The 70,759-nt window shown below is 45.6% G+C and overlaps 4 protein-coding genes and 1 pseudogene across 4 annotated transcripts; 3 read left to right on the top strand and 2 right to left on the bottom strand.

The window, feature by feature from the left end:
* The first annotated feature begins 6,160 nt into the window (after positions 1-6,160).
* On the top strand, positions 6,161-10,687 carry ngs (notochord granular surface). Its single transcript, XM_035792667.2, has 11 exons — positions 6,161-6,976; positions 7,301-7,466; positions 7,611-7,760; positions 7,882-8,001; positions 8,177-8,272; positions 8,726-8,860; positions 8,953-9,063; positions 9,165-9,275; positions 9,448-9,572; positions 9,842-10,117; positions 10,327-10,687. Exons 1-11 carry the CDS (start codon positions 6,771-6,773, stop codon positions 10,328-10,330), a joined length of 1,500 nt encoding a protein of 499 aa, XP_035648560.2. The 5' UTR covers positions 6,161-6,770; the 3' UTR covers positions 10,331-10,687.
* A 2,056-nt stretch (positions 10,688-12,743) lies between these two features.
* On the bottom strand, positions 12,744-19,591 carry LOC118397863 (phosphoacetylglucosamine mutase-like; annotated as a pseudogene).
* Positions 19,592-25,581: 5,990 nt separating this feature from the next.
* LOC127906013 (clathrin coat assembly protein AP180-like) lies at positions 25,582-43,911 on the top strand. The gene is made up of 10 exons (XM_052470872.1): positions 25,582-26,167; positions 26,580-26,732; positions 32,095-32,237; positions 32,689-32,764; positions 41,934-42,036; positions 42,202-42,295; positions 42,637-42,748; positions 42,972-43,078; positions 43,243-43,284; positions 43,846-43,911. Exons 2-10 carry the CDS (start codon positions 26,603-26,605, stop codon positions 43,909-43,911), a joined length of 873 nt encoding a protein of 290 aa, XP_052326832.1. The 5' UTR covers positions 25,582-26,167; positions 26,580-26,602.
* A 93-nt stretch (positions 43,912-44,004) lies between these two features.
* Positions 44,005-60,426, top strand: LOC118398566 (clathrin coat assembly protein AP180-like). The gene is made up of 16 exons (XM_052468947.1): positions 44,005-44,012; positions 45,496-45,508; positions 45,604-45,698; positions 45,868-45,944; positions 46,082-46,096; positions 48,640-48,816; positions 49,125-49,199; positions 49,411-49,488; positions 49,876-49,941; positions 53,779-53,898; positions 55,193-55,217; positions 55,404-55,476; positions 58,870-58,923; positions 59,052-59,132; positions 59,216-59,329; positions 59,446-60,426. Exons 1-15 carry the CDS (start codon positions 44,005-44,007, stop codon positions 59,303-59,305), a joined length of 1,047 nt encoding a protein of 348 aa, XP_052324907.1. The 3' UTR covers positions 59,306-59,329; positions 59,446-60,426.
* Positions 60,427-61,167: 741 nt separating this feature from the next.
* Positions 61,168-64,478, bottom strand: LOC118398568 (inactive serine protease 35-like). Its single transcript, XM_052470871.1, has 2 exons — positions 64,087-64,478; positions 61,168-63,413 (listed from the first exon to the last, which is right to left on the bottom strand). The coding sequence occupies exon 2, from the start codon at positions 63,392-63,394 to the stop codon at positions 61,715-61,717; it is 1,680 nt and encodes a 559-aa protein (XP_052326831.1). The 5' UTR covers positions 63,395-63,413; positions 64,087-64,478; the 3' UTR covers positions 61,168-61,714.
* Positions 64,479-70,759: the final 6,281 nt, after the last annotated feature.

Genomic DNA, 70,759 nt, shown 5'->3' with positions numbered 1-70,759 from the left:
TGCAACTGCACATGTGGACAAAGATCATACTTTTTGGAGAAATGTCCTCTGATCTGATGAAACAAAAATAGAACTGTTTGGCCATAATGACCATCGTTATGTTTGGAGGAAAAAGGAGGATGCTTGCAAGCCGAAGAACACCATCCCAACCATAAAGCACGGGGGTGGCAGCATCATGTTGTGGGGGTGCTTTGGTGCAGGAGAGACTGGTGCACTTCACAAAATAGATGGCATAATGAGGAAGGGAAATTATGTGGATATATTGAAGCAACATCTCAAGACATCAGTCAGGAAGTTAAAGCTTGGTCTCAAATGGGTCTTCCAAATGGACAATGACCCCAAGTATACTTCCAAAGTTGTGGCAAAATGGGTTAAGGACAACAAAGTCAAGGTATTGGAGTGGCCATCACAAAGCCCTGACCTCCATCCTATAGAAAATGTGTGGGCAGAACTGAAAAAGCGTGTGTGAGAGAGGAGGCCTACAAACCTGACTCAGGTACACCAGCTCTGTCAGGAAGAATGGGCCAGAATTCCTCCAACTTATTGAGGGAAGCTTGTGGGAAGCTACTTGAAACGTTTGACCCAAGATAAACAATTTAAAGGCAATGCTACCAAATACTAATTGAGTGTACGTAAACTTCTGACCCACTGGGAATGTGATGAAAGAAATAAAAGCTGTAAAGTAAATAATTCTCTCTACTATTATTCTGACATTTCACATTCTTAAAATAAAGTTGTGATCCGAACTGACCTAAGATGGGGAATTATTATTAGGATTAAATGTCAGGAATTGTGAAAACTGAGTTTATATGTATTTGGCTAAGGTATATTTAAACTTCCGACTTCAACTGTACATATGAGATGAGTAATGCCAGACAAGTGACTAGTGTTCCATTCCTTAAAGTGGCCAGTGAATCACAGTGAGTCTGTGCTAATAGGCAGCAGCCACTAATGTGCTAGTGATGGCTGTTTAACAGTTTGATGGCCTTGAGATAGAAGCTGTTTTTCAGTCTCTTGGTCCCAGCTTTGACGCACCTGTACTGACCTCGCCTTCTGGATGATAGTGGGGTGAACAGGCAGTGGCTCAGGTGGTTGATGTCCTTGATGACCTTTTTGGCCTTCCTGTGACATTGGGTGCTGTAGGTGTCGTGGAGGCCGGGTAGTTTGCTCCCGGTAATGCGTTGAGCAGACGCACCACTCTCTGGAGAGCCTTACGGTTACTGGCGCTGCAGTTGACATACCAGGCGGTGATACAGAACCAACAGGATGCTTTCAATTTTGCCAAATTTCTTTAGCCTCCTGAGGTTGAGGATGCTCTGTTGGGCCTGGGTGGTACATTTCAGTTTGTCAGTGATGTGTACAGCAAGGAACTTGTTCGTGGACAACCCTCTATCTACATTTATTCATTTATTTATCCGTTATTTTACCAGGTAAGTTGACTGAGAACACGTTCTCATTTGCAGCAACGACCTGGGGAATAGTTACAGGGGAGAGGAGGGGGATGAATGAGCCAATTGTCAACTGGGGATTATTAGGTGACCGTGATGGTTTGAGGGCCAGATTGGGAAATTAGCCAGGACACCGGGGTTAACACCCCTACTCTTACGATAAGTGCCATGGGATCTTTAATGATCTCAGAGAGTCAGGAAACCAGTTTAACGTCCCATCCGAAAGACAGCATCCTACACAGGGCAGTGTCCCCAATCACTGCCCTGGGGCATTGGGATATCTATTTTTTTAGACCAGAGGAAAGAGTGCCTCCTACTGGCCCTCCAACACCACTTCCAGCAGCATCTGGTCTCCCATCCAGGACCAACCCTGCTTAGCTTCAGAAGCAAGCCAACAGTGGTATGCAGGGTGGTATGCTGCTGGCATCTACGGGACTGTGGTCCCGTCTATGTAAATAGAGGATTGTCCACGAACATCTCCTTTGTTTTGTTGATGTTGAGTGACAGGTTGTTTTCCAGGCACCATACTCCCAGATTCCTCACCTCCTCCCTGTAGGTGGTCTCTTCATCATTGGTATTCAAGTCTACTACTGTTGCGTCGTCTGCAAACTTGATGATTGAGTTGGGGGCATGATTGGCCACGCAGTCATGGATGAACAGGGAGTACAGGACGGGGCTGAGCATGCACCCTTGTGGGGCCCAGTGTTGAGGATTAGCAGAGTGGAGGTGATATTTCCTACCTTCACCACCTGGGGGTGGCCCGTCAGGAAGTCCAGGACCCAGTTGCAGAGGGCGGTGTTCAGATCCAGAGCCTCGAGCTTAATGATGAACTTGGAGGGTGCTTTGGTGTTGAATGCTGAGCTATAGTCAATAAACAGCATTCTTACAAAGGTATTCCTCTTGTCCAGATGGGAAAGGTCAGTGATGGCAATTGCATCATCTGTGGATCTATTGGTGAGGTAAGCAAATTGAAGTGTGTCTAGGGTGACAGGTAAGGTAGATGTGATATGATCCTTGACTAGTCTCTCAAAGTACTTTATGATGACAGAAGTGAGTGCTACGCGGCGATAGTCATCAAGTTCAGTTACCTTTGGCTTCTTGGGTACAGAAAAAATGGTGGACATCTCGAAGCATGTGGGGAAGGTAGACTGGGATAGGGAGAGATTGAATATGCCCATAAACACACCAGCCAGCTGGTCTGCGCATGTTCTGAGAACACGGCTAGGGATGATGTCTGGGCCGGCAGCCTTGCGAGGGTTAAAATGTTTAAATGTTTAACTCTCATCGGCCACGGAGAACACACAGTCCTTCAAAGGTTGCGAAAAATATGTTTAGCCTGTCCGGAAGCAAGTCAGTCTCGGCGTTGTGACTGGTTTTCCTTTTGTATTCCAGTGATTGTCTGTAGTCCCTGCCACATAGGTCTCGTGCTGTTGAATTGTGACTCTCTGTACTGATATTTAGCTTGTTTGATTGCCTTGTGGAGTGAAAATGTGGTGGTTCGTGCTTTCAGTTTTGCGCGAATGCTACCATCTATCCACGGTTCCTGGTTAGGGTAGATTTTAGTAGATTTTAATAGTCACAGTGGGTACTACACCTCCTATACACTTCCTTATAAACTCAGTCGCCGTATCCGTGCATGCGCCTAGATTATTTTCGCAAGATAGCCGGAACATATCCCAGTCCACGTGATCAAAACAATCCTGAAGCTTGGATTCCGATTAGTCAGACCAGCGTTGTATAGTTCTTAGCATGGGTACTTCCTGTTTGAGTTTCTGACTATAGCAGTGGTTCTCAATCCTGGTCCTGGGGACCCAAAGGGGTGCACATTTTTGTTTTTGCCCTAGCACTACACTCCTGATTCAAAACATCAAAGCCTGATGAGGAGTTGAAAGAGGAGGAAGGGAAGCGCTACTAAGGTACACAATAGTACATTTTCGTAGATAGAAGGTTCTCTTTGGTAAAAGGGGTAAATTGGTCATCAAAAAGAAAGGAGGACCAAGGCACTCTTCATGTAATTAATTTAAATGCCTTTATTAATGTGGCATGTTCAATAGAACATTTTTTTTTTTAAACCGATGCGTTTCGGCAGCATGGCCTTCGTCAGGGAGTTGTTTATTTGAATCAGGTGTGTAGTGCTATGGCAAAAACAAAAATGTGCACCCCTTTGGATCCCCAGGACCAGGCTTGAGAACCACTGGCCTATATGAAGGGAGGAGCAAGATGGAGTCTTTTTACCGAAGAGGTCTTAAACTCGCAATTTTACATCTAATTAAGAGGTTTGGTGCAGTATTTCTCAAGTGGAAAAATGTGCTTGAAAAGTAGTGGTCGCTCGATGAATGACAAACGCTTCATTGAAGAATCAGGTTCATAGTTCCCACTCCTACTAGGAGTAGTACTGTTGACCAATCACAGCCCCAAGAAAACATGTTGCGTTCACAAACAGCCAAAATGAAAAAACATTTTGTAATTATTCATTACACGCAAACTGTTTCGACTGGGCTTTAACCGGGTGGTGGTGTCTCTATAGAGAGCAATAGTAATGGCAATAGTAGTTTTTGGATGAAGGCCAAAAATGAGGTCTGTGGTAAACACAGACTTAAGAGAGCTCATACGTTTTGTTATATGAGGTAAGATCACTTTTTGTGAATTGTGATGCATTTATGTAATCAAAAAAGGCACGTAAAGCACAATTACAGCTGTGAGTCTCTAAGATCATTCCACACCTGGATTGTACAAACATTTGCCCATTATTTCAATTCAAAATTCTTCCAGATCTGTCAAATTGGTTGTTGATCATTGCTAGACAACCATTTTCAGGCCTTGCCATAGATTTTCAAGTAGATTTAAGTAAAAACTGTAACTTGGCCACTCGGGAACATTCACTGTCTTCTTGGTAAGCAACTCCAGCGTAGATTTGGCCTTGTGTTTTAGGTTATTGTCCTGCTGAAAGGTGAATTAAGCTCCAAGTGTCTGGTGGAAAGCAGACTGAACCAGGTTTTCCTCTAGGATTTTGGCTGTGCTTAGCTCCATTCCATTTCTATTTTATCCTGAAAAACTCCCTCGTCCTTAACGATTACAAGAATACCTAATAACATGATGCAGCCACCACTATGTTTGAAAATATGGAGAGTGGTACTCAGAAATGTTTTGTATTGAATTTGCCCCTAAAAAAACATTGTATTCAGGACAAGAAGTTAATTGCTTTACCACATACAGGCTTCCTTCTTTTCCCTTTGTCAATTAGGTTAGTACTGTGTAGTAACTATAATGTTATTGATCCATCCTCAGTTTTCTCCTATCACACCATTAAACTCTGTAACTGTTTTAATGTCACCATTGGCCTCACTGGGAAATCCCTGAGCCGTTTCCTTCCTCTCTGGCAACTGAGTTAGGAAGGACACCTATATCTTTGTAGTGACTGGGTATATTGATACATCATCCAAAATGTAATTAGTAACTTCACCATGCTCAAAGGGATATGCAATGTCTGTATTTTATTTTATTTTTTACCCATCCACCAATAAGTGCCCCTCTTTGCGATGCATTGGAAAACCTCCCCGGTCCTTGTGGTAGAATCTGTGTTTGAAATTCACTGCTCAACTGAGGGACCTTACATATATTTGTATGTGTGGGGTACAGAGATGAGGTAGTCATAAAAAATCATGTTAAACACTATTATTGCATTATGGCAGGTTGAAGTGGCCAGAGTCAAAATAGTGCAGAAGGTGTCATATGCTGAGGCAGTGAAGAAAGTAGAGGAGGACGGGTCAAGGGGGAGGGATCCTGAGAGGATCCCAATGAGTAGTAGATTTGTGCCAGCACAGAGGGGTAGGCCAACGAGTGATTTATGCTTCAGTAAGGTTGGCTTCTTAGTGTTCATAGCAATGGTTATCAACTGTAACACAGAAATGGAATGTAAATCACAGAAAATAGATGTGGTGGCAGCTGCAGAGAAGTATTTGGGTATACAAGATTTGACTTAAGAAGAGTTACAGGGTGTGTTGACTGACAGGTTGGTGTCCTGTTCTCCCAGGCTGTTGGCATGGTGCAGGAACAGATAGGGTCAAAGTAGTGGAATGGGGTAGTCGGTTTTTAATGATTGTAGGTGGCAGCTGCAGAGCAGTACCTGTGTGTACGAGATTTTACTGCAGTAAAGTTATAAGATGTTTAGAGATATTAATATTTTAGGGTTAGGGTTAGTTGGTGGTGCAATTAGTTTAAAAAAAATTAAATCTAAAAACCTGTTTTCACTTTGTCATTATGGGGTATTGTGTGTAGATTGATGAGGACACATTTTTTTTTTCATCCATTCTAGAAATAGGCTGTAACGTCACAAAATGTGGAAAAGTCAAGGGGTCTGAATACTTTCCAAATGCACTGTGTATAAACTATTACTAAGGAATTATAATTCCATGTCTACCCTAAGACACATACAGTAAGGCAAGGACAATGGGCTACTGCTTGGGAAGCCCAGGGTTCAAGCACAATTACTTTGTTTCTGTTCACACCTCCAATACACTATGACTTTGTGCACCTGCCACATGCATGCAAGCCCGAAAGAATGGCGCTATGCAGCCTCACAGTGATCATATGATTCCAGTCTTGGAGAGATGACAGTATCAGGAAGCCGTCCACACCCCATCTTTTTACGACCTTATCCATGAATAGGTTGGTAATGAGTAATGCAAATGAGGTTAAATATTTGTCACGTCTATGTTTTTAATACAATAATTGACTATAATTGTTATTCATCCTCATTAACCCATATGAACTTTAGATGAGATAATTACATGGATAAATAACCAAGCTGTGGATAGGCCACACTAAAAAAAGACAGAAACAACATTTTTATTTAACCCTTATTTAACTAGGCAAGTCAGTTAAGAACAAATTCTTACATACAATGACAGCCTACACCGGCCAAACCCGGACGACGCTGGGCCAATTGTGCGCCGACACTATGGGACTCCCAATCACGGCCGGTTGTGATACAGCCTGCATCGAGGAGTAGATTATTCTGCTCTGTAGGCTACAGTAAACATTCCAGTGTAATAACAGTCATTGTATTAAGACTCATTCAACCCTCTATTTTTACCACTGTAGTCTCTTCACGGAACCATGATAGATTTTTGCAGGGACGGTCAGCCTTCGGAATGGGGAGGTTCTAAATTCCTGGCCGCTGGTGCGTCTTGCCCTGGTGGTGGAAACTGGGAAGGGCTGAAGAAGAGAGCCCAGGTATAAAAGCACCACTATCCCATTCCAACGAAGTGTGAACAGTTTCCAGTATTGAGTGAAGGTAAAGACAAGTTACAGGCCGTCATCATGAGTCGCAGCCCAGAAAGGATGTCTTCTTACCGTCGCCACTTCGAGGGAGCCCTTGCCTCCTCCTCTGCTTCCTACCAGGTGCGGGTTTCAAGCCCTTCACCGACCCGAAGGGATGTACGTCACCGCTCTGCCAGCTACAGTCGCAGCGGTGGAACCATGGGGAGGAGGAACGCCTCCAGCAGCCATAAATCCCGTATGACCAGGTAAAACAACTCTCTTGAAGTTGTATTCTCTATGGATAGGACCATTACAGGCTACAGTTTAGGTTTTAATGCAATATCAGCATAAACTATCCATTTGTTCTTTCACAGCAATACTGCCTCATTTATAATTGTAGGCTTAGCCTAATACTCACTGAATTGATTCCTAATGGGACACTTATTTCTATTGATAAAATATATTTCACATTGAGTATCAGACCTATTCTGATTATTTCATTACCTGAATAATCCAGATTAAAAAAGTAATGAAGTCAAATATAGTGGATAGTTGATGACTGGCCTTGTCCACTCCTGTCCTTACCACAGCAGTGTGAGTATGGGGGCCCTGTGCTTCGGAATGAACAAGGGCCTGGGGCCCAGCCTGGACCTGGATGCAGCTGCAGCGGAGAACCAAGAATTCATGAGCACCCGCACAGGCGAGAGGAAGGAGATGGTGGCCCTCAACGACCGCCTGGCTATCTACATCGAGAAGGCAAGACCATGCCTCATCTCACACATTCTGTCACTCATACTCTCCTCTCTCTCACTCAAACTCTATGCCACACCCAGTCACACTTTCATGCAAACCTATCTTTTCTGCGCTCTTTCTCACTCACAAACCCATGTTCTGTCCCAGGTGCGTACTCTGGAGGGGCAGAACAAGCTGCTGGAGGCTGAGATTGATGCTCTGAAGAACCGCTATATGAAGCCGTCTGGGCTGAGACAGCTCTACGAGGGACAGCTGAGAGAGCTCCACCGGATCGCGGAGCAGATGAGAGTACAGAGGGTGAGCTTTATGACCACCAATATGTCCCACCTATAGCCTATGCATGATATTTACTTTTACAATGGTGGACTGGGATGAGACAGACAGGTATTGGGTTTGACTGTGTTTCCTCCACCCTAAGGACCTGGCTGTAGCGGCCAAGGGGGCCATGGCAGGACAGGTGGAGGTGCTCAAGGTCAAATATGAGGAGGCTCTGGAGGCCAGGAAGAATGCAGAGTTGGAGATCGAAGCCTTCCGCCCCGTGAGTCAAACACAGATGCAGACATAACCATCACACAATGTCAACATGAACTCAAATTGTGTACACACAGAATCACCTACCTCATTTACCAGGCTGTCATGAAACAATTTACTGTCTTCTCAGTTATTCCTGTGTATAAACTCAATAATAATTCATCATCTAACCTGTCTGGCAGGATGTGGATAGAGCCACCTCGGCCCGTATCGGCCTGGAGAAACAGCTGGAGAACCTGGAGGTGGAGCTGGCCTTCTTGACCAGAGTTCACAAAGAGGTAACACGTCTGGGTCTATTTCTGTGTCTACGTCTGTTTTCCCAACGAGGAAGGTAGCTGTATTCACAGGTATAAGTGTCTTTCACTGTCTTGATTCACAGAGGGGCAACATACCTTTGTGTCTATTTTCAGATTGAGGTAGTCCTTTTCTATCTGTGTAACATACTGTATCTTACATACTGTATGTGTCTGTAGCAGCATCTGTTTAGTATGATTTGTGGCCATCACATGCATGCAGCTGGATTCACACATTACTTATGACAGTATATGAGTTAAAGTGGGAGAGTTTGTATCATGGGCCTAGTGATTGACAGTTTTGTGAGGCAAACTTTATCGACGAACTGTGAAAACTGCAGGGCGGGCTGAGTTAGGAAGTTAGGGTTTCCACAGATAAGAATGAAAGCGAAATTCACAGAAGGAATGAGTAGTGTCCATTGTATTTGCCCCGGTCAGGAAATTGAGGAACTGATGCAGCAGATCTATGTGGCGGTGGCGAAGGTGGACATGACTTTTGCCCTTCCTGACCTCTCCTCCGCCCTTAAACAAATCCAGTCCCAGTACGACAGCATCGCTGCCAGAAACCTACAGGTACCAATTGCAGATATTATTACACCTAACTTCATACTTGATTACATAATTACACAGAAAATGGAATACATTTTGTTTCTGGTCTTCCTCAGGAGATGGACGCTTGGTACAAGTCAAAGTTCCAGGACCTGAACAATGTGACAACCAAACACGTTCAAAGTGTTCGAAGTGTGAGGGAGGAAATCGCAAGTTACAAGAAAGATGTAAGTGGGACCCTCTTTTCTTATAATCGATAATACTGTTATTGACAACAGTAGGCAACAGATTGAAAACACACGTGTGTGTGTTTGTCTCTTGTGAGTAGAGCTTAAACCTGGAGCGTGAGTTGGAGTCTATGAAAACGAGAAATGAGTCTCTGGAGGTTCAGATTCGTGATGCTGTGGCGAGACACAAGAAAGAAGAAGAGACACTGCGTGTGAGTTGTACTACTCTCACGACACACATTTACTGGAGAAAGAAGCATGGGAGGTCAGAATGGATATTTGCTCTACAAAGTGGGCAATAAGTGAGAGTACTTTCAAATGGACTCTAACAGCCGGTCACAATTGGCTCCCTATGACCTAAAAGCTTGTGTGTGTTTCCCACAGGAGCGTATTGAGGGGCTGAAGCTGGAGCTGATGGCGATGAAGGAGAAGATAGCTCTGCTGCTGAGAGAGTACCAGGAGCTGCTCAACGTCAAGATGGCCCTGGAGATTGAGATCACCACCTACAGGTGACAATCATAACTCCCCTATAGTCTAAACAGGCCTTTTCTGCTCCTCATTTCCCATTGAAGAGAAAATAACTGGACAGATAAATGCAGATTGCACCAAGTAGGTGTCCTCCATATTGCTTTCAGCTATCCTGGGTTTGTCAAATCTGTAGAGATGAAAAAGAGGAGGCATGCAGCAACACAACTCTTTTGATATGCAGCCTACTTTATGGTTGCTAAGTGTAAATCTGTGATTTTGCGCGTCTTCTCTGTGGTTGTGTATTTGGCAGGGCGCTGATCGAAGGCGAGGACACCCGTCTCAGCACCATGGTACAGAGCATGTCCGTCGGTGGAGGAAGAGTGGCCATCAGCGCTAGCTCCACCTCTGCCTCGGTTAGTGCCGCCTCTGTCAGCGGATACGGGGCCGGGCTGGGCAGAGCCCCTGGTATTGGATACGGAGGCACCAAAGAGGCCCCTGGCGGGGCGGTGATATCACCAGAGAGCCAGACGGGGAGCTTCGAGGAACAGTCAGTGGAGATGACTGAGAGGCAGACTCTTCTCATCAGGTAGAGCAAACCTGGGTCATAATTTAAACCATACTGGGAGATAATCTTACCTATAATCTGTGGATAAAATATGGCATACCGGTAGTCTGTTTTGTCATCTGAATAAGTGATTGAGGACATTTTTATATATTTGTTTAAAATATATTTGTCACCCAGTGTTGTTTTCAAACCCCTTTTTGCCTGCCCTTTCCCATTTTCTCTCGGAACAGTTAAGACAGATGACACGTATGAGAGCGACACACAGGAATGCACCATTACCACCTCTGGAGCTGCTGATGACACAGACGAGGACTAGAGATGGAAGTCCAGGCGCCTAACTCCTACACCACCAAATTAATGTTAGACCCCTGGAGACCTAAGCCCCAGCCCGTCCACCCTTGCCCCCAAAAATGTAACCCACACCAACCCCCTAGGATAGTGGTCAGGACCCCTATGGTCCTCTTCTCTGTGTCTCTGTCTCTGCCTGCACTAAACTCCCTCTTTGCCTTTCTGTTAGCCTTTAACTCCCTGTGTGTGTGTCTGAGAACCACATCGTTCTACAAGCAACAAATAAAATTAAAAAACAGCAAAGCAATGATAGTTTTTCTCTCGATGTGGGAATTTCCAAACATATTTAGGTCAACAACAAAAAAACTAAAAAAGTTGGACAAATTTGATGTCTAGTTTCCTATTTTTACTCCTGGTGTTCAACAATTACATCAAATCAAATGTATTTATATAGCCCTTCGTACATCAGCTGATATCGCAAAGTGCTGTACAGAAACTCAGCCTAAAACCCCAAACAGCAAGCAATGCAGGTGTAGAAGCACAGTGGCTAGGAAAAACTCCCTAGAAAGGCTAAAACCTAGGAAGAAGCCTAGAGAGGAATCAGGCTATGTGGGGTGGCCAGGCCTCTTCTGGCTGTGCCGGGTGGAGATTATAACAGAACATGGCCAAGATGTTCAAATGTTCATAAATGACCAGCATGGTCCAATAATAATAAGGCAGAACAGTTGAAACTGGAGCAGCAGCACGGCCAGGTGGACTGGGGACAGCAAGAAGTCATCATGTCAGGTAATCCTGAGACATGGTCCTAGGACTCAGGTCCTCAGAGAGAGAGAAAGAAAGAATTAGAGAGAGCATACTTAAATTCACACAGGACACCGGATAGGACAGGAGAAGTACTCCAGATATAACAAACTGACCCTAGCCCCCCGACACATAAACTACTGCAGCATAAATACTGGAGGCTGAGACAGGAGGGGTCAGGAGACACTGTGGCCCCATCTGATGACACCCCCGGACAGGGCCAAACACTTTGCCAAAGCACAGCCCCCACACCACTAGAGGGATATCTTCAACCACCAACTTACCATCCTGAGACAAGGCCGAGTACAGCCCACAAAGATCTCCGCCACGGCACAACCCAAGGGGGGCGCCAACCCAGACAGGAAGATCACATCATTGACTCAAACCACTCAAGTGACGCACCCCTCCCAGGGACGGTATGAAAGAGCCCTAGTAAGCCAGTCTCTCAGCCCCTGTAATAGTGTTAGAGGCAGAGAATCCCAGTGGAAAGAGGGGAACCGGCCAGGCAGAGACAGCAAGGGCGGTTCCTTGCTCCAGAGCCTTTCCGTTCACCCTCCCACCACTGGGCCAGACTACACTCAATCATATGACCCACTGAAGAGATGAGTCTTCAGTAAAGACTTAAAGGTTGAGACCGAGTTTGCGTCTCTCACATGGGTAGGCAGACCATTCCACAAAAATTGAGCTCTATAGGAGAAAGCCCTGCCTCCAGCTGTTTGCTTAGAAATTCTAGGGACAATTAGGAGGCCTGTGTCTTGTGACCGTAGCGTACGTGTAGGTATGTACGGCAGGACCAAATCAGAGAGATAGGTAGGAGCAAGCCCATGTAATGCTTTGTAGGTTAGCAGTAAAACCTTGAAAACAGCCCTTGCCTTGACAGGAAGCCAGTGTAGGGAGGCTAGCACTAGAGTAATATGATTTAAAAAAAATGTGGGTTCTAGTCAGGATTCTAGCAGCCCGGAAAGTAGAGCATTGCAGTAGTCTAACCTAGAAGTGAAAAAAGCATGGATTAATTTTTCTTCGTCATTTTTGGACAGAAAGTTTCTGATTTTTGCAATGTTACGTAGATGGAAAAAGCTGTCCTTGAAACAGTCTTGATATGTTCTTCAAAAGAGAGATCAGGGTCCAGAGTAACGCCGACAGTCATAGCAGCACAGTCTTTGTAGTTGAGGTCCGTTCAAAGCAGTGCAATTACTCCACTATAAAACAGTAATACAAAATTGATCTACAATAACTGCTAATGTAAACATGTACATAATTACCACTACATTGACAGAGGATTAAGGTTGGGTAAAAAAAGAAGAGGATTACAAGTCTAACCTTATTTAGCATATTTTCCCTTCATTGTCCAATACAGTGATTCCCTTTCATTCACATTGACAAATCAAATTGTTCAGACTCATACAAGTGATAACACAGTATTAAATGCAGTGCACATTATAAAATGATTTGGCACCTGATAAAGACTACAAATTTGACATAGAATCATGGGTTGAGGAAATTGTCATTAGATGCACGATTTAAAAAATGTGTTCGACAGACATTGCATAATGCCTGTTTATAAAGGTTTGGGCTCCTCTCACACACCTCCTGCGATGCGGTACACTGTCAGGCTAACTTCATGTGTCAGGGCATCAGCACTCTCCTGAAACACACATCACCCTCAGACAGTGAGAGAACAGAAAAAGAAAGAGTAAAGAAAGGTAAAGGCATAGTGAGTGAACAAAGAAATGTGAATTGAGTGAATCCCTATCGCTCAGTGTTATATTCCGTTCAAGTAGGTTTGAGTGTCAGCGTCTCAGTCCCACCTGTGTGTCTGCCTCGGCGTACACTCGGACCACATCCTCAGTACCTGATGGGCGGACAAAGGAGCGTGCCCATCTGTGCTTATTCACCAGGCTGTCTATGGCCTCCTGCAGACCTGCTGAACTCACTGTTCTCCTCTCTGCATCTGTAGTGTCAATCACACGCTGGTCTGCCACCCACAGGCCACACAACAACACTGCAACTGAGGCACTGGGATAAAGTGTTAAAACATATATACAAGATTTCCTTATTATACAGGCATTTAAAGTAACATACGATGCAACCACCCACGCAAACACACACCTTGACTTTGAGCTGTCTGTTGGGCAGATCTGTGTAGATGGCGTCCCATTGTTGTACGGTCATCCCTCTGATGGTTAACACTGCCTCAATCAGTAGCATGTCAGAGATAGCATCTCCTACAGTCTACAGTGAGAGCGAGAGGAAATGTCAGTTATGCATACAGGATTGGACCCTTAAATTGCAACGAACGTGTGTAGTCACTATTGCTGAAAACGGTTGATTGTGTTGCCATGGCCGTGTGTGGTCATACCTGGTTGATGAGGTTGACCGTGTTCTGCAGTAGCGGTGCAGAGTTTTCCCTCTCGTCGTTGGTGTTGGAGTCCCGGGCTAGCTGCTTGATCTTCTCTTCTGCTTCTTTACTGAACAAGACCTGAGACAGGACCGCAATCATACAGACAGGCCGTCACTGAGCGGGCACGTTCAAGCAATCTACCCATCACAGATCAATGTGTAAGCATGTGCAAGTCGGTTTCCTACTCACAGTCCCATGGCAGTTGGCCTCGAAGTAAACACCAATGTCAAACTCCTGGGCTGCATGGTGAAGGCGTTTCACTCCGGTCTTGGTACACCGCACTATCACCTGGAGGGAGGAGAGGTCAGCACTGATCGCATGTGTGTTGGAGCAACTAAGGTGTGTGTGTGTGTTTGTGTGTCCTCACCTTCATGGTGTCTTCCAGGTAGCGTGTAGAGCTGCCGTTAGCGTATGCCGTCTGTACCACGGCTATTTGTAGGTCAAGACCAGCCTGCGCAAATCAAAACACACACAGGGGAACATGTCAGTGTGTGCACACTTCTGAATGAGGAGGAGTTGGTGTGTTATGTAGGGGCATGTTTAAGCATCACAGGTGAGTATAGCGAGTGCGTGGGTGTATACCTGTGTAAGCAGTTCTTTGAGGTATGTGCTGATGAGGGTGGCAATCTTGTCTCCCGTCTAGTAGGTGAAATCTCCCTGCTGAGTCGCAGTAGTAATAAACAATACGATCAGCATCACCATCATACGAACAGCAACGCTCCCCTGCACTCATCTCCACACCTAGAGAGAGATGTGAGACAAAAGAGGAGAAAGATTGGGATGGGAAAACGAGGGAGAGAGCAATACAAACAGACAGAGTGGATGGCTCTGACCCTTCTCTAAAGGAGTTTGGCTGAAGCCAGCAGTATACGTAATGTGATTCATTGAGATGTCTTCCTCTCTGGTGGACAAACATGGGAACAGCATAATAATATAACAAACCCGAGTGTCCTGTATTTCATTACGAGATAAAAAAAGTTTCAGTCACCTGTAGCCTGAGAGAGACACCCATGGGTCGAAGTTCTGTTACGATCTCACTATAGATTTGGACACACCCAGAGTTGAGACCTGCCTCTGCCAAGGATGCGTCTCAATCATAAATAGCTTCCTTTCCTAGTTTGTTTCACTTTCCCTACACACAGCTTGCTTTAAAAAAAATGTAATGTAATATATACTGTAGATCTGTAAGAGTTTGGGTCCAGAGTGTCTCCCCCTTTGAAGAGGGGGATGACCGCGGCAGCTTTCCAATCTTTGGGGATCTCAGGCGATTCAAAAGAGAGGTTGAACAAGCTAGTAATATGGGTTGCAACAAATGCGGTGGATAATTTTAGAAAGAGAGGGTCCAGATTGTCTATCCCAGCTGATTTGTAGGGGTCCAGATTTTATAACTCCTTCAGAACATCAGCTATCAGGATTTGGGTGAAGGGGAAATGGGGGAGGCTTGGGCAAGTTGCTGTGGGGAGGTGCAGGGCTGTTGACTGGGTAGGGGTAGCCAGTTGGAAAGCATGGCCAGCTGTAGAAAAATGCTTATTGAAGTGTCTGGAGTGTACCAAGGGCTATATCTGTTCCAGGTTCTAAAATTGTTTAATGGGGCATGCTTATTCACCATTTAAGATGGTGAGGAAAGCACTTTTAAAAAACTACCAGGCATCCTCTACTGACAGAATGAGGTCAATATCCTTGGGGTTGTACCTGGTAGGTTCATTGATAATTTGTGTGAGATTGAGGGCATCTATCTTAGATTGTAGGACGGCCGGGGTGTTAAGCATGTCCCAGTTTAGGTCACCTAACAGTACGAGCTCTGAAGATAGATGGGGGGCAATCAATTCACATATGGTGTCCAGGGCACAGCTGGGGGCAGAAGGTGGTCTATAACAAGCGGCAACGGTGAGAGATTTGTTTCTGGAAAGGAGGATTTTTAGAAGTAGAAACTCAAATTGTTTGTGCACAGACCTGGATATTATGACAGAACTTTGCAGGCTAACTCTGCCCCCTTTGGCAGTTCTATCTTGTTGGAAAATGTTATAGTAAGGGATGGAAATTTCAGGATTTTTGGTGGCCTTCCTAAGCTAGGATTCAGACATGGCTAGGACATCCGGGTTGGCAGAGTGTGCTAAAGCAGTGAATAAAACAAACTTAGGGCGGAGGATTCTAATGTTAAAATATATATATATTTCTTTTAAAGGTTACCTTTATTTATACAGTTTTTTTCTCATTGAGATAACATCTCTTTTCCAAGAGAGACCTGGTCCAATAGCAGCAGAGGGAACAACGTTTCAGACAAAACAACTTACATACACTAACACAACATTAAACAAAACTATAAACACGCATAGAGTACAACAAAAACATTGTACATTAAAAACACAAACATGCATGAAACCAGAAGTCAACAAATGAGAGCGCCTCGGGACTGGGAGTGGAGCGAGGCGCTGAAGGGCCTGGATTAACCTTTACATCACCAGAGGAACAAAGGAGTAGGATAAGGGTACGACTAAAGGCTATAAGAACTGATCGTCTAGTGCATTCGGAACAGAGAGTAAAAGGAGCAGGTTTCTGGGCACGGAAGAATAGATTCAAGGCATAATGCACAGACAAGGGTATGGTAGGATGTGAATACAGTGGAGGTAAACCTAGGCAGTGAGTGACGACGAGAGAGGTTTTGTCTCTAGAGACATCATTTAGACCAGTTGAGGTCACCGCATGTGTGGGAGGTGAAACAAAAGGGCTAGCTAAGGAATATTGAGCAGGTCTGGAGGCTCTACAGTGAAATAAGACAATCACTAACCAAAACAGCAATATGGACAAGGCAGATTGATATTAGGGAGAGGCATGCGTAGCTGAGTGATCATAGGGACCAGTGGGTAGCTAGGCGAGCTGGAGACACGGCGATTCAGACAGCTAGTGGGCCGGGGCTAGCAGAAGGGCCTTAGGAGGACGTCGTGACGGAAGAGTCTGTTGTAGCCCCCTCAGACGTTACGTTGGTAGTCCAGTCGTGTTGGATCGGCAGGGCTCAGTGTTGGCAGTAAAAGGGTCCAGGCCAATTGGCAAAATAGGTATTGTATCTCAAGAAATTGGCTGATGAACCTCTTCAGCTAACAGTCCGATATGCTCTAGACAGCTAGCGGGCTGAGGCTAGCAGGCTAGCGGATGGGCCTTCAGGGGACAGGCTGTTGAAACCCCTCGGGTGGATTACATCGCTAGACCAGTCGTGATGGAATGGCGGGGCTTGTGTCAGCAGTAAAATGGGTCCAGGCCAATTGGCAAAAAAGGTATTGTCGCCCAAGGAGTGGTTAATGGACCTCTTCAGCTAGCTGGGAGATAGGCCTAGCACGAGGCTAGTTTCAGGCTCACTGGTGCTTGCTTCGGGACAGAGACATTAGCCAGGGGGTAGCCACTCAGATTTTTTATTTTTTTAACCTTTATTTAACCAGGCAAGTCAGTTAAGAACATATTCTTATTTTCAATGACGGCCTGGGAACAGTGGGTTAACTGCCTGTTCAGGGGCAGAACGACAGATTTGTACCATGTCAGCTCGGGGGTTTGAACTCACAACCTTCCAGTTACTAGTCCAACGCTCTAACCACTAGGCTAGCTAGCTGCGATGATCCAGGTGAAAAGGTTCAGAGCTTGCGGTAGGAATCCGGAGATGTGGAGAAAAAGCAGTCCGGTATGCTCTGGGTTGAATTGCGCTGTGCAGACTGACAGGAGTTGAGGGCTAAGGTTAGCTGATGGCCGCGAGCAGTGGCTAACTGGCTACTAGCTAGTTAGCTGGCTAGCTTCTGTTGGGGGTTCCGGTTCTTAAGTATAGAAAATAGGAGATCTATACCACATTGGGTGAGGCGGGTTGCAGGAGAGTATGTTGAAACTGAGGTTAAAAATATTTAAAAAATATATACGAAGGAAAAAATATATATACACGACAAGACAAAGACTGAACTGCTACTAGCAGTGAACTGCTACTTGGTTTAACCTTATAATAACAAGCAAGCAATTATAACAAGCAAGTATAAGTTCTTGCAAATGAATAAACTTGCTTATAACTGCTGACCAATTTCTGTACTTCAAACCAACAATCAAATATCAAGGTGTATTTAAACCCAAGAGTTAATGCACCTTTACTGTGGCTTTCCAGGGCGTGGACTCCATCCAGTACTGCCTGTGATAGGCTCTCACTACTGGGCCTGATGAAACACAACCAATCACATTAATTATCTGAGGTAACCTTGGTTGAGTTCTTATTGCATCACCTGGTGCCCCGGATGGGGTGAGTTTAAGTATTTTAGATCATTCCATTGGTCCTAAAGTGAAATTTTTACCCACCCGGGACACCGGTTGACGCAAAATGAACTTGCCCCCTGTTATATTGCTAACCCTTGACATTCAAGATTATAGTTTAGTTTCTAGACTAGAGAATGTTAATACCCCAGTACCTTGTGTCTTTACTCACAAACACGCTGGCCTCCTGGGCCATGCTGATGGCCTCTCTCTCGATTACGTCCTTCAGGGCGGTGAGGAGCCCCTCCTGCTCTGCGTTGGCCAGCTGGGTGGCATAGCCCTCCCACGCAGGGGTCACCATCTCCCCCATGGTGTCCACCAGCTTAACCCCGTTATCCTCCTGGAGAGGGAGGGTGGAGGGATATAGTGGATGGGAAGGGAGAGGAGGAGAGAAGGAAGGAAGGGGTAAGAAAGGAACAGGAAGGGGTGATTGTAGTATAGTGTGGATATTAGGGGTGATGTAGATGGAGAGAGGGAGGGGGGGAGATAAAGATAGAGATTGGGATATTGTGTAAGTCAGAAAAGCAATAGTTTCCATGAAAGCAAATCAATTCCAGACAACCTTTTTCTAATAATATCAGCAGCTTTATTTGTGGCCCTCAGAGCAGACCAGAATAGAACCAGGGACTATCGGTCAAAGACCGATCGTTCCACCTTAAAAAGCACAAGTAAGAGGATTGACACACACCATCTCAGATTGTTCTGAAATGGTTTCTGTTGTTAGAAATATAATTTGGTTTGAGCAATTAAGCACCCAAATTGGCCATCTTAATTTATAAGATTCATATAATAATATATAAATATAGTACCTAACATCCGATTTGGACCAAGCATGGGTTGCTGTCATAACTTGTCCATAAACTGCTGACAGGGTAAGGAAACCAATATGTAATTTGTGTGAACTCTCCAACATTGGGGGGATTATTATATATATTTTTAAATCACCTAATAGCAGGAACACCACCATCTAGTGGTCAGAACCAGGTATTATAAGGATGTAGGATGGGACCTAACAGCTTCAATGACTAACTTCTCTGAACAGGGTTGGAAAAAAACTTCCCCAAATTCACTGAGAATATATTACATAGTATAAACAAAAACAATACTCCGAGCTGCAGCTCCATAGTACTTGTCAGAAAGAAAACATACACAGATTATTGGTTGTTGGGGAGGGTTGGGGGGAGGGTCCATGTGTGGCTTTTGACAATTTCTTTGGATTCTTCATGTCTTAATCATTGTTTTTTTCTAATTGGTCCAAATCAGATGTTAGGTACTACATTTATTGAATATTGCATGAATCCTATAAATTAAAATGGCCAATTTGGGTGCAATCAATTAGCTTAATTTATCATAGATCAAATTATATTTCAACAAAATACTGTTGCAGGAATGCTATTATCTGTTTCTAACTACAGAAATGATTTCAGAATGATCTGAGATGTCATGGTTTGCTTGAAATGACATGGAATGACCCTGAAGCCATATAGGTACAGCGAAGGGTATTAAAAGGAAGCAAGTGTTAGGTTTGGCTCACCTCAGGGTTGTGTGACGCAGTGACCATGACTCCAATGGTGGCCTTATTCTTCTTGGAGCGGAGCGTGGCCAGTAAACCCATTCGGAACATGACATGGTCTAACTGCTTAGAGTTGGTGCGGAACCCAGCAGTACCATACTGTAGGACCAACCCTACAGGTTTAGGGTGGACAGCAGACTTCTGGGATACTTCCTCAAACAAAATGGGCCATTCCTGAAACACCAAAACAGAAAAACAAAGAGGATGTCTGAATAATTTGAAGTGGGTTCCTCTCTTCAGCTCATCTCCTTCATAAGATGTAGCCTGTATTAATCAGGGGGCTGAACATGTTTAAAATATCCCAAATAATACAAATTGTGGTAATATATACATTTTGAACAGTTTACAATAATAATGATAGCCACAACCCTTTATCAACACGATTTCAATATGTGATCTGTCAATTTAATTAGGGCACTGAGAAACCATGTTCACTCATTCATTCTAAATCCACTATGATGTAGCCTTGGCACTACCAGTTCATACTCTACGGGGCAAAGTTTATTTCAAAGGTGTATCTGTGCTGCTGCTGATCATTGATAGCTAGGTAAACTAAATCAACTCATGCAGAAACATGATTAAGCTCCTTCCTCTCTATTGACAGACTGATATTTCAACATGCGTGCAAGGTAATTTACTTGTTACAAGACAAATAGAATACCGGCTATTAATTTCGAAATATTTACTAAACGTATAAATAGTTTCACTTACTTGCAGTTGTTGAAGGAGTGAATTGAAAGCCTCTCGATTCTACTTGCGACGTGGCTGCAGTTCCTTGTACGTCCCTTGACCACGCCGTTGAACTGTCATGCTCCGCTACACCGCACAAAACCAATCATCTGAGCACATAGTTGGCTGGGCAGATTAGACATGTTTTGATGCATTTATTCAGTGGGCACAGCTTTAGAGGACGATTTCCCCAAGGAAAATTAGTGGGCTAAAAGCTTTACCCAATGTTTTTACCGGCTCAAGACAATTCAATATACATATCGATTTAATCATAAGACTGTGCCCAGAATAAATGCGCCTATATAAAATGCAGTTCTTGCCTATTGTACACTACATGGCCAAAGGTATGTGGACACCTGCTCGTCGAACATCTCATTCCAAAATCATGGGCATTAATACGGAGATGGTCCACTCTTTGCTGGTATAACAGCCTCCACTCTTCTGGGAAGGCTTTCCACTAGATGTTGGAACATTGCTGTGGGGACTTGCTTCCATTCAGCCACAAGAGCATTAGTGAGATCGGGCACTGATGTTGGGCGTTTAGGCCTGGCTCGCAGTCGGCGTTCCAATTCATCCCAAAGGTGATCGATGGGGTTGAGTGCAGGGCTTTGTGCAGGGCAGTCAAGTTCTTCCACACTGATCTTGACTAACCATTTCTGTATGGACCTCGCTTTGTACACAAGGGCATTATCATGCTGAAACAGAAAAGGGCCTGCCCCAACTGTTGCCACAAAGTTGGAAACACAGAATCATCTATAATGTCATTGTATGCTGGAGAGTTAATATTACCTTCACTGGAAGTAAGGAGCCTGAACCATGAAAAACAGCCCCAGACCATTATTCCTCCTCCATCAAACTTTACAGTTGGCACTATGCATTGGGACAGGTAGAGTTCTCCTGGCATCCACCAAACACAGACTCCTCCATCGGACTGCCAGATGTTAAAGCGTGATTCATCACTCCAGAGACTGTGTTTCCACTACTCCAGAGTCCAATGGCGGCGAGCTTTACATCACTCCAGCCAACACTTGGCATTGTTCATGGTGATCTTAAGGTTGTGTGCAGATGCTCGGCCATGGAAACCCATTTCATGAAGCTCCTGATGAACAGTTATTGTGATGACTTTGCTTCCAGAGGCAGTTTGGAGCTTGGTAGTGAGTGTTGCACCCGAGGACAGACGATTTTTACATGCTACTTACTTCAGCACTCGATGGAACGGAGTAAATTGATTGACATCAAACACAGAAACCATGTGTTTGATGCTTTTGATACCATTCAATGATTCCGCTCCAACCATTACCACAAACCCGTCCTCCCCAATTAAGGTTACACCATCCTATTGGTGGCCTACCACTTCGTGGCTGAGCCGTTGTTGCTCCTAGAGGTTTCCACTTCACAATAACAGCACTTACAGTGTAAACATGGGCGAGAGAGAGTTTCTTCCACCATATGTTTTGTCTTGGAGCTATTCCTTTCAAATCAAGTCACATTGAGATTGACTATATAATAATATAATAATATAATAATAATAATATAATGTAAACCTAACCTAACCTATGACCTGACCCATGACCTTCCTGTGCATTCGGAAAGTATCAGACCCCTTGACTTTTTCAACATTTTGTTAAGTTACAGCCTTTTTCAAAAAAGGATTCAATCGTTTTTTTCCCCCTCATGAATCTACAAGCAATAACCCATAATGACAAAGCAAAAACGTTTTTATTTTTTGCAAATGTATTAAAAGTAACAAACTGAAAAATCACTATTACGTAAGTATTCAGACTCTTTACTCGGGACTTTGTTGAAGCACCTTTCAAACTTCTTCCTTTTAAGAATGATGGAACCCACTGTGTTCTTGGGGAACTTCAATGCTGCAGTCATTTTTTGGTACCTTTCCCCAGATCTGTGCCTCTATACTTTCTCAGAGCTCTACTGACAATTCCTTCGACCTCATGGCTTGGTTTTTGCTCTGACACGCACTGTCAACTGTGGGACCTTATACAGTGCTTGTGAACCCCCCACACCGGCATTTTTCCTATTTTGTTGCCTCACAACCTGGAAATAAAATGGATTTTTGGGGGAGGTTGTATCATTTGATTTACACAGCATGCCTACCACTTTGAAGATACACAATATTTATTTATTGTGAAACAAACAAGAAATAAGACAAAAAAAATAAAAAACTTGAGCGCAGCATAACTATTCACCCCCCAAAGGCAATACTTTGTGGAGACACCTTTTGCAGCAATTACAGCTGTAAGTCTCTTGGGATATGTCTCTATATGCTTGGCACATCTAGCCACTGAGATTTTTTCCCATTATTCAAGGAAAAACTGCTCTAGCTCCTTCAAGGTGGATGGGTTCCGCAGCCTACTATGTGCTCAGATGATTGGTTTTGTGCGGTGCAGCGGAGCATGACAGTTCAAGGGCGTGGTCAAGGGACGTACAAGGAACTGCAGCCACGTCGCAAGTTGAATCGGGAGGCTTTCAATTCACTCCTTCAACAACTGCAAGTAAGTGAAACTATTTTTACGTTTAGTAAATATTTCGAAATTAATAGCCGGTATTCTATTTGTCTTGTAACAAGTAAATTACCTTGCACGCATGTTGCAATATCCGTCTGTCAATAGAGAGGAAGGAGCTTAATCATGTTTCTGCATGAGTTCATTTAGTTTACCTAGCTAAGTCATACCACATACTCTCAATTGGATTGAGGTCTGGGCTTTGACTAGGCCATTCCAAGACATTTAAATAATTCCCCTTAAACCACCCGAGTGTTGCTTTAGCAGTATGCTTTAGGTCATTGTCCTGCAAGAAGGTGAACCTCTGTCCCAGTCTCAAATCTCTGGAAGACTGAAACATGTTTCCCTCAAGAATTTCCCTGTATTTAGCGCCATCCATCATTCCTTCAATTCTGACCAGTTTCCCAGTCCCTGCCAATGAAAAACACCCCCACAGCATGATGCTGCCACCAACATGCTTCACTGTGGGGATGGTGTTCCCTGGGTGATGAGAGGTGTTGGGTTTGTGCCAGACATAGTGTTTTCCTTGATGGCTAAAAAGCTCATATTTAGTCTCATCTGACCAGAGTACCTCCTTCCGTATGTTTGGGGAGTCTCCCACATGCCTTTTGGCGAACACCAAACGTGTATGCTTATTGTTTTCTTTAAGCAATGGCTTTTTTCTGGCCCCTCTTCTGTAAAGCCCAGGTCTGTGAAGTGTACGGCTGAAATTGGTACTATGGACAGATACTCCAATCTCCGCTGTGGAGCTTTGCAGCTCCTTCAGGGTTATCTTTGGTCTCTTTGTTTCCTCTCTGATTAATGCCCTCCTTGCCTGGTCTGTGAGTTTTGGTGGGCAGCCTTCTCTTGGCAGGTTTGTTGTGGTGCCAAATTCTTTCAATTTTTGAATAATGGATTTAACGGTGCTCTGTGGGATGTTCAAGGTTTCTGATATTTATTTAGAACCCAACCCTGATCTGTACTTCTTCACAACTTTGTCCCTGACCTGTTTGGAGAGCTCCTTGGTCTTCATGGTGCCACTTGCTTGGTGGTGCCCCTTCTTTACATCAAATCAAATTGTTAGCAGATGTTAATGCGAGTGTGGCAAAATGCTTGTGCTTCTAGTTCCGACCATGCAGTAATATCTAACAAGTAATCTAACAATTTCTACCAAACTACCTTATACACACAAGTGTAAAGGAATGAAAATATATGGATGAGCGATGTCCGAACAGCATAGGCAAGATGCAGTAGATGGTATAGAGTACAGCATATACATATGAGATGAGTAATGTAGGGTATGTAAACATTATATAAACATTATATAAAGTGACATTTGATTATAATCGAAGATAATTCTCTTGGTAGATAATACAGATGGCATTTGATTGTAAGGAATTCTAGGTCAGGTGAACAAAAGGACTTGAGTTCCTGTATGTTGTTATGATCACACCACGCTTAGTGGTGTTGCAGACTCTGGGGCCTTTCAGAACAGGTATATATATATATACAGTGGGGCAAAAAAGTATTTAGTTAGCCACCAATTGTGCAAGTTCTCCCACTTAAAATGATGAGAGAGGCCTGTAATTTTCATCATAGGTACACTTCAACTATGACAGACAAAATTAGATTTTTTTTTACAGAAAATCACATTGTAGGATTTTTAATGAAATTATTTCCAAATTATGGTGGAAAATAAGTATTTGGTCAATAACAAAAGTTTATCTCAATACTTTGTTATATACCCTTTGTTGGCAATGACAGTCAAACGTTTTCTGTAAGTCTTCAAGGTTTTCACACACTGTTGCTGGTATTTTGGCCCATTCCTCCATGTAGATCTCCTCTAGAGCAGTGATGTTCTGCCGAATGTCGCCCGGACAAGGAGAGGCACTTTTATAGCTGCACCATCGAGAGCATCCTGATGGGTTGCATCACTACCTAATATGGCAACTGCTCAGCCTCCGACCGCAAGGCACTACAGAGGGTAGTGCGTACGTCCCAACACATCACTGGGGCCAAGCTTCCTGCTATCCAGGATCTCTATACCAGGCGGTGTCAGAGGAAAGCCCTAAAAATGGTCAAAGACTCCAGCCACCCTAGTCACAGACTGTTCTCTCTGCTACCACACGGCAAGCGGTACCGGAGCACCAAGCCTAGGTCCAAGAGGCTTCTAAACAGCTTCTACCCCCAGGCCATAAGACTCCTGAACATCTAATCAAATGGCTACCCAGACTATTTGCATTGCCCCCCTCCCCCTTCTACGCTGCTTCTACTCTCTGTTATTATCTATGTCACTTTAATAACTCTACCTACATGTACATATTACCTCAATTACTTCGACACATTGACTCTGTACCTGGTACCCCCCTATTGTTATTTTACTGCTGCTCTTTAATTATTTGTTATTCTTATCTCCTACTTGTTTTAGGTATTTTCTTATTAGTGCATTGTTGGTTCAGGCCTTGTAAGTAAGCATTTCACTGTAAGTGCAACACCTGTTGTATTCGGTGCATGTGACAAATGCAATTTGATTTGATTTGAAAATATAAATATTTGTATATAACTAAACTAAATAAAAACTATCAAATCAGGTCTGAAAACGAACTGAAAATAAACTTACTTCCAAATAATAATACAAAAACGAATAGAAATAAAAACTAATATAAAAACACAAAACTATAATAACTTTGCTCTAGGCAATACATGCTAATTATAGGGCATAATAAAGCCTATACGTGTGTGGCAACGTGTCAATGACCAGGGTAAACAACCGCAGGGAAGGATACTAACAGTTGTAATGGGAGAGCGAGTAGCATCACGAGGGCACGGGCCATTTGGAAAATATACTTCCTGTGCGCAGTGGGTTCAAATCTGTCTCTTTGATATTTTGCACCATTGCAGTAGTGCTCACTCGTAAACCCTTTGACATATTAATGATATGATTGCTAGGCTATACAGTAGGCCTAGGAATATTCCCCTTTAAGAACGCGCCACGGTGAGCGTGGGATGGACGTGTGTCGGTTTGTTAATGAAGTGTCACCTGACCCTGTCCTAACATTGCACGGGGGGAGAGGATATATAGTCCAAATAAACATACATTCGAGTGAGTGGAAGACACAATTATTAATAACAACATCTCCATACACTATAGCCTAGTAGCCTATTCAGCCTCCTTGGATTGGTGCGCCGGTCAGTGTTGGCTCTTGGCACAGGGGTTAGAGGCACATCTGCTATCGACAGAGGCTCGTTGTCCTTCTCTATCAGACATTCTTGATCAGAAGAAAACGTCCGGAGCGAAGATTTTAATCAACGAGTCGACTGTGCGTCACTACAAAATCGTTATTTTGAAAGCGCCCCGGTGCATTTGACTCCTTCGGTTTGCCTTTTTTCCGTGCGTCGTGGAGAAGGAAACACTGACTGTGTATCCGATGCTCCTGCAAAACGGATAACGGAATATGTATGTTTGACGAAGGTTGGACATTTGGCCAAACCCATTCATTGTAAGGATAAGAAACGCTGCGCGGTCGCAACGTTTTCAATCTCCTGATTGCTTCTTTATTATTGCTTTATTGCTGTCGGCTGAGGAAAGACATTGTATTTCTAGCGTAGTGTTACGTAAGAGTGACTTTATCCAAGGTGCTGAATTGAACGGTATAGCGGGACACAGAAGGAAGAAGGCAATATTGTTTAAGTCTACCCAGGTCAGAGCACACAACAACGTGACCCAATTATTTAATGAAATATTGATTTATTTATTTGAGCTAATATTGCAAATTGTTCGCCCATCCAGAAGGTCACAGGCCTATACGTGGGAGATTTGGAGAGGATCGCACAGCACTGGCATTGTTGATACCCGTATACCTGTAGCAAGACCGCCTTTTATTTCTCTCTTTGGTTAAATCAATTCTTAAGGTGGTCGACTACACGAGGAGAAAATGTCGGGGCAGACGCTCACGGATCGTATTGCCGCTGCGCAGTACCAGTTGACGGGATCAGAGGTATCTCGCGCCGTCTGCAAAGCCACCACTCACGAGGTGATGGCGCCCAAGAAAAAGCACCTGGAATGTAAGTGCATTCTCATCCCCACCCTTTCTCTCTCTCTCAACACACACACACACACACACACACACACACACACACACACACACACACACTATCAGGTGAAGAACACTGCATCATGAATTTATTAGATTACATCCATTGTAAACATATGCCTCTGATGCCAAACGTTGCATGTTCGAATCCAGCCATAGAACGTTGTATTTGAGATTCCCAAATCCCAAATCTCATGCCTTAATTTAAACATTCAGAGTTAATACATTAACCTTAAGATTAATACATTAACCTTAACCCTTAGAAATGTGATGTTTGGAACAACTTAGAAATGTTGTCTAATTCTGATGTGAGACTGAGAGCTTGTTGAATCATCAACCAATGCATTACATTTCTATGCTCCTGCCCTGCATGACCAGAGGCCTACCATGTATTGATGTTACCATGGAGATGACCCCAATGGTGACCCCTAGTCATCCTACATGTGTAGCTCACAGTGATTGGAGAGAAAGGTGGTCATGACTCAAAACAGACTGACTCACACAGAGGCCTAGTCACAATACATGACATTTTCTCTTGTTCACTTGTCCTTGCACACTACACCTCCCAAGCTTCCCTTAAGTGATACATATGGCAGGAGTGCATGTCTTCAACAGCTGCAGTGTCTGCTACTGTAGTTGTCTTTGTTATTGATAAGCTAAAGAGCTTCCTCACTTTGTTTCAAAGGTGTAGCCTATACACTATACACTGTATCAAGTGTGAATTAAATGGGCAACGACTATAAAACATATAGATGTAGGCCTACTGTAGATAGATAGACCTTAACGTCCAATTCTGCTTATTCACCAGTATCCAATTTTCCCTGCATCAGCGCTACTTCCATAAAGAATCCGGGTCCGCCTCATGACAAGACAATATGAATCGCTGGCATAGGGCCTAGCAGCCCGAGTCAAACTAAAGCACTCGTGGATGAATGGTGTTCCACCTGCCTGTGTGTGTGGTCAGGTGGCCGGCCCAGTCTCAGGCTAGGTCTAGCAAGACTCAGAACTTATGTCGTGTGATACGCTCCCCACTGAATAATGCATTAATCAGCCAATGACTGGCCTCTATTATTTACACAGCCAAAGGTGACCATGCTAAAGTAGGCAGGAGACTGCTTGGGATTAGCGTAGCATTGCAGAGAGAGAGAGAGAGAGAGAGGCAGAGAACTCAAGAGTATGGCTGTCCAGAGAAGGGAGATTCTTACCCAACAAAATACACATATGTCCTGCTCTTTCCATGGCTCAAACTGACCAGGTGAATGCTATGATCCCTTATTGATGCCACTTGTTAGGGGAGGAGACAGGTTAAAGAAGGATCTTTAAGACTGGGGACAATTGAGACACGGATGGTGTATGTGTGCCATTCAAAGGGTGAATGGGCAAGACAAAAGATTGAAGTGCCTTTGAACCGGGTATGGTAGTAGATGCCAGGCATACTGGTTTGTGTCAAGAACTGCAACGCTGTTGGGTTTTTCCCACTCAACAGTTTCCTGTGTGTATCAAGAATGGTCCACCACCCAAAGGACATCCAGCCAACTTGACACAACTGTGGGAAGCATTGGAGTCAGAATTGACCAGCATCTCTGTGGAACGCTTTCGACACCTTTCAGAGTCCATGCCCTGACGAATTGCGTCTCTTCTGAGGGCAAAATGGGGAAGGGGGTTCAACTCCATATTAGGAAGGTGTTCCTAATGTTTGGTATACTCAGTGTATGTTTACTGTGGTAGTTAATTTTTTACACATGTTAACCAAATACGATAAGCGTGAATAAACAAAGCACAATGCAAATGGATCCGGGCTTTATCGAGATGGAAGGATATTGTCTGTGTCTTGTCTGTGTTGTGACATTGATTGTTGAGTACCTGTAGCGATGTCTCTTGCCTTGCAGTTAATCCTAGTACATGTACAATGTATATCGATTTCATGGCCCTTCAAATTAAATAAAAATAGGGCACAATGTCTCCCTTATCTTATTTTCTTGCCACATAGTTAATGCCCTCAAGGCAACATTCAAGGCTTCAAACACCAAAACATTTAATTAGGCCAACATTTTTAGGCAAGGGCTCCGTCTAACCTAAATATATTATTGGAAACTCTAGTAGGGCATATTATTTGTCATCTCCTCAGGGATAATCCAATTCCAAACTTGCCTTGAGGCCTCAGGTATGTGATGCCGTAGTCAGACGCGCTTCCAAAGCAACCACAGAACAGAGCGTTCAAAGTTCTCCAAACAAAAGGTCATTTCATAAGCTATATTCCATAGATAATCAAAGGCAAAGCGGTCAGATTTAAACTGTAAACAAAGGTATAGACTAGTAGCAGCTTAGTGGTGTAGCGGTCAAAAAACTGTACGGTGCCGCCATACGTGAGGCTTAGTAGACCTGTTCTGCCAACAACCTAAATAAAGAAGGTATGTCTTTTACCAAATAGGGCCTTCTTCTGTATACCACCCCTACCTTGTCACAACACAACTGATTGGCTCAAACACTTTAGGAAGGAAAGAAATTCCACAAATGAACTTTTAACAAGGCACACCTGTTAATTGAAATGCATTCCATGTGACCTCCTCATGAAGCTGGTTGAGAGAATGCCAAGAGTGTGCAAAGCTGTCAAGGTGTATACTTTGAAGAATCTAAAATATATTTGGTTTTGTTGAACTTTTTTGATTACTACATGATTCCATATGTGTCGTTTCATAGTTTTGATGTCTTCACTATTATTCTGCAATGTAGAAAATAGTACAAATAAAGAAAAACCCTGGAATGAGTAGGTGTGCCAACTTTTGACTGGTACTGTATATTACATATCTCTTGGCCTTAAGTTTGATGGCATAACGCATAGATTCCACAGATAATGGTCTAGACATGGAAATGGAATAAGAGTATAGTACATCTCAATGACCCTATACACTTTGCCACAGACATTGATGTGCCAATATGATGATACATCAAACATTACCCCTCTAGTCTTTGTATGAAGCCATTGTAACAGAGAAGATAGTTGTTGTCCATCATCATTGTGTCATGATTGCTGACCCATGAGAGGCAGTCCGGTTGCCATGGAAACAGATTGTAGAGCGGGTCAAAGACTCGGGCTGACACAAAGGGGGGTTCTGGAAAGGCACAGTGGCGGGCAAACGCCTCCAGAGTGCTTCAACAGATAGTCATTTTGGGCAGTAGCATATCCTTAGAATGATATTTTCTGTCTTGTTTTGGTGTTTCAGAGTGAGAAATGGGTTTCAATGTTTTTTTTTATTGGTTCTTACTCTGAAGGAGCGAGATGTCTGAAATGTATTTCATTTTGATCGGACTCTTCTTGTTCCCTCTTGTGGTGAAACACAGTTCGTTAAATTTGAAAAACCTGTTCCTTCTGAGCAATATGATAAAAATACATTGAAGATCAGTGATGCGACAGGAATCACTGGTTTAGTGGTCAGTGCAGCCTATACCCGTATGCATGTTTTTATGCATGGGCACAGCTTGTGTGTGTGTGGGCGTTTTCAGTCATCTGCTAAGTGAATCATTGAGCTGATACCTCTGGACAAGCTTAACAAGTGTGTGTGTGGTCTCATAGGAGTGTTGTTAGGGTAATGGGTTGGCGTCTATACGCTGGCTTCTAGTTGATTTTAATCTGGCCTATTCCAGTCACTCTAACCTCGGAGAAGTCTGGTGTGTGAGTACAACAATACACACACCCAGGCAGGCCACAAGCATATGCACGCCCGCCCGCACACACACGCACATGCACACACACAGTCCTGTGTGCCTTGTTATAGACTCCCCTACCAGTTAATTTTTACAGCTCTCCTGTCTGCTGTGGATTACTGAGTCTTTATTTAGATCAGTCAATCATCATTAGACTTACACACACACACAAACGTGTGTGTGTGTGTGTGTGAACACGTTTGTGTGGGAAACAAAATTGTGGGCCACAAATATTCCACACACAGGGTTGCCTGTTGAGATGGAATATATGGTTGAGCTGTGTAGGAAGCCAAGCAAAGCAGGGACAGACATGAATATTATGGCTGTCATCACCAACTGTTTTACTGAGAGAGGCAGACACATTTAGGAGAGAGAGAACATGAAAGGGTTCTTCGGTTGGCCCTCTGTGGAAAGGGTTCTTCATGGAACCCAGAGAGGTTCTACCTGAAACCAAAAAGTGTTCTTCAAAGGTTCCTCCGGTGGGGACTGCCGAAAAACCCTTTCAGGCTCTAGATGGCACCTGTTTTTTATAAGAATGTACAGGCAGTACATCAGTCAACGTTTACCAAAAATTGGACACAAAAGCTTATAACTGGAGAGGTGTTTGTTTGTTCTCGTGTGTGTGTGTGTGTGTGTGTGTGTGTGTGTGTGTGTGTGTGTGTGTGTGTGTGTGTGTGTGTGTGTGGCTGTTGGGAGAGGGGTCACCACACCAGACTCCTTACTGATTTATATTAATCTGTGGACAAAGCCCCTGCCCTTTGACCATGAAATGACTAACAAGCCTTCATCATGCATCCCCTCTCTCTTTTTAGTCTGGTCAGTGTTGTTTGATAATATTGCAGCTTTCCATCCCTTGGCAGGACAAGCTTCCACCTTTTGGAAGTACAGAAACACGGTTTGGCTATGATTTATAGCCACCTTCCCGATCTCATATCCCATATCCCCCTCTCTCTTCCGAGCAGCTAATCTGTCATCTACTGTATCCCAAAGAGCTGAGTTGAGGTGATTGCTCTCTGAGTCAGACCTGTCGATCAGTCTGTCTAAATGGCAGGAAGGTTTGTCTCTGTGTGTGTGTGCACTACTTCTATCTGTGTGTTGGATCCTTTCCAGCAGTGTTGGTGGCTCTTTGAGGCTTGGTATGTGTGTCCTGACTCCCAAATGGATTTCTGACTCGGCAATGCCTAGCTCCACTAGGTACACAGTGAAGTGAACAACCCCCAGAGGCTGTTTTATGGCTTTCACACATTCCAGTAGCAGAATCCCCCCCCCCACCACACACACACACACACAGCTCAGCACTCCTACTCCAAAAATCACAGAGCACATGAATGGAGCAAGGCAGACTGAATCTCATTTGACCTGGGGTGAGGCTTCACTATCAGCTACGGCAGCACATTACATGTTTTCTTGGCAGTCAGCATGTCTTAACACTTTGAAATTGTACTTACTCATCATGATTTTACACCTCTTTAAATACCTTGAGATATCCTAACAAATCCTGCTATATTCCACTGTCTCAAAATGTCTGACCGTTTCACGGATCGACAATCAATAAGAGAACCGTTTCACTGAGCTGAACGAACAGCCTCTCCCCACAGTACTAACAAACCTATCTGTATGTATTTCAGATCTGATATCGGCTACCAATGCGACCAATGTGAACATCCCTCAGATGGCCGACACTCTGTTTGAGAGGGCCACCAACGCCAGCTGGATTGTAGTCTTCAAGGCCCTAGTCACCACACACCACATGTGTGTCCATGGAAACGAGGTCAGAGGGCAGCAATTTAGTGCACAACCACAAAACCAATTAGGACTGTTTGAGCGCCATGGACAGCTACACGGCTGTCTTGATTCATCCCAGGGGAGCTGTGAGTGTGGCTGTCCATGGTGCTGGAAACAGTGCTATTAGTATGGCTGCAGACGAGAGCTCGTTCTGAAACATGGTTTCATGTTTCATCAATCACCATTGTGTTTGTCTGGAGCTATATTTACTTATTGAGTTGCTGTATTGCAAAATACATGCTTTCACACACTGTAAATTATAAAGTCTCAATTTTGGACTAACATACTAGCACTCATTTTGTAGTTGACTATTTCAGTAAATATGCCCTAATTTGTCTTGATTATTTTTTTCTTGGATTCTGGTTTTGTTTAATCAGCCTATTTCATTGTAAGGTGTTTCAGAGTGTCAGTGCCTTATTGTCATTCTGCTTCCTCAGAGGTTCATCCAATACCTGGCCTCCAGGACCGCTCTGTTCAACCTCAGCAACTTTATCGACAAAACAGGCTCCCACGGTAAGTGCACTTCCTGTATGTTTGTAGAGAGAGAGAGAGAGAGATGGAGACTGGGAGAGAGGCGGAGACGGGAGGAGAGGCAGAGAGAGAGAGGTGCGGAGACGGGAGGAGTGGCAGAGAGAGGCGGAGACGGGAGGAGTGGTCCAAGAGAGGCGGAGACTGGGGGAGAGGCAGAGAGAGGCGGAGACGGGAGGAGTGGGCAGAGAGAGGCGGAGACGGGAGGAGAGGCAGAGAGAGGCGGAGACGGGGGGAGAGGCAGAGAGAGGCGGAGACGGGGGGAGAGGCAGAGAGAGGCGGAGACGGGGGGAGAGGCAGAGAGAGGCGGAGACGGGGGAGAGGCAAAGAGAGGCGGAGACGCGGAGACAGGAGGAGAGAAGAAAAGACAGGCGGTGAGAAGAAGAGACAGGAGGAGAGGCGGAGATGGGCAGAGACGGGAGGCGGGAGGAGAGGCGGAGGCGGAGACTGGAGGAGAGGCATAGAGAGGCGGAGACGGGAGGAGAGGCAGAGAAAGGCTGAGACGGGAGGAGAGGCAGAGAGGAGGGGCGGAGACGGGGAGAGAGGCGGAGACGGGGGAGAGGCAGAGAGAGGCGGAGACGGGGGGAGAGGCAGAGAGAGGCGGAGACGGGGGAGGCAGAGAGAGAGAGGCGGAGACGGGGGAGAGGCAGAGAGAGGCGGAGAGGGGGAGGAGAGAGAGGCGGGAGGGGGAGAGGCAGAGAGGGGGGAGGCAGAGAGGGGAGAGGCAGCGGAGACGGGACGGGGGGAGAGGCAGAGAGAGGCGGAGACGGGGGAGAGGCAGAGAGAGGCGGAGACGGGGGGGAAGAGGCAGAGAGAGGCGGAGACGGGGGAGAGGCAGAGAGAGGCGGAGACGGGGGGAGAGGCAGAGAGAGGCGGAGACGGGGGGAGAGGCAGAGAGAGGCGGAGACGGGGGAGAGAGGAGAGAGAGGCGGAGACGGGAGAGAGAAGGAGACGGGCAGAGAGAGGCGGAGACGGGCAGAGAGGGGCGGAGGCGGGGGAGAGGAGGCGGAGAGACGGGGGAGAGGCAGAGAGGGGCGGAGACGGGGGAGAGGCAGAGAGAGCGGAGACGGGGAGAGGCAGAGAGAGGCGGAGACGGGGGGAGAGGCAGAGAGAGGCGGAGACGGAGGAGAGGCAGAGAGAGGCGGAGACGGGGGGAGAGGCAGAGAGAGGCGGAGACGGGAGGAGAGGCAGAGGCGGAGACGGGGAGAGGCGGAGACGGGGCGGAGAGGGGAGAGGCAGAGAGAGGCGGAGAGGGGGAGGGCAGAGAGAGGCGGAGACGGGGAGGGAGAGGGGAGGGAGAGGCAGAGGAGAGAGGCGGAGACGGGGGAGAGGCAGAGAGAGGCGGAGACGGGGGAGAGGCAGAGACGGAGACGGGGGAGAGGCAGAGAGGGCGGAGACGGGAGAGAGGCGGAGACGGGGGGAGAGGCAGAGAGAGGGGAGACAGAGGAGAGGGCAGAGAGAGGCGGAGATGGGGAGAGGAGGGCAGAGAGAGGCGGAGACGGGGGAGAGGCAGAGAGAGGCGGAGACGGGGGGAGAGGCGTAGAGAGAGCGGAGACGGGGAGGAGAGAGAGGCGGAGAGAGAGAGAGAGAGCGGAGACGGGAGGAGAGGCAGAGAGAGAGAGAGGTGCGGAGACGGGGGGAGAGGCAGAGAGAGGCGGAGACGGGGGGAGAGGCAGAGAGAGGCGGAGACGGGGGAGGCAGAGAGAGGCGGAGACGGGAGAGGCGGAGACGGGAGAGGCAGAGAGAGGCGGAGACGGAGGGAGGCAGAGAGGCGGAGGCAGAGAGACGGGAGGAGGGAGGCAGAGACAGGCGGAGACGGGAGGGCAGAGGCAGAAGAGAGGCGGAGACGGGGGAGAGGCAGAGAGAGGCGGAGACGGGGGGAGAGGCAGAGAGAGGCGGAGACGGGGAGAGGCAGAGAGAGGCGGAGAGGCGGAGAGGGGGAGAGGCAGAGAGAGGCGGAGACGGGAGGAGAGGCAGAGAGAGGGCGGGAGACAGGGAGGAGAGGCAGAGAGACAGGCGGAGACGGGAGAGGCAGGAGAGAGGCGGAGATGGGAGGAGAGGCAGAGAGGGGCAGAGACGGGAGGAGTGGTAGAGAGAGTCGGAGACGGGAGGAGGTAGAGAGAGAGGCGGGGAGAGAGGCGGAGACAGGAGGAGAGAAGAAAAGACAGGCGGTGAGAAGAAGAGACAGGAGGAGAGGCGGAGATGGGAGGAGAGGCAGAGAGGGGCGGAGACGGGAGGCGGGAGGAGATGCGGAGGCGGAGACTGGAGGAGAGGCATAGAGAGGCGGAGACGGGAGGAGAGGCAGAGAAAGGCTGAGACGGGAGGAGAGGCAGAGAGGGGCGGAGACGGGGAGAGAGGCGGAGAGGGGAGGAGAGGCAGAGAGGGGCGGAGACGGGAGGAGAGGCAGAGAGGGGCGGAGACGGGAGGAGAGGCAGAGAGGGAGACGGGAGGAGAGGAGAGCAGAGAGAGGCAGAGAGACGGGAGGAGAGGCAGAGAGAGAGGAGGTGGAGAGAGGCGGAGACGGGAGGAGAGGCAGAGAGAGGCGGAGACGGGGGGAGAGGCAGAGAGAGGCGGAGACGGGAGGAGAGGCAGAGAGAGGGCGGAGACGGGAGGAGAGGCAGACGGGGAGGAGGCGGAGACGGGAGGAGAGGCAGAGAGAGGCGGAGACGGGGGAGAGGCAGAGGCAGAGAGAGGCGGAGACGGGAGGAGAGGCAGAGAGAGGCAGGAGAGACGGGGGAGAGGCAGAGAGAGACGGGAGGAGAGGCAGAGAGGGCGGAGACGGGAGGAGAGGCAGAGAGAGAGACGGGAGGAGAGGCAGCGGAGACGGGAGGAGAGGCAGAGGGGGCGGAGACGGGAGGAGAGGCGGAGACGGGGGAGAGGCAGAGAGGCAGAGAGAGGCGAGGCGGAGAGAGGCGGAGAGAGAGGCAGAGAGCGGCGGAGACTGGGGGGAGAGGCAGAGAGAGGCGGAGACTGGGGGAGAGAGGCAGAGAGCGGCGGAGACGGGGGGAGAGGCGGAGACGGGGGAGAGGCAGAGAGAGGCGGAGACGGGGAGAGGCAGGAGGGGAGGCGGAGAGGGGAGAGGCAGAGAGGCAGAGAGAGGGGAGAGGGCAGAGAGGCGGAGACGGGGGAGAGGCAGAGAGAGGCGGAGACGGGGGAGAGGCAGAGAGAGGCGGAGACTGGGGGAGAGGCAGAGAGAGGCGGAGACGGGGGAGAGGCAGAGAGAGGCGGAGATGGGGGAGAGGCAGAGAGAGGCGGAGAGGCGGGAGGAGAGGCAGAGAGAGGCGGAGATGGGGAGAGGCAGGAGAGGCGGAGACGGGAGAGGCAGGAGAGAGAGGCGAGGCGGAGACAGGCGGGAGAAGAAGAGACAGGCGGAGAGGGGAGAGAGGGCAGAGGGCGGAGGCGGGAGAGAGGGCAGAGAGGCGAGAGCGGAGACGGGAGGAGAGGCAGAGAGAGGCGGAAACGGGAGGAGAGGCAGAGAGAGGCGGAGACGGGAGGAGAGGCAGAGAGGGGCGGAGACGGGAGGAGAGAAGAAAAGACAGGCGGTGAGAAGAAGAAAAGACAGGCGGTGAGAAGAAGAGACAAGAGGAGAGGCGGAGAGAAGAAGAGACTGGAGGAGAGGCGGAGAGAGGAAGAGACAGGAGGAGAGGCGGAGAGAAGATGAGACAGGAGGAGAGGCAGAGAGAGGCGGAGACGGGGGGAGAGGCAGAGACGGGAGGAGAGGCAGAGAGAGGAGGAGACGGAGGAGAGGCAGAGAGAGGCGGAGACTGGAGGAGAGGCAGAGAGAGGCGGAGACGGGAGGAGAGGCAGAGAGAGGCGGAGACGGGAGGAGAGGCAGAGAGAGGCGGAGACGGGAGGAGAGGCAGAGAGAGGCGGAGACGGGGGAGAGGCAGAGAGAGGCGGAGACGGGAGGAGAGGCAGAGAGAGGCGGAGACGGGAGGAGAGGCAGAGAGAGGCGGAGACGGGAGGAGAGGCAGAGAGAGGGGGGAGAGGCGGAGACGGGAGGAGAGGCAGAGAGAGGCGGAGACGGGAGGAGAGGCAGAGAGAGGCGGAGACGGGAGGAGAGGCAGAGAGAGGTGGAGACGGGAGGAGAGAGAGGCAGACAGGGGGAGAGGTGGAGACGGAGAGAGGCAGAGAGGGTGAGACGGGGAGAGAGAGCAGGGAGAGAGGCGGAGACTGGAGGAGAGGCAGAGAGAGGCGGAGACGGGAGGAGAGGGAGAGAGAGTTGGAGACAGGCGGAGAAGAATAGACAGGAGGAGAGAAGAATAGACAGGAGGAGAGAAGAAGAGACAGGAGGAGAGAAGAAGAGACAGGAGGAGAGAAGAAGAGACAGGAGGAGAAGAAGGACAGAGGAGAGGCAGAGAGACAGGAGGAGAGGAGAGAGAGAAGAGACTGGAGGAGAGGCAGAGAGAAGAGACAGGCGGAGACGGGAGAGAGGCGGACAGAGGAGAGAGAAGAGACAGGAGGAGAGAAGAAGAGACAGGAGGAGAGAAGAAGAGACAGGAGGAGAGAAGAAGAGACAGGAGGAGAGAAGAAGAGACTGGAGGAGAGAAGAAGAGACAGGCGGAGAGAAGAAGAGACAGGAGGAGAGAAGAAGAGACAGGAGGAGAGAAGAAGAGACAGGAGGAGAGAAGAAGAGACAGGAGGAGAGAAGAAGAGACAGGCGGAGAGAAGAAGAGACAGGCGGAGAGAAGAAGAGACAGGCGGAGAGAAGAAGAGACAGGAGTAGAGGCGGAGAGAAGAAGAGACAGGAGAGAAGAAGAGACAGGAGGAGAGGCGGAGAGAATAATTGACTGTAGGAGAGGCAGAGAGAAGAAGAGACAGGAGGAGAGACAAAGAGAAGAAGAGACAGGAGGGAGGCGGAGACAGGAGGAGAGGCTGAGTAGACAGGAGGATAGGAAGAGATGGGCCATCTGGAAAGAGAAGAAATTGCTGGCCTTATAATTTCATAACGAACAGGAGCAAGCATGCAATGTGCACACATGAAACATAATACTGTACGTGTACAGATGTGGGATCTTAATCAATCAATCAATCACATGTATTTATAAAGCAGAGACAGGAGGAGAGGCAGAGACAGGAGGAGAGGCAGAGACAGGAGGAGAGGCAGAGACAGGAGGAGAGGCAGAGACAGGAGGAGAGGCAGAGACAGCAGAGACAGGAGAGACAGGAGAGGCAGAGACAGGTGGACAGAGAGGCAGAGACAGGTGGAGAGAGGCAGAGAGGCAGAGACAGGTGGAGAGGCAGAGACAGGTGGAGAGGCAGAGACAGGTGGACAGGACAGGTGGAGAGAGAGACAGGAGAGAGAGACAGGACGAGAGGCAGAGACAGGACGAGAGGCAGAGACAGGACGAGAGGCAGAGACAGGACGAGAGGCAGAGACAGGACGAGAGGCAGAGACAGGAGGGATTTGAAGGAGGAGGAGACCGGAGGAGACGGGCCATCTGGAAAGAGAAGAAATTGCTGGCCTTTTAATTGCATAATGAACAGTAGAAAGCATGCAATGTGCACATGCGAAACATAGTACTGTACATGTACAGATGTGGTATCTTAATCAATCATTCAATCAATCAAATGTATTTATAAATCCCTTCTTACACCAAGTGCTGTACAGAAACCCAGCCTAAAACAACAAACAGCAAGCAATGCAGGTGTAGATGCACGGTGGCTTGGAAAAACTCCCTAGAAAGGCCAGAACCTAGGAAGAAACCTAGAGAGGAACCAGGCTATGAGGGATGGCCAGTCCTCTTCTGGATGTGCCCGGTGGAGATTATAACAGTACATGGCCAAGATGTTCAAATGTTCATAGATGACCAGCTGGGTCAAATAATAATAATAATCACTGTGGTTGTAGAGGGTGCAACAGGTCAGCACTTCAGGAGTAAATGTCAGTTGGCTCAGGTCAGTATCTCTATCGCTCCTGCTGTCTCTTGAGAGCTGAAAACAGCAGGTCTGGGACAGGTAGCACATCCGGTGAACAGGTCAGGGTTCCATAGCCGCAGGCAGAACAGTTGAAACTGGAGCAGCAGCATGACCAGGTGGACTGGGGACAGGAGAAATACTTCAGATATAACAGACTGACCCTAGCCCCCCGACACAATCTATTGCAGCATAAATACTGGAGACTGAGACAGGAGGGGTCGGGAGACACTGTGGCCCTGTCCGATGATATCCCCAGACAGGCCCAAACAGGCAGGATATAACCCCACCCACTGTGCCAAAGTACAGCCCCCACACCAATAGAGGGCACGAACCCGGAGAGGAAGATATCAGACTCAACCCACTCAAGTGATGCACCCCTCCTAGTGACGGCATGGAAGAGCACCAGTAAGCCAGCCCCTGTAATAGGGTTTGAGGCAGAGAATCCCAGTGGAGAGAGAGGAACCAGCCAGGCAGAGACAGCAAGGGCGGTTCGTTGCTCCAGTGTCTTTCCGTTCACCTTCACACTCCTGGGCCAGACTACACTCAATCATAGGACCTACTGAAGAGATGAGTCTCCAATAAATAAAGGTTGAGACAGAGTTTGCGTCTCTCACATGGATAGGCAGACCATTCCATGAACATTGAGCTCTATAGGAGAAAGCCCTGCCTCCAGCTGCTTGTTTAGACATTCTAGGGACAATAAGGAGGCCTGTGTCTTGTGACCGTAGCGTACGTGTAGGTATGTACGGCAGGACCAAATCAGAGAGATCGGTAGGAGCAAGCCCATGTAATGCTTTGTAGGTTAGCAGTAAAACCTTGATATCAGCCCTTGCCTTAACAGGAAGTCAGTGTAGAGAGGCTAGCACTGGAGTAATATGATAAAAAGTTTTGGTTCTAGTCAAGATTCTAGCAGCAGTGTTAAGCACTGACTGAAGTTTATTTAGTGTTTTATCCGGGTAGCCGGAAAGTAGAGCATTGCAGTAGTCTAACCTAGAAGAAAAAAGCTGTCCTTGAAGCAGTCTTGATATGTTCGTCAAAAGAGAGATCAGGGTCCAGAGTAACGCCGAGGTCCTTCAGTTTTATTTGAGACGACTGCACAACCATTAAGATTAATGTGTAGATTCAACAGAAGATCTTTGTTTCTTGGGACCTAGAACTAGCATCTCTGTTTTGTCCGAGTTTAAAAGTAGAATATTTTCTGCCATCCACTTCCTTATGTCTTAAACACAGGGTTCCAGGAAGTGCAATTTTGGGGCTTCACCATGTTTCATCAAAATGTACAGCTGTGTGTCGTCCACATAGCAGTGAAAGTTAACATTACGTTTCCGAATGACATTAGGAAGAGGTAAAATATATAGTGAAAACAATAGTGGTCCTAAAACAGAGCCTTGAGGAACATCGAAATGTACAGTTGATTTGTCAGAGGACAAACCATCTACAGAGACAAACTGATATCTTTCTGACAGATCAGATCTAAGCCAGGACAGAACTTGTCTGTGTAGACCAATTTGGGTTTCCAATCTCTCCAAATGAATGTGGTGGTCGATGGTATCAAAAGCAGCACTAAGGTCTAGGAGCACGAGGACAGATGCAGAGCTTCGGTCTGACGCCATTAAAAGGCTATGATGGGGTCTAAAACCAGACTGAAGCATTTCATATACATTGTTTGTCTTCAGGAAGGCAGTGAGTTGCTGCGCAACAGCTTTTTCTAAAATTTTTGAGAGGAATGGGAGTTTTGGTACAAGCCGATTTAAAATATATATATATATATATATATTACTTTATTACTGACACTTTTAGTGAGTTTGGTACACATCCGGTGGATAAAGAGCCGTTTATTATGTTCAACATAGGAGGGTCAAGCACAGGAAGCAGCTCTTTCTGTAGTTTAGTTGGAATAGGGTCCAGTATGCAGCTTGAAGGTTTAGAAGCCATGATTATTTTCATGAATGTGTCAAGAGATATAGTATTAAAAAACTTGAGTGTCTTCCTTGATCCTAGGTCCAGGAAGAGTTGTGCAGATTCAGGACAACTGAGCTTTGGAGGAATACGCAGATTTAAAGAGGAGTCCGTAATTTGCTTTCGAATGATCATGATCTTTTCCTCAAAGAAGTTCATGAATTTATTACTGCTGAAGTGAAAGCCATCCTCACTTGGGGAATGCTGCTTTTTAGTTAGCTTTGCGACAGTATCAAAAATACATTTTGGATTGTTCTTATTTTCCTCAATTGAGTTGGAAAAATAGGATGATCGAGCAGCAGTGAGGGCTCTACTACACGGTACTGTCTATCCAAGCTAGTCGGAAGACTTCCAGTTTGGTATAGCGCCATTTCCATTCCAATTTTCTGGAAACTTGCTTCAGAGCTCGGGTATTTTCTGTATACCAGGGAGCTAGTTTCTTATGACAAATGTTTTGTTGTTTTTATGGGTGCGACTGCGTCTAGGGTATTGCGCAAGGTTAAATTAAGTTCCTCAGTCAGGTGGTTGACCAATTTTTGTACCTTGACGTTCTTGGGTATGTGGAGGGAGTCTGGAAGGGCATCTAGGAATCTTTGGGTTGTCAGAGAATTTATAGCATGGCTTTTGATGATCCTTGGGGTCTGAACAGATTATTTGTTGCGATTGCAAACGTAATAAAATGGTGGTCTGATAGTCCAGGATTATGGGGGAAAACATTAAGAACCACAACAAGAGAACTTTCCTGCAATGCTGGACATTTCAAACTTGTAGTGTATTTGAGGTTTAAAAAGGCTTCTAAAGTTTTTAATTTCCACTTTGAAATGTCATACATTTTCGTAAGGGATATCAAGTATCAACCCCTACCAAAATGTCCATTAATTATATTCCACATAATAATTCACATTTCCTGTTGCTGCACGATTATTTTCTTGCTGTAGCAAACTGGCTAAAATTGAGTTCCTACATCTGTACACACATCCATGCACTCTTGCACGCACATTCACACGCACACTAAACTACTTCCTGCCTCTGATTGCGATTTCCTGCGCTTGTCACCAGTGTCTTGCGCTGGTCTCATTATAGATCCCCTGTCTCATCGTACTGTCTCTCATACTAAGGTAAACAAAAAAAAGAGCTACTGCAACCCTCCCCTTCAATCCCCTTCAAAACTCCCCTACAATCAGATACATGACTTGCAAAACAGAAGGGCCTTTACATTTCATCAGGAGCTTTACCTTTGGTGTGACATGAATGCGGTGCTCTCTTCTTTCTCTAGGCTATGACATGTCTACGTTCATCAGACGTTACGGCCGCTACCTCAATGAGAGGGCCTTTGCCTATCGCCAGATGGCTTTCGACTTCACCAAAGTCAAGAAGGGGTCAGTCACTTCCCTGTCTCTCCTCGTCACTGAGGCCCACCTGTTGTTCACCTCGTCACTGAGGCCCACCTCATACTGTCATTCACCTCGTCACTGAGGACATTTTGTAATTGACCTCATCCATGAGGCCCTCGTGATGCTTTCCCTTGTGTGTTTCCTCCACAGTGCTGAAGGGGTGATGAGGACAATGGCTCCAGACAAGCTGTTAAAAGGCATGCCCGTCCTGCAGACCCAGATCGACACTCTGCTGGAGTTTGATGTGAGTTGGACATGCTGTTTATCATTGATCTGTTTACAACTGTCTGCCTGCCTGTCTATCTGTCTGTCTGTGGGCCTTTGGTCATTTGTGAATAAGCTGACCACTGTACTATGTCAGGTCACAAAGATTTCTGTTTACCTGTTGTTTATTTTCCTGTGTTACATTTTCTCTTTCTCTCTCTCTCGTTCAATAGCAATGATGCTATCTGTTCTATTGAGCCTGGTATTTCTGTGGGGGTGTACAATGTTTTAGTACAGCAGAATTTTGCTGGAGTTTAATTCATCTTCTGTTGAACTACATGAATAAAACGCTTTTGAAAGGTCTCTCTCTCTCTCTCCCAGGTCCACCCCAAGGAGCTGAATAACCCTATCATCAACGCAGCTTTCCTACTGCTCTTCAAGGATCTGGTCAAGCTGTTTGCCTCCTACAACGATGGGGTCATCAATCTATTAGGTGAGCTAGACATGTCATTGGGTGCATCCCAAATTGCACCGTATTTCCTTTATAGTGCACCACTTTTGACCACAGATCTATGGGCCCTGGTCAAAAGTAATGTACTATTAAGGGAATAGGGTGCCATTTGGGAAGCAGACCAATTAAAAGATAAGTTACTTCCTTTCACCGTGTGGCGATTTAGAAGATGCTCTTATTCTTAACAACTGTTAAATGTCTGTAGAGAAATACTTTAAGATGAAGAAGAGCGACTGCAAGGAGGCCTTGGAGATCTATAAGAGGTTCCTCACCAGGGTCACCAAGATTGGAGAGTTCATGAAGCTCGCTGAGGTAAAGGAAACTTCCTAACCGGCTGCATTCTAACGGACTTATATCCAAGTGAAACTCACACCGTGATTGCTCACATACAGTGTCTGTCTCTATTTGGAACGTAAGGTTATATGATGCACGGATATGATTGTGAAGTTGTCTCTGGTGTGTGTTTTGTTCCACAGACAGTCGGTGTCGAAAAAAATGACATTCCAGACATCAACTATGTAAGTCACTGGTCTTTGTGCTTTCTCTCTGGAAGGATAATGGCATAGTTGTAACACACACACATACATCCATCCTAATCTCCCTCCTGCGATCCCAGTGTCTGCACCCTCGAGTGGTGACGAACCTCATAGACTCAGACGATGAGGACTGTCCCTTTAAGCCTATCGAGGACCCGGTAACCATAGAGACGTGGAGTGGCTTGGCAGAGTGCCTGTTTGGGAGGATGGGGTTTTAGCATGGGATAATTCTGCAGACTGACACTTCTGACTGCAGTGCATGTCTGTGTGTGTATTTGCATGTGTGTTTGCTTCCGTGCACAAACGACTGAAGAGTTTAAGTAAAAATGTTCCTGAACACTTCATTCTACAGGCCGTTGAGTTCATAGAAAAGTGGGGTTAGTGGGATGAGTTCAAAATGAAGGGTCTGGAGGGGTGCTGCCATAGAAATAGAATTGGGTGCTGTGTTATTTGAAGTGTTGGCATGCAGATGAGTAAGGAAGTCAGTCACATAAACCTGTTGTTTCTGTGTCTCTGATTGATTCTCTCTTCTCTGACCCTCAGGCTCCCAGTAGCATCCTGGAGTCTCTGGAGACACACATGAACAGCTTGGAGGGGAAGAAGGGGTAAGAGGACCCTCTCTAAACACACCATTTCAAAAAGAGCTAAAATGCGGAAATGGCTCTCTTGGTGTCTGTACACAGAGAAAATCTGAATTGAGAAATGAGAGCGTGAGAAACTAGATAGACTCATAACTTGGGCTCTATTCACCTTATTTAGCCCTGCAGCCTGGTCTCATAGACTAGATGTAACATAGTAAATGTAAATCCGGAACAGTATTATTTATTACGTTTGGTATGTTTACATAAGACAAATGGTTACTTAAGGAAAAAACTAAAGTAGGGTGGTTGGTCAGGGTGGATGGGTAGGCGTATAATGCGAACAGCAGCCCAACGTCTACAAGTTTAGCAGCCCAACGTCAAGTTTGAATCTCATGATGGACAACATTAGCATTTGAGCTAATTAGCAACTTTTTAACTACTTACAACTTGTAGCTTTGCAACTACTTAGCATATTAACTAACCCTTCCCCAACCCTAACCTTAACCCTTTTAGCTAACCCTTCCCCCAACCTTAACCCTTTAACCTAACTCCTAAACTTAACCTTAACCCCTAGCCTAGCTAATGTTAGCCACCTAGCTAGAATTTGTAACATATCATACGTTTTGCAAATTCAGAACATATATAAAATTAATTGTAATTGGTAACATATCTTACGAAATGAGTGATGGACATCCACAAATTAATACATACAATATGAAACTTAACTTATCATACTAAATGGAATGTCTCGGATTTACTTACAGAAACATACGAAATGATCTGAGGCCAGGCTGGTTTTCCTCCTTCCAGACCATTCATAAATAAGCAAAACTATCGTTAAATATGAATTACATTTGTTAAAACTATGAAATAACGAGCACAGAATTTGAAATATATGTTAATTATATGCTTAAAAAAATTATACTTGTTTTCACGTAGTAAGAACACTTCATAATATTAGACTGTGTATAATGCTCATTATCCATACAGGCTATCCCTTTTCAATCAAAGATCAATTATTGAACTGACAGTGTTAGGCACAGAATATCAATGACAAAATACAGAAAATGTGCCTTAATGTTTATGTAGATAACAGTAGGATATTTGCCATCTGAGAATGCTAATTTGGTCATTTCAGCGTCCGAGTGCTATTACTAGTCTACGTGATAACACACATTTACATTTTTCAATCATTTCAGTCAACGTAGAATTAACATATCTTTCAAATGTGCACATTATTTATGTGTTTTGAGAAATGTAATTCCTATTTAACGATGGTTTGCTTGTTTGTGAATGGGTGGATAACAATCACCACAAATTGGATGAGCCCTTGTTGCCAGGCTGAATCCTATCTCAACACCACAGTTCCGAAGACAGTTTTGTGTTAACTTTTCCTTTAATCCTTCTTCTCTCTTTGTTCCTTTCTGCTCATCATTGGGGATCAAAGTGAAGGGTGAGCATGAACGATTCTTTGGGGGTTTGACAGATGAGGGTATTGTAAAGTCATGAAAATAAGTTTAAAAGGTCATTTAAATGAAGATGACTTCAGCTCTGAAAGGTGATATCTTGCACCGATGAAATTTAAATATGAACTATTCCGTCTCTCTTTCAGGTCTCCAACAAAGGTGAGTTGAAGATTACAAATTATTTTCCCTGCCTTTCTATTTCTGGTTATATGTCGACACACAGATAGTAAAAAGGCTCTCCCTCTCTATTCCAGGGGTCCCCCACCAATAACGTGTCCCCGACCTCCACCCCCGCCAAATCTGCAGCCGCCGTGCCCACCCTAGTGCCGCCACCCGAAGAAGCCACTGAGTGAGTGACTTCTTCCTCTGCCTACCACAGTTTACCTCGTCACCTCAGGGATTTCCTCCGTTCTGGCATTCAAGCATTCTATCTGTTCCATTTATTTGGTAAAACTGTGAATAAGAGTCCATTCTTCCTTCCCCTTCCATTCTCTCTCTATCCCTTTATCTCGCTCTAGTTCTCTGTTGGATCTGGACCCTCTGTCCTCCTCTGGTCCGTCAGCAGGAGCCTCAGCAGCCCCTATGTCCTGGGGAGGTAATGTCCCACATCAAAACTTGATCGTTTAATTCTTAATGGAACTACCAGTAAGTTTGAATTATCTAATGAACATTAATATAATTGCATTTTCCTCCATCACCTTCTCCCATGCTGTTCTGGGGATGCTGCCACAGACCTCCTTGGATCAGGTGAGTGTTATCCCACAGTGCCCCTGGCTTTAACCTCTCTAGTATATTAACATTAACAGAGCGTGTCATCTCTAGATCTCCCAATGTGTTTCATAGTGTTGCTCTAGTCTCAATAGTCTATTTCTCTCTCTTTGTTTCTCTCTGCTCTCTATCCCTCCCCCACATCCCCTGGTTTGGTTCATTCGGGGCTTTAATTCTGGGGTTGATTTTGTTTTTCGGTTGTTTCTTTGAAATTGGGTTGATTTGATACCTTGATTTGGTTCTAACGGGGCCTTTCTGGTTGCTTTGGTTCCTATGGGGTATTTTGGGGGATGATTTCTGGGGGTTGTTTTGGTACCTTGTTTTGGGTTTGGTTGGTACACCACGTGGGTACCTGCAGAAATGGGCGAGTCCATGCTTCCTGACCCCACCCTCGCTGTAGACACCGCTCCCTCTCCCGCGGGGGTAACGCCCACCCCTGTAGCCGCAGAGCCAGGAGTCACTCTGGCTCCTCCCCCTAGTGCGGCCGCCACCAACCCCCCCGGTGCGACGAATATGGATCTGCTGGGAGGTCAGTGGGCTTCTGGAGGATTCCCAACCACAGAATCTCTGCTGGACCCCAACCAACCCTCCACATGCACACACAGGAGATGTAGTGTTCTCTACCTGCATGTACACACACTAACGTACATGTTTAGTCTCTGCATGTACATACACACAGTGACCCAAAACAAACACATCCATTTGGGAAGAACATGTCAAGCAACACAGATACTGGTATGCATTTATTTTTTAACATCTTATGCTCATTGACACAGATCTACACACAGAGACAAGCATGCTCACACTTGTAGACGCACTCAGACATGCTACCCATACATTTTCACATGCTTCATTTTGTTTGATAGTCCGACAGCTCTTTCTTAACTTCAGAGAAAAGCCAAACTATCAAACAGAGTCATGTTCTTTATTGCCGCCTTAAAGACACATTTGCTTTGCTTCTGGTTCCATTCTGTGGCCTGCTTGTCCGGTTATGTAGTGCAACAGACCTAGTTACCGCTTTCTAGTTTAGTTGTAACTAAAGCCCGCCTTCCATAGCCTTCCATAGCCTTCCATAGCCTTCCATAGCCTTCCAGAGCCTTCCATAGCCTTCCATAGCCTTCCATAGCCTTCCAGAGCCTTCCAGAGCCTTCCATAGCCTTCCATAGCCTTCCATAGCCTTCCATAGGCCTTCCACAGGCCTTCCATAGCCTTCCATAGCCTTCCATAGCCTTCCAGAGCCTTCCATAGCCTTCCATAGCCTTCCATAGGCCTTGCTGTGCCTCCGGTCTGTATTCTCATTTATCCTTCACCAGTCAATCATTCATGCCACAAAGTAAATGTTTTGTAACTAATCCAAACTGAATTTATTACAGTAATCAAAAGATGGCTCAGTTAAATAGTATCTCTCTGCAATAAAATAAGTATACTACACATCTTATGCCTGACATTACATTACAAGTATTTAATATAGGTACAGTATATTAAGTCAATTAAATACCTAACAAAGTGAAAGTAGTATTTGTAAACTCTGCTTAGAGGCACAGATCATCCTTTAGGCGGCGTCTTCCTTTTCTGACTTACTCTCTTTATTGTCTGGCTTGTTTCTTTTCTCTGTCCTTTTCTCCCCGTGCCTCTCGCTGTACCTCTCTCTCTGTCGTCTGTGTGTGTGTTGGGTATCAGATGCGTTTTCGACCCCTGCTCCCGCCTCTGATGCCTCTGCCGCTGCCGAGGGCGGGGCTCCGGCCCCCACGCCAACCCCAGCTGCCGACGCCGCAGCCGGTGGGTTGCAGGATGTGTGTCTCTGTCGGTGTAAATGGCTGTGTGTATAGTTTTGTGGCTGTGTGTGTGTTTGGCTGTATTTGAGTGCTCGGTGCATCCGTGCTTATGTGTTTTTGTGTATGGAGAGTGTGTTTCAACAGTTGATCCCATTGCTGTGAGCGGGTGTAGCTAGTTTCCCTAGAAAGGTGGTGCTGCTGTTTGTTTCTGGGCATGGCTGTTGCTGTTACTATGGAGATTGTTGCTGAGGTTGATTTTAGGACAGTGGTTGACCACCATGCTAGATACCACCTGGGGTTTCCTTTCACTCTGTAAATCCCAAAATGCATCTGCAAGCTCTGTGGTTACACTCTGTAAATCTGGTCTAGTATGGGTATTTCAGAGAGTATAATGAGGGAGTGTGAATACTACTAATACGGCTTTCTCCAATATGTTTCCCTCTTTTCACAAATCGTGTTCTTTTCTTATCATTTTTCATCAGACATGCTTATTTTCCAGATTCTCTTGATCATATGGTACTTCATAGTGTTTTACATGTACTGTATGTTTATGAAGAACATGGAGCTGTGAATTCCCTAACTAAGCTTGTATCTTCAGAATTTCAGCCGAATGCACCTATTCCTCCTCCCTATTTCACACAATACAGCTCTTGCCATACCTCTAGGTTTATTTCACACTGTGTTATGGTGGTTGTGTAATATCTCCATCCCCCTTGTCATCCCCTCCCTGGTTCTTTCCTCCCAAAGACCCCTTTGCCCCCCCCACTGGTAGCAGCTCAAATGCAGTAGGCCCAGGGCTGGACCTGTTTGCCATGATGCCAATGGAGAACAACTGCTTTAACTCAGTGGCGCCCCCTCCTGCCCCCTCATCCACCATCGCAGCACCCATCCCCCCCACCACCCCATCGATAGACCTCTTCAGTGGTAAATGTTTACACGTGTGTGTGTGTGTGGTACTTTTAAAAAAACCTTTATTCTCTTTTGTCCTTGTCCTCTACTCTGCATCTGTGTCCTATCCTCTCCTGCATTGTCCCTTTCTCTTTGTGAGGCTAACTTGCACATATCACACTTCCTCTGCTTCCTTTCAGCTTGGATGCATTCTCCCCAGCTGCCTCTCTGCTCCTGCATTGGCTTTCAATCACAGTTGTTAATCTAATGAGTCATTGTTTGTAGTCTGCTGTTCTCATTTAAATTGTGTGTGTGTGTGTGTGTGTTGTGTACTTGTCCTGTAGCTATGTTTGATTCAATGCCAGATCCAAGCTTCACCAAAGCAGACCCTGCCCCCAGTGTTGACATGTTTGGAGCAGGTACCCAAACTCACGCCATCTGCCTTCTTTCTCAGCATGTGTTTGGAGTGCTGTTTTTTATATGTACATTTGTGCTTTATTGTAATTCAAGGATACTTATTGTATTTTGTTGTTTGTGTGAGTTTGTTTAGTTGGTATGGGTTTGTTTGGTTGTGTGAGTGTGACATTTACACATAATTCTAACCCTCCTCTACCCCTCCCCTTACAACAGATGCATTCTCCTCCCCTGCCCCCTTCCTCTCCTCAGACCCCCCAACTGACAAGGGGGTGATCATGGACATGTTTGGGGGTGGGTAAATGTACACCCCCCCCACCTCTAACTATCCCCCTTGCTATTGATCGACGATCTTCAAATGAGTGGCCTTTTGTAAAAAATGTTTCGAAGCAGGAAAGCCCTAATTAACTGATTATTTGATTCATTCTTTTCATCATGTCATTCACCTTCATCAGCATTTCTCATTCCGTTTCTCTGTATGTTTTTGGTGACCAATAAAGTTGCTACTGAAGTTAAGTTGTTAGCTGTGGTATTCAGGATGGACTCTTGACTTTTCAACGTCCTCTACAGAATTTGTATTGCTTTGTAGATGGCTGACTTCTTAACTCTTCTCTGTCCTCATGCTGCACTGTTAATGGCTTGGCCCACCTTGGCCTGGTATGGTTTGGTTTGACCCATTAGACTCCACCGGTGGAGAAACCCAACCTGCTGCACCTGCAGCTGCCTCTGGTGCTGAGCTGATGGCAGGTAATGTACCTACCGATGCACGACACACCCACGAGGCATGACACAAACAACAGGCATGACCCATTCCCATTGTATGCAAGACATATAACAGTAAATACACCACATATAGGGTTACAAAGGCAGGGTGTATTACTGGAAACTTTATACATTTACCTGTAAACGACTTGATCTTTGGTTACATTCAAGTTTTATTTGGATTTCTATGACATCAAGTGGCCTTTTTGGGTACTTCGGATATATAATATAATCTTAATTAAATGTATATTAGATATAGATTAGGTTATTTGATTATTAATAATTGTGAATAATAATTATAATAAATATAGTAATTATATATAATTATTTATATATATATATACACACACACACACACACACACACACACACACACACACATGGAATCATGTAGTAACCAAAAATAGTGCTAAACAAAACCAAATTTATTTTAGATTCTTCAAGTAGCCATCCTTTGCCTTGATGACAGCTTTGCGCACTCTTTGCATTCTCTCAACCAGCTTCATGAGGTGGTCACCTGGAATGAATTTCAATTGACAGGTGTGCTTTGTTAAAAGTTAATTTGTGGGATTTCTTTCCTTCTTAATGCATTTGAGCCAATCAGTTATGTTGTGACTAGGTAGGGGTCGTATACAGAAGATAGCCCTATTTGGTAAAAGACCAAGTCCATATTATGGCAAGAACAGCTGAAATAAGCAAAGAGAAATGACAGTCCTTCATTACTTTAAGACCTGAAGGTCAGTCAATACAGAAAATCAAGAATCAAGAACTTTCTTCAAGTGCAGCTGCAAAACCATCAAGCACTATAATGAAACTGGCTCTCATGAGGACCGCCACAGGAAAGGAAGACCCAGAGTTACCTCTGCTGTGGAGAATAACTTCATTAGCGTTACCAGCCTCATAAATTGCAGCCCAAATAAATGTTTCAGAGTTCAAGTAACACAGATCTCAACATCAACTGTTCAGAGGAGACTGCATGAATCAGGCCTTCACGGTCGAGTTGCTGCAAAGAAACCACTACTAAAGGACACCAATAAGAAGAAAAGACTTGCTTGGGTCACGAGCAACAGACATTAGACCGGTGGAAATCTGTCATTTGGTCTGATGAGGCCAAATTTGAGATTTTTGTTTCCAACCGCCGTGTCTTTGTGAGACGCAGAGTAGGTGAAAGGATGATCTCCACATGTGTGGTTAAAACCGTGAAGCACAAAGGAGGTGGTGTAGCGGTGCTTTTGCTGGAGACACTGTCAGTGATTTATTTAAAATTCAAGGCACACTTAACTAGGATGGCTACCACAGCATCCTGCAGCGATACGCCATCCTATGTGGTTTGCGCATAGTGGGACTATCATTTGTTTTTCAACAGAACAATAACCCAAAACACACCTCCAGGCTGTGTTGTTTGTACAGATGAATGTGGTACCTTCAGGCATTTGGAAATTGCTCCCAAGGATGAACCAGACTTGTGGATGTCTACAATTTATTTTCTGAGGTCTTGGCAGATTTCTTTTGATTTTCCCATGATGTCAAGCAAAAGAAGCACTGAGTTTGAAGGTAGGCCTTGAAATACATCTACAGGTACGCCTCCAATTGACTTAAATGATGTCAATTAGCCTATCAGAAGCTTCTAAAGCCATGACATCATTCCTGGAATTTTCCAAGCTGTTTAAATGCACAGTCAACTTAGTGTATATAAACTTCTCACCCACTGGAATTGTGATACAGTGAATTATAAGTGAAATAATCTGTCTGTAAACAATTGTTGGAAAAATTTACTTGTGTCATGCACAAAGTAGATGTCCTAACCGACTTGCCAAACCTATAGTTTGTAAACAAGAAACAGGTTTTAATGACTCCAACCTAAGTGTATGTAAACTTCCGACTTCAACTGTACATATGAGATAAGTAATGCAAGATACGTAAACATTCTTAAAGTGGCATTATTAAAGTGACTTGTGTTCCATTTATTAAAGTGGCCAATGATATCAAGTCTGTAGGTAGGCATCTGCCTCTCTGTGCTAGTAATGGCTGTTAAACAATCTGATGGCCTTGAGATAGAAGCTGTTTTTCAATCTCTCTGTCCCAGCTTTGATGCACCTGTACTGACCTCGCCTTCTGGATGGAAGCAGGGTGAACAGGCAGTGGCTTCGGTGGTTTATGACCTTAATTATATTTTTTGCCCTCCTGTGACATCGGGTGTTGTCGGTGTCTTGGAGGGCAGGTAAGGGCTATTTTGACCAAGATAGGAGAGTGATGGAGTGCTGCATCAGATGACCTGGCCTCCACAATCACCCAGCCTCAACCCAATTGAGTTGGACCACAGAGTGAAGGAAAAGCAGCCAAGAAGGGCTCAGCATATGTGGGAACTCCTTCAAGACCGTTGAAAATGCATTCCTCATGAAGCTGGTTGAGAGAATTCCAAGAGTGTGCAAAGCTGTCATCAAGAGTGTGCAAAGCTGTCATCAAGAGTGTGCAAAGCTGTCATCAAGGCAAAGTGTGGCTACTTTGAAGAATTTCAAGTATAAAATATATTTTGATTTGTTTTAACACTTTTTTTGGTTACTACCTGATTCCATGTGTTATTTCATAGTTTTGATGTCTTCACTATTATTCTACAATGTATAAAATAGTAAAAATAAAGAAACTCTTGAATGAGTAGGTGTGTCCAAACTTTTGACTGGTACTGTATATGAACATGTCTGTCTGAATGAATACATCCTGAGTGTATGTATCTTGTGAACGTACCTTGGTTTTATGGCCAATGCACATGCTGTTGTGTATGGTCATTCTCATTCTAGATTCTTTCCATAGTTGTCTCTCTCTGTTGATGCATGCATTGGTTGACTTTTTCACATTTTACCGTGGCAACGTTCCCTGTGCTTACCAGGTTTATGATCAAGGCTGTCACTGCCCTGCATGTTATGTAAATGACGACCTGCAAGTACTACTGCTTAAGCCTTAACTCTCTCTCTCTCTCCTCCAACTCTCTTTCTCTCGCAACATTTGTCATCTCTTAACTCACTCCATTATTTTTCTCTCCACTACTGTCCTTCTGTCCCTTTCTTCTTACCCTTACATCCACTCCCTATTTCCCTCCCTCTGTTCTCTCTCTTTCCCTCTGCACTTTATCTCACTCACTTACGCGCTCTCTCTCTCACACTCTTTGTCCTCTTTCTCTCTCGTCCCTCTATTGCTCCTCTCTCTCTCCATCTGGCTCTGGGGCTGGCTCATTGCTTGCTTCCTGCTCTCTGATTGGGTGAGTGTTCTGGCTCATTGATGCGCTGTTTCCCACAGTGCATTGCTGCATTGCAGTAAGAGAGCGACTGCTGCTGTTATTTTCCTTCTGCTCTGACAGATGCCTGATAAATAGGGTGTGTGAGATGCTCACATCACAATGCCCATTTAGCTTGGTACTTGCTTCCTCCCTCTAGAGTGGCGGCTGCATCCTTACTGTCACCAAGATACAAAGGATGATGCCCCATCTCAAACAAGCTAGCTAATAGGATAGTAATACTATTTAGTAGAGTTGAGTAGACAGCATATTTATGCTGTTGATTTATATTACATGGAGAGTATCACTTAAACGGTGTGTGTGTGTGTTGAGGCACAGTATATAAGCCCTCAGTCATACTGAGTATCAGTATGAGAACTTGCCTCTTGTTAACATTCCAATGTTGTGCTCCTCTCTGATCACTGTTGTCATGGAGACCCTCTCGATGGGTTGTCATGGTAATCCCACTCGTAAGGAGGACCCCTCTGTTATGATCAGAGAGGATTATTGTGGCTGTTTCTCACCTCTCCCCCCCCATGTGTCTCCTGTAGCGTTTGATGGTCTAGGGGATGTGCTGATGCCTGCCATGACGCCCCAGACTGGGGCCGCCTCATCTCCAGTTAAACATATGGGAGGGGACCTAGACGCCACCATGGCTAACATGGCTAGCAGTAAGTCTCTGAACAAAGTCTCTGAGCAGACACAGGACAGGGATTCTCAATTTGGCCTGAATAATTTCAGCATCATGGTGCTGTCCATCTATGCATAGACATGTTCCTATAACCAATCTCACCTTATTGTAACGTTACTTACACTCAGTGGACCGTTTATTAGGTACACCCATCTAGTACTGGGTCAGACCCCCCTTTGCCTCTTGAACAGCCTGAATTATTTGGGGCACCGTTGACACCAGGCAGGATGGGGCCATGGACTCGTGCTGCTTATGCCAAATCCTGACTCTGCCATCAGCATGGCACAACACTAACCGGGATTCCTCGAACCAGGCAGTGGTCCACTCCTCAATTGTCCAGTGTTGGTGATCGTGTGGTCACTGGAGCCGCTTTGTTTTTATCTGATCGGAGTGGAACCCTGTATAACCGTCTACAGCAATAGTCCATCCGTGACAAGGACTGACGGGTTGTGGGTTCTAAGATGCCGTTCTGCACACCTCAGTTGTACTGCACTATTATTTGCCTGTTTGTAACCCACCTGTTAGCTTGCACCGAAGATCATAGCAAGCTCAAAGTCGCTTAGGTCACTTGTTTTGCCCAATCTAACGTTCAATCGAACAGGAACCGAATGCTTCGATACCTGTCTGCCTACTTTAAATGGCAAGCCATGGGCACGTGACTCACTGTCTGTCGGAGCAAACCTTTTACATGAACGGCTACTGCGTGTACATGGTAGTTACATAGCCAGATACAGTAGAGGTACAATAATGTTACATAGCCAGATACAGTAGAGGTACAATAATGTTACATAGCCAGATACAGTAGAGGTACAATAATGTTACATAGCCAGATACAGTAGAGGTACAATAATGTTACATAGCCAGATACAGTAGAGGTACAATAATGTTACATAGCCAGATACAGTAGAGGTACAATAATGTTACATAGCCAGATACAGTGTAATTACAGTAGAGGTACAATAATGTCACATAGCCAGATACAGTGTAATTACAGTAGAGGTACAATAATGTTACATAGCCAGATACAGTGTAATTACAGTAGAGGTACAATAATGTTACATAGCCAGATACAGTGTAATTACAGTAGAGGTACAATAATGTCACATAGCCAGATACAGTGTAATTACAGTAGAGGTACAATAATGTCACATAGCCAGATACAGTGTAATTACAGTAGAGGTACAATAATGTCACATAGTACTTGCAACTGTTATAAGATATTAAATGTACATTATTCTGTCTGACTGGGAAATGTCTTATTTTCTCTCTTTCAGATCTGGGAATGGGGAGCCAAAAAACGTATGTTTTTCCTGTTTTGAGGATGTGTCACTTTGTGTTTTGACATGTAATTTAATGTCATGGATTACATTCACATAGCATTTTCCAAGCGCTCAATGAGCTTTACATTTTAAGAGGTTAGGGGCCTCTTGTCTTTTCTTCCTCTCTTTCTATTTGCTTACTGACTGATTGACATCTCTTCCGCAGGGGGGAGAACACGATGGGAAGTGGAGGCTGGTCAACTCCCCAGGTAGCTCCTCCAAGTTGGGGCGCTCCCATGGTAAATCTGGTCTTTGTCATATAGCATGGAGTGCAGCCACATGGCGGTGATAGGCATGGCATGGAGCCAATCACACGCACCTCTCCTCTCTGACTCTCCAGGGTGGTCCAATCACATTTGGAATATGGACATTTGTAATTTGGTGTTTGGTTTAAAGGGGTGAACATTTTGTGGGAAAACTAAGGGGTTGGACTGGGAATACTGGAGAGTTCTGAGCGGTTAGTTCCCAAACCAAGGAGCTGCTTGTGAAACCACTTCCCTCCTTTTCTTCCCTTAAAGTTCTGACCTCAATTAAGCCACCTGACCCCAAAATGCCCCGTTCATCTGCATATTTCCTTATTTCAATCCCCATTTTTGTAACGGCGTTCTTCGTTTGTTGAAAGAGAGTCGGACCGAAATGCAACGTGGTGGTTACTCATGTCTTAATGAAACAATCGCGATACATGAAATAACTATACAAATACAAAACAACAAACGGAACGTGAAACCTAATTACAGCCTATCTGGTGAAACTACACAGAGACAGGAACAATCACCCACGAAATACGAAGTGAAACACCGGCTACCTAAATACGGTTCCCCATCAGAGACAACAAGAATCACCGGACTCTGATTGAGAACCACCACAGGCAGCCAAGCCTATACTAGACACACCCCTAATCAACCACAATCCCAATGCCTACAAAAACCCCAATACGACAATACAATAAACCCATGTCACACCCTGGCCTGAACAAATAATTAAAGAAAACACAAAATACTAAGACCAAGGCGTGACAGAACCCCCCCCCTAAGGTGCGGACTCCCGGACGCACCTCAAAACCATAGGGAGGGTCCGGGTGGGCGTCTGTCCATGGTGGCGGTTCCAGAACCCCACTGAACTGAGGGGCAGCTCGGGACTGAGGGGCAGCTTGGGACTGAGGGGCAGCTCGGGACTGAGAGAAAGCCCAGTACTGAGAGAAAGCCCAGTACTGTGATGAAGCTCAGGCAGGTAGTAGGCTCCGGTAGATCCTGGCTGGCTGGCGGATCTGGAAGATTCTGGTTGACTGGCAGATCTGGAAGAGACTGGTTGACTGGCAGATCTGGAAGAATCTGGTTGACTGGCAGATCTAGAAGATCATGGCTGACTGGCGGATCTAGCTGCTCTATGCAGACTCACAGTTCTGGCTGCTCCATGCAGACTGGCAGCTCCTTGCAGACTGGCAGCTGCTTGCAGACTGGCAGCTCCTTGCAGACTGGCAGCTCCTTGCAGACTGGCAGCTCCTTGCAGACTGACAGCTCTGGCTGCTTCATGCCGACTGACAGCTCTGGCTGCTTCATGCCGACTGACAGCTCTGGCTGCTTCATGCCGACTGACAGCTCTGGCTGCTTCATGCAGACTGACAGCTCTGGCTGCTTCATGCAGCTCTGCTGACATGCAGACACCCTGGCTGCTTCAGACTGGCAGCTCTGGCTGCTCCAGACTGACAGCACCCTTGCAGACTGGCAGCTCTTTGCAGACTGACATCTCTGGTTGACTTCAGCTCTGCAGACTGACAGCTCTGGCTGCTTCATGCAGACTGACAGCTCAGGCTGCTCCGAACAGGCAGGAGGCTCCGGCAGCGCTGTAGAGGAGGAAGGCTCTGATAGCGCTGAACAGGCGGGAGACTCCGACAGCGCAGGAGGGAAGGAAGGCTCTGGCTGTGCTGAACAGGCGAGGCGCACAGAAGGCCTGGTGCGTGGTGCTGGAACTGGTGCTACAGGATCGAGGACACGCACAGGAAGCCTGGTGCGGGGAGCTGCTACCGGAGGACTGGTGTGTGAAGGTGGCACAGGATGGACTGGACCGTGACGGTGTACTGGAAAGCCTGAGAGCAGGACTGGCACAGGACGTGCAAGGCTAGGTAGGTACACAGGAGGCCTGGTGCGTGAGGCTTGGCACATTTTTCACCAGCCGACTAACACGCACCTCAGGACGAGTATGGAGTGCTGACCCAGGTGCCATTAAATCCCCGACACGCTCCGTCGGACGAATATCGTACCTATAGCACCATACTAGCAACTCCCTCATTACTCTCTCCTCCACTTTCCCCATTAACTCCTTCACAGTCTCTGCTTCGCTCACCTCTAACACCGGCTCTGGTTCTGGTCTCCTCCTTGGCTCCTCACGATAAACAAGGAGAGTTGGCTCAGGTCTATCTCCTGACTCAGCCACTCTCCCTCTGAGCCCCCCCAATACATTTTTGGGGCTGCTTTTCGGGCTTCCTCTGCGCCGTCGTGATTACCTCTCCAACTCCATTCTCCTATAGCCCTCTTCGCACTACTCCAGCGAATCCCAGGCGGGCTCAGGCACTCTCTCTGGGTCGACCGCCCACCTGTCTATTTCTTCCCACGTCGTATACTCCATACATCTGCTGTCCATAACATCCTCCCTTCGCTGCTCCTTCTGCCTGTTACCACGCCACTCGGTCCGTGTGTGGTGGGTGATTCTGTAACAGCGTTCTTCGTTTGTCGAAAGAGAGTCGGAGCGAAATGCAGCGTGGTGGTTACTCATGTCTTAATGAAACAATCGCGATACATGAAATAACTATACAAATACAAAACAACAAACGGAACGTGAAACCTAATTACAGCCTATCTGGTGAAACTACACAGAGACAGGAACAATCACCCACGAAAATACAAAGTGAAACCCCGGCTACCTAAATACGGTTCCCCATCAGAGACAACAAGAATCACCTGACTCTGATTGAGAACCGCCTCAGGCAGCCAAGCCTATACTAGACACACCCCTAATCAACCACAATCCCAATGCCTACAAAAACCCAAATACGACAATACAATAAACCCATGTCACACCCTGGCCTGAACAAATAATTAAAGAAAACACAAAATACTAAGACAATTTTTTGAGCAACAGCTCCTCTTCCCAGTGTCCAAACGAAACACAATACAAATGTATATCGCTTAATCTTCATAATTTAATTGCTGCACTAACCATTAGCCAAGAAAGCGTTTGCTATAGGGTCTGTAGTTACTGTATTAACCTATGGCTTCAGCTGTTCATTTTAGCCAAAGCCTCACCACTGACATGAACATCAGATAACCAGTTGCTGATTTAAACTGGCTTGCCTGATCCATGTATTCTTATGATTGACCCTGTGGTCTTCAAATGCTTCTGAGCAAATCACCTGAACCTGATTTAAGAGGTTAGAGTGTTTTTATGTGCTTTGCTGTTCTCTCTTTGCGTGCGTCTTAAAATGTTTTTTTTTATGATGTCTTTGTCTATGTTTACTATGTGTGCGTGTCAGTGATATGTCTGTGTGTTTGTTGTTGCAGTGTTGTCTTTACTGTGCCTGTGTTGTATGTAGTGTGGTAATTTCCCACCTCCTCTCCCCCACTCCACACCCCTAGAACGTTCCAATGGGATCCCCTTCTTTTATGGGGTCTTACCAAGGATTCAGCATGGTAAGACCACCCCACCCTCAACCTAGGACCATTAGGAGCACCTAAGATGGCCAATGACCCCTTTAGGTGGCCCATGTACGCATCTCTAAAATGGCTGCCATAGTGTCTGACTGTTTCCTCTCTCTCAGGGCGGGGCGGCCGGCGCTGGAGCTCCCATGATGCCCATGGTTAGGCCAGGCTTTGGAGCCCCTGCAGCCCCAGGAGCACCGGTAAGACACACACAGAGTACACACAGACACACACACACACACAAAGACACACCTATTTCATGAAACACTGTTCCCTGTGACAGATGGGATCTCCAGGGATGGCCGGGAGCCCGAGGAGGCCTCCGCCCCCCAAGAATGCCCTGGATGACCTCAACATCAAGGACTTCATGTAAACCCCTCTAACCCATCCCTCTGAGGTAGGGTTCTCTCACAGTGGCACCAAACGACATGCACACAATGCAATGAAAAGAGCCAGTTACAGAATAACATTGTGGTAATCATCCATCTCTCTGCCTCTGTCTCTTCTCTCCAGAGGTTGTTGTTATGTCTGGAGCTGTGGATGTGGATGTGTGCACCCCCGTCTCCCTCCTGTCACGCCCCAGCCCCTTCAGCCAATCAACCATCAGCACTAGGACCCCTGTCCTCTGACTTCCCCGTAACCTCTGTCTGCTGTTGTAGCAAAAGCTGTGGATGTGAATCATAGACACAGAAAACTAAACTGTGTATGAGTGTGTGTGTACTTCAATGTTATCCTTTACCTAAACTAAGAAAAAAATGTACCATAAAAAATGATAGTGTATTTAGATTTGTTCTGGAACTCCCACGTGTCAGCTGACTTGGAATGGTGGATCTGTGTTGATTTTCTTGCGCGTTTCCCAGACGAGGATTGTGTTGTTAACCGTGGACTGTGTTCGGTGTGTGTAAACCTCACTGGCCAATCCCTGCCCTATCCTCTCCCTCGCTATCCAATCAAATTCTGTATATTGCTGTCTTTCTAACATCATTCAACACTTAGTTGTACTCCTCTCCATTAATTGAGCCACCCAGCCTCTGAGAACAGATGCAGTAATATTGAAATATGTACAACTGTCACCACAAATCTGGGATTACGAGATGACAAATCATACGACAAAATGTTTTGTTTTTATTTTGTCTATTTTTTTAATTGTGTGTTACATGCAACATTTGTGGACTATGTTCAAATTGACATATGCATTTTAGAATATTTTTAAGTATAGATTATACATATATTTATTTAATCTTTATTTTGAGAGAAAATGTATCATATATTTTAGTTATGTCTATGAATTCTAGGGTTTTAAAAAATTCAAGCAGTTTCGAAAAATATCTCATCTGTATTTGGAGGCAGCACTGAATGCAAACTCAGCCCCCAGTGTTTACTGTGGCTCTCCCTGTTGGTGTGGAGTGTTACTGCATTTGACCATGTCAAGTGAAGTTGATCTAGGCTGCATCCAAATACTTTTAAAAAAATCCTCATTTACTTAACGGCCAATTATCTGAATTGAATTGATAGGTGAAAGGCAATTGGTGAAAACCAACCAGTGGTCATGAAATGAAGGAGACAAGGAAAGGATGTTTGTAAATATTGTTGGGACACAGCCCATGTCAACCTAAGGCTTAGGTGGCAAACTCATTCCACGGAGGACCGAGTGTCTGCAGGTTTTCGCTCCGACTTTGTACTTGATTGATGAATTTAAGGTCACTAATGAGTAAGGAACTCCCCACACGTGGTTGTCTAGGGCTTAATTGAAAGGACAAACCACAAACCACTTCATGGAATGATTTTGACAACCCTGACCTAAGGTCATTGTGGAGCAGTGATCAGTAGAGTTGTATTGTCTCCCGTAGCAACACTCCAGAGGTGTTGGGAACTCGTTAGCTGTAAACCGCTCAGATGTACACTGGATGTTCCATGTGTTGTTTTTCTTCCAAAGTGACTATCTTAATCTGTTGTGGGAAAAAAAGTATTGAGAAAGAAAAAGGGGAATAAAACGTATAAAATAAAAAAATGTGGATAACAATATTTGCTATATATTTGGTTGAAGGCAGTGTTTGGTTCTTGGATGGCATCACTCCTCTCCTCTCCCCCACTTGCATGCGAGTCCCTTGAGATGCAATAAAATACAAATACACTGGTAGAAAGACTTCAGGCCTCATCACTTATGTCTCCACTGTTGTCATTCATGCTTGAACATGTTCAGTCCATCATAAGTTTTTTTTTGGTATTCAATGGTAGGTTTTAATATAAAGACGTTTTATTTTTGCTTTTTTTTTTACATCACTGTTGATCCAATTTTTTTCCAAGCAAAATATATGTTCTGGAAATACTCAACAAAATACACATTTACACTCTAAATATAGACCCTGGGAAAAAACTATTATGATAACAAAAAGAGCATTGGCTAGATAACTGAATCACGTAGACACTAAAAACAAAGATTTACCCAAGAAAAATCATCACCAACGGAACTCATCTTAGCACCCATATTATGTGCACGATGGGTATTTCTTGGAAACAAAAAGCACATGTGACAAAGAAACCTGTTTTTATCGCACCATAGAATTTTGAGACCTCAGTCTGGATAGGGATCTGTTTGATTGACCAAAGCAAGAAAATCATCCCATATTCCAAAGTTCTATTCCATCTGATCATTCTGTGCTGGCCATTGGTTAGTTTGTCCACCACCACCTCAGTGCTTTGAGGACTCCGTGAAAGGAGATACATGAATGCATATCTTATTTTTTTCTTACTCTGATCAGTCTGACATATCCCTGGTGTCTCAGGCCTCCCTACACATGCTGGGATCCCCATGGATCCAGTGGCAGATCTGAGCGTATTTAGGCGGAGTGATCCTCACCGCCACATTATAGTCCCTCTGTTCACCCCCGTCCCCGTCCACCCGGCGGTGCCCTGAGAACACCCCGATAACCTTCCGCTGCCACTTCCCCTTATTGGACCCCACCACTTCCTGTCTGAGGCGGATGTATACACCAGCGCCTGACGCCCCCTGCTGGGCATCACAATGCTGATACAACAGGTCGTCTGACTCCTCCGTCACTGAACAGAAGCGATAGACCACCTTTTCCCCTCCTTCGTCCTTTTGTTCTCCCTCTGACTCGTTGTCGAACCCTGAGAAGTGGATGCGACCTAAGGGGAGGGGCTTTGTAGGGGCCACTACACCCAGTTTCATGTGCTTCTGTTTAATTGGCTGTTTGAGCTCCAGGAGGGCGTAGTCGTAGTTGTGGGATATGGCGTTGGTTCTATCTCCTGTGTGTATCCAACCTTTGGGGATGTGGGTTTGTTTTACGCGTGTCCAGTGGAAGGAGGGCTGAATTTTGAGTTCGGTGCTGCGTTGTACACGGCTGCTTCTGCTACCTTTCTTTCTCTGCCTACCCCCTCCTTGTCCCCTCTCCTTCTCCATGTTCCCTCCTTCACGTCCCTCTGCTCCAGTCTCATCAACCCTGTTCTGTTTCTCCCTTTCTCCCTTCCTCCTTCTCCCTCCTCTCCGTCTCTGCTCCTGTCTCGGTTCTTCTCCATCTATCCCATTCCCTTTCTCCTCTCCTCCTACCACTTCCTCTCCTTGCCCCTCTCCTCCTCCTCTCCTCCCTCCTCTCTGTCTCTCCTCCTGTCTCGGTTCTTCTCCATCTATCCCATTCCCTTTCTCCTCTCCTCCTACCACTTCCTCTCCTTGCCCCTCTCCTCCTCCTCTCCTCCCTCCTCTCTGTCTCTCCTCCTGTCTCGGTTCTTCTCCATCTATCCCATTCCCTTTCTCCTCTACTCCTACTACTTCCTCTCTTTGCCCCTCTTCTCCTCCTCTCCTCCCCCCTCTCCTCCTCCCACCCCTCCTACCTCGTTTAGATTTGACCTGTAGGACCCCCACTTTCAGCCTGCGGACCCCCTGCAGGTAGTCCTTCCCATCGTGGACGCAGTGGGCCGCCGTCAGTATGTGTTTTTCAGACACTTGGACCCCGGAGCAGCCCGTGGACAGGCGGACCGCCGTGGAGAACGGGTAGCTGGTGGTGAAGTGGCTGTCCGAGATGACAAAGCGCCCGTCCTCGCCATACACCTGACGTTTCCTGCGAGTGTGTGAGGGGGTGTGTAAGGGCGTGTGTGAGGTTGTGTCATTCAGGCCCTGCAGCGTGACGTTGCTGTGTGTGCGTGTGCCGTTCTCGTACACCGTCTCGTATCCCAGCATGCTCTCCAGTGTGGCCCAGTCGGGAGGGGGGCGGGCACTCTGACACTTTATCCCACACCCTCCCTCCTCATCCTCACCTGCCCCCTCAACCTTCCCACCAAACGTGGGGCTCCGCAGATGCACTGTGTGCCTGTCTAGAATTAACGGGACCCTCTGCATGGACCAGCCATACTCTTCATCAACACCATCACCATGGCCCCCCCAGGCAAGAACACACAGGGGCAGGGCACAGAGCAGCAGCAGACACAGGGGAATGGGAGTCATCGCACTGCTCCACCGGGGCCTAAAAGACAGAGAGAGGAAGGAAGATTGCGCAAAAAGAAACAGGTGACTGGTGTATAAAATGAGGCCAGCAGAGGGCGCTCAATCCCCTACAGTCATCACCAACTGCTTGAGTGTTATCGAAGTATTCTCTCTGCAAAAGCGTTGTCACCGGCAGATAGCGCTGGTGGTGAAGTCCATTTCGTTGTTGGCACAGGGTGGGAAATTGTTCAATTTAATTGGCTCCAACAATAGCCTAAATTCCTCTGATGTTTTACAACTATTCTCTACACAAGGAATATATGATCATACCAAGCTTAAATTCAAATAAATTATTTGTTTGAATGCAGCACAAATTCAAATGCTTGATAAAAAAAATCTCCATCTGGTTTATGAAAGTGACCAGGAATATGATTTGTTTAATACGTCAACGAATTATGATTAGAGGAATTACTGGATATATCAGAGTCACTTAGCCTATTAGTGTAATGGTGATGGTGATAAAACCCTGAGACTTTCTCACATTGGTCATAGTAGCCTAATCACACAAAGCAAAGTAAATGATGCAACTGTAAGAGTGGAAATTGGATTTGATAATCATTGATTAGTAATGCTTGATGCGTCTATACATTCCCGTCTGTCACGTGAATGTATTGACATGGTAGTTGCTTCTAGAGTTAACAAAACAATCATACCTGCAAGCATTAGAAAATAAAAGTTGGAGAAGTCAGCAAAATTCCTCTTTAAAAAAAGGTGTTTTATCCAGTCGGGTACCAGTCAGTGCGTGAAAGACCGCGTCCCATCATCGCCCGCGCATCAAACAACCGGAACGCAATGAAAAGCCGTGAGCGAGATCTTCACTACACTGAGATTTGCCCATGACGAAGAAAACATTTGATGGAAAAAGGTACCGCTCGTTCATGTTACAAGACGAGAGCGGGGGAGGTACTCCCTGGTGATGAGGAAAGCGATGAGAAGGAGGACTGAAGTTTAATTCAGTTATTGAGCCCGTGAACTGTGGAATTTCTGTTCAAAAGTAGGAAAATCATATAAAACGTGTTGTTTTCAGCGCACATACGCGTATTTTCATTCCCCACCTCACACATCTAGTCGAGTTGCTTTGAATTAAGCTAAATATCCTGCATTCCTGTCTTGTTGCTGACTGAATAACTTTGAGGATACGTTATAATTAACCCTATCACACATCAACCTGACCAGCAGCTTTGATTTGTTTTATGACTAAATAACTACACACACACACACACACACACACACACACACACACACACACACACACACACACACACACACACACACACACACACACACACACACACACACACACACACACACACACACACACACAGAGAGAGAGAAACAATATCCACTTCTCATTTTAGTCATTTAGCAGACACTCTTATACAGAACGACTTACAGTTAGTGCGTTCATCTTAAGAACACTAGGTGGGAAAACCATATATTACAAGCATAGTAAGTGAACTTTTTCTAAATAAAGTGTGTGTGTGTGTGGGGGGGGGGGTCACGTGCAAGGGTCGAGGTGAAGTGGGGGATTATTTAAGATGCTCTTTGAAGAGGTAGGGTTTCAGGACTCTGCTGTCCTAGCTTCAGTGGGAAGCTGGTTCCACCATTGGGGAAGAGCTTGGACCTGGCTGAGCAGGAGCTGCCCTACCGTAGGGGTGGGTGGGCCAAGAGACCAGAGGTGGCAGAACCGAGTACTCAGGTTGGGATGTAGGGTTTGAGCATAGACTGAGGGTAGGCAGGGGCAGTTTCTCTTGCTGCTCCGTAGGCAAGCAACATGGTCATGCAATAGATGCGAGTTTAGACTGGAAGCCAGTGGAGTGTGCAGAGGAGCAGGGTGACATTTCTCTAGGGGTCCCATAGAGCCAGTGCAACAAACCTGAACAAAGCATGGCATTATAAGGCTTTTCAGGATATTAAAAAAACGGTTTGCCTTGTCCCTTCTGTGTAGCAATACCCCATGTCTTGGCCTAAACACACAGACAACAATGGATGCTAGTTGTAGGAGTTAAAGGAGGGTGGGCTCATTGTAATGGCTGGAATGGAATATATGGAACGGTATCAAAGATTTAGAAAACATATGTTTGATTCCGTTCCATTAATTCCCTTCTAGCCATTAAAATGAGCCCACCCTCCTTTAACTCCTCCCCCTGGCCTCCACACACACACACACACACACACACACACACACACACACACACACACACACACACACACACACACACACACACACACACACACACACACACACACACACACACACACACACACACACACACACACACACACACATATCCTCTTTATGGGTGGAGGTTATAGAGGTTATAGTTCAGCTATGGGCTGCCTGGTAGATTTCTGCCATTGGTTGATGAGAACAGAGGTCAATGAAAGGGCCAAAGGTGATCGCTGTTATTCATCATTAAGACAGGATGGAAATGGTTTGTTACCCAGGGTTGAAAGGTGATTTAAATTTTTACCAGTACGGGACCTCCTATGTGTGCAAGCGCTTGCACACATGATCTCTGTGGCGCTCGTTGTAAAGATTTGTCATTTAACTTTTAAAATGGATGATCTTTTATTGTGGTGTAATCACAACCAGTCATATTTTTATCTGAATGTCAAACAATCATTTCAAAAGGGCTCCTTTACTAGGCTACCCGCACATGTTCATCTACTCACAACTTACTGTGTTTCCAGCCCTCAAACAGTGGTGAATGGAAAGCCACATCTTTTACACAAAACACCAAAAAGTGTCACGACATTAAGGCTAATGTTAAGCCCGAATTTATGCGTCCACTGCTGTCTGCATGAGTCTCTGTGTCGGCCACGCATCTCTGCCGTGGCAAAATACCAGTTTTCTCATCGGAAAAACATAGCATATTGGCACGTAGGCGATCATATTTCAAGTCCTTTCGCAAATGTTTCATGCCTCTGACATGCAGTAATGACATAATAATGGTGAAATAGCCTACAGTTTTCTTCACCCTTTGTTGTCTTCACTACTGCAAGATGATGTTTAACCTGTACTCAGACGGAATCCGACCCAGGGACTAGGGGCGCATCTTCCAATGGATCAGGGAGTGTGTCCCAGCAGATAATCCACACAAGGGCGGCGAGAGAAGACAGACACACGACACAACCTCAGGGAAGTAACAACGATCTGACAACAAGAAACACTTCATGAACCGTGACAGTTTACAGATCACCCCACTCAATTATTTTCCCAATCAGGGATGCCGTAGAGAGAGAGAGAGAGAGAGAGAGAGAGAGAGAGAGAGAGAGAGAGAGAGAGAGAGAGAGAGAGAGAGAGAAAGAGAAAGAGAAAGAGAGGCTGGATTCGGTGCCACCTTAATTTCACCCGTTGTTACCATAACTCCTTAACGACAAATGTCATACTGATAGTGAGAGCAAAAAATGATGTACAGCAGAGTAGAGAGAACACATTGTGTGTACATGCGTGTCCGTTCCATTTCCCTTCTATTTCATCCCCTCCCTAGTGAGATGTGCCAGATTGTCTCTGATTACAGAGATGATAATCACTCCAGTGTGGGTTTGAAACAATAATGTGCAAATATATATGTTCAACACTTTTCCCTTGACTGAACTTCACAGAAGGGAAAGGGAAGCACAAAGGGGATACCTAGTCAGTTGTAGACCATTCTAGAGGTGGAGCACCGAGTGTGTGGGCTCCACATGCACCAAGCACGCACACATGAACGCCCACATACACACAGTCCCACTCCCATATTATTTCCATAAATGGACCATCTAAATGATTAAATGTTTTTGAAGTGAACTGTAAACTGTTTTTCATCTAGAAAGAGAGTTGGTGGTTACTCATGACTTTAATGAAAAAAGTGACACATGTTAACTATACATCTTAAAACTAGTTTTCTGTACGTCGTTCTTCGTTTGTAGAATCAGCAGCGTGGTGGTTACTCATGACTTTAATGAAAAAGTGACAATGCTGTAACCAATGCTGACCATATACAAATACGTTGAACAACAAGAATCACCTGACTCTGAGGTTTACATAATCAACTTAGGACAATTGAAGTCATTAAAACTAGTTTTTCAACATCTCAACAAATTCCTTGTTAACAAACTTTTACAGACAGATTATTTCAATTATAATTCACTGTATCACAATTCCAGTGGGTCAGAAGTTTACATACACCAAGTTGACTGTGCCTTTAAACAGCTTGGAAAATTCTAGAAAATTATGTCATGGCTTAAGAAGCTTTTGAGACGCTAATTGACATCATTTGTGTCAGTTGGAGTTGTACCTGTGGATGTATTTCAAGGTCTACCTTCAAACTCAGTGCCTCTTTGCTTGACATCATGGGAAAATCAAAAGAAATCAGCCAAGACCTCAGAAAAAAAATTGTAGACCTCCACGAATTTGGTTCATCCTTGGGAGCAATTTCCAAACGACTGAAGCTACCACCTGTACAAACAATAGTACACAAGTATATCACCATGGGACCACGCAGCCGTCATACCGCTCAGGAAGGAGACGTGTTCTGTCTCCTAGAGATGAACGTACTTTGGTGTGAAAAGTGCAGATCAATCCCAGAACAACAGCAAAGGACCTTGTGAAGATGCTGAAGGAAACAGGTGCAAAAGTATCTATATCTACTGTAAAACAAGTCCTATATCAACATAACCTGAAAGGCCGCGCAGCAAGGAAGAAGCCACTGCTCCAAAACTGCCATAAAAAAGCCAGACTACAGTTTGCAACTGCACATGGGGACAAAGATCATACTTTTTGGAGAAATGTCCACTGGTCTGATAAAACAAAATAGAACTGTTTGGCCATAATGACCATTGTTGTGTTTGGAGGAAAAAGGGAATGCTTGCAAACCGAAGAACACCATCCCAACCGTGAAGCATGGGGGTGGCAGCAACATGTTGTGGGGGTGCTTTGCTGCACTTCACAAAATAGATGGTCTCATGAGGAAGGAAAATAATGTGGATATATTGAAGCAACATCTCAAGACATCAGTCAGGAAGTTAAAGATTGGTCGCAAATGGGTCTTCCAATTGGACAATGACACCAAGCATACTTCCAAAGTTGTGCCAAAATGGCTTAAGGACAACAAAGTCAAGGTTTTGGAGTGGCCATCACAAAGCCCTGACCTCAATCCCATAGAAAATATGTGGGCAGAACTGAAAAAGCGTGTGCGAGCAAGGAGGCCTACAAACCCGACTCAGTTACACCAGCTCTGTCAGGAGGAATGGGCCAAAATTCATCCAACTTATTATGGGAAGCTTGTGGAAGGCTACCCGAAACGTTTGACCCAAGTTAAACAGTTTAAAGGCAATGCTACCAAATACTAATTCAGTGTATGTAAACTTCTGACCCACTGGGAATGTGATGAAAGAAATAAAAGCTGAAGTAAATCATTTGCTCTACTATTATTCTGAAATGTCACATTCTTAAAATAAAGTGGCGATCCTAACTGACCTAAGGCAGGGGATTTTTACTTGGATTAAATGTCAGGAATTGTGAAAAACAGAGTTTAAATGTATTTGGCTAAGGTGTATGTAAATGTCCGACTTCAACTGTAACTGAGCCTATCTCTGAGATGGTCCCAAACATCTGTAAGTCATTCCTGCTGTACGGAAGTTGATGTTGATTGCATCCTGGCCCATGGATGTGAGTAAATTTTATTGGTTCCGTTTGTTTGAGGGAAATGAAACATTATAATTGGGGCAATTAAGCAAAGTGCCTCCACTTTGACAGTGAAGATAACAAATGGTGTAAGGAGAATAACATACAGAAGAATTCTTCAGGGAATAAGAAAATGGGGGGTTTCTGAGTGAGAGTTTTTGTGTAGAGGTTTGAATGAACGTAAGTAACCTAACGTATGTCCCTCTAACTCCCCTGAAAGCCTCTGTCGATCCTACAGCTATTTTATACAGTAATCATGTGCCTGTGAACCAGAGTTCTACTGTTAGCACTAAAGCGATGTGCCCTAGTAGGAAGTTCACCCTGCACTATCAGCTCAAACAGAAATAACATTGTCATGTCTACTTCTGATAAGCTTCCCGGTAAAAGCAATAAAAACAATCAATCATCCTAGAAAAGTGCTAGAAATGGCCCACATGAACATATGTAGCCTAAGAAACGAGGTTCCTGAAATCAATAGCTTGCTAGTAACAGATGACATTCATATTCTGACTATATCTGAAACCCACTTAGATATTACCTTTGATGATACAGTGGTAGCAATATATATATAAATAATATCTACAGAAATGCTAAAGGTGAAATGTGGCTGGTTATATTCAGAACCACATTCCTGTAAAGCTTAGAGAGGATCTCATGTTAGATAGTGTTGAAGTAATATGGTTACAGGTTAATCTACCTCACCTAAAGCCCATTCTTATGGGAAGCTGCTAAAGAACACCAAGTGCTAACAACCAATATCTGGATAATATGTGTGAAATGCTTGATAATGTATGTGATATCAACAGAGAGGTATATTTTCTGAGTGACCTAAATATTGACTGGGTTTCGTCAAGCTGCCCACTCAAGAAAACACTTCAAACTGTAACCAGTATCTACAACCTGGTTCAGGCTATCAGTCAACCTACCGGGGTATTTACAAACAGCACAGGAATTAAATCATCAACATGTATTGATCACAGCTTTACTAATGCTGCCGAAATCTGCATTAAAGCAGACTCCAAATCCATTGAATGAAGTGATCACAATTTAGTAGCCATTTCTAGGAAAAACAAAGTTCCAAAGGCTGGGCCTAATATAGTGTATAAGAGGTCATACAATAATAATATTTGATGGTCTGTGGTGTGTAATGAGCAGCAACCAGATGCTGCACTTGACACATTTATAACATTTCTTATTCCAGTTACTAATAAGCATTCACCCATTTAAGAAAATGACTGTACAAATAATTAAATCCCTGTGGATTTGATGAGGAATGAAAAATTGTATGGTTGAGAGAGATGCGGAAAAAGGTGTGGCAAATAGGTCTTGCTGCACAATCGATTGGCTAACGTACTGCAAATTGAGAAATCATGTGACTAACCGGAATAAAAAGAAAAAACGATACTATGAAACAAAGATACATGATATTAAGAATGATAGTAAAAAGCTTTGACACAGCTTAAATAAAAATTTGGACAAAAAAGCAAACTTGTCACGTTCTGACCTTAGTTCCTTTGTTATGTCTTTGTTTTAGTACGGCCAGGGCGTGAGTTGGGGTGGGCAGTCTATGTGCGTTTTTCTATGTTGGTTTTTGAGTTTGGCCTGGTATGGTTCTCAATCAGAGGCAGGTGTCGTTAGTTGTCTCTGATTGAGAA

The sequence above is a fragment of the Oncorhynchus keta genome, chromosome 19 (assembly GCF_023373465.1).
Source record: "Oncorhynchus keta strain PuntledgeMale-10-30-2019 chromosome 19, Oket_V2, whole genome shotgun sequence".
In the NCBI taxonomy this organism is placed as follows: domain Eukaryota; kingdom Metazoa; phylum Chordata; class Actinopteri; order Salmoniformes; family Salmonidae; genus Oncorhynchus; species Oncorhynchus keta.
The sequence above is the reverse complement of the archived record's forward strand: the minus strand, read 5'-3'. Positions and strand labels throughout refer to the sequence as shown.

What these genes read in the sequence shown, in the direction of transcription:
- LOC118398566 (XM_052468947.1), top strand. An exon ending in CATGGCTAACATGGCTAGCA is followed by an intron (nt 53,899 to 55,192) that starts GTAAGTCTCTGA and finishes TCTCTCTTTCAG; the next exon opens with ATCTGGGAATGGGGAGCCAA. An exon ending in CAAGTTGGGGCGCTCCCATG is followed by an intron (nt 55,477 to 58,869) that starts GTAAATCTGGTC and finishes CCACACCCCTAG; the next exon opens with AACGTTCCAATGGGATCCCC.
- LOC118398568 (XM_052470871.1), bottom strand. Translation starts at nt 63,394, where the DNA reads ATGACTCCCATTCCCCTGTGTCTGCTGCTGCTCTGTGCCCTGCCCCTG.
- ngs (XM_035792667.2), top strand. Translation starts at nt 6,771, where the DNA reads ATGAGTCGCAGCCCAGAAAGGATGTCTTCTTACCGTCGCCACTTCGAG. An exon ending in TGGCTATCTACATCGAGAAG is followed by an intron (nt 7,467 to 7,610) that starts GCAAGACCATGC and finishes GTTCTGTCCCAG; the next exon opens with GTGCGTACTCTGGAGGGGCA. An exon ending in TCGCTGCCAGAAACCTACAG is followed by an intron (nt 8,861 to 8,952) that starts GTACCAATTGCA and finishes GGTCTTCCTCAG; the next exon opens with GAGATGGACGCTTGGTACAA.
- LOC127906013 (XM_052470872.1), top strand. Translation starts at nt 26,603, where the DNA reads ATGTCGGGGCAGACGCTCACGGATCGTATTGCCGCTGCGCAGTACCAG. An exon ending in CGACAAAACAGGCTCCCACG is followed by an intron (nt 32,765 to 41,933) that starts GTAAGTGCACTT and finishes TTCTTTCTCTAG; the next exon opens with GCTATGACATGTCTACGTTC. An exon ending in ACATTCCAGACATCAACTAT is followed by an intron (nt 43,285 to 43,845) that starts GTAAGTCACTGG and finishes TCTGACCCTCAG; the next exon opens with GCTCCCAGTAGCATCCTGGA.